Below are 72,089 nucleotides of genomic sequence, written 5' to 3'. Positions count from 1 at the left end.
CGATCAAGGAATGGGGGCAAATAAAGATAAAAAATCCTGGGCAAGTACACACCCAACATTCAAGGAATAATAGTGCAAGCTAACTAAACGAGTGAAGTTGTTATCTACCACTATAGTACCTTCTATTTAGCATCTTGTTTGAACATGTTTTTGTTCCTTTCTCCGCCTTGTGTGCAATAATAAACTGTGTTGCTTTTATGGTTATGAAAATAATTAAATTTTAATCTTGAAATTCTTGAGTATCAAGTAGATTAAATATTCTTTTAATTTTTCAAGAATTATAGATCTTTGGCAAGTGGTAAAATTATATCTTCCATATCCCATCCAATGCCAATTACCCGATCCTTACCAAACCAATACTGACACTACAATTATCTGAGATTCTGAAGAAATATCTCTACCTCTTTTTGAGACACCAACTCCAGATGTTTACCTTCTCGGTAGAGTTGATTGATGATATTACCTTCCACCATATACATGACTTCCAAAGTCACTTTTCATTCCAAATACAAAACCATCAAACCAAAAGACCTCAAGAGAACTAAACTTTCAAATTATTTGTGAATCTTCCTGCAAGAAGACGATATGAGGCATCAGGATCAATGTATCGAATATAATTCGAGTGATTGGGGCATACTCAAAGAAGAAAAAAAAAGGATTGATTAAAATAAATATATATAATGCATTAATTACATTGTTTTCATATAAATAAAGATTAATCTTGAATATTCATCCCCCCTGGGGATACATTTTTTTTACAAAGGCTTCTGTGTATGAGATGACGAAAGGCATTGTTTCATTTATCCTTTTAAATATATGTATATATATATCCCTTGTTGTCCCCTTTTGAGCCTATAATATTTTTTCTAATTCAACCCTAACCAAGGATCACCCTCCACATTGGGGAGGCAAAGTGAAGATCGTTAATCCAGCTTTATTACGAAGGCAAATCTTCATGAAATGAAGAGAGTTTTGAACTACAAGTTAGATCAAATGAAAAGTGCTTGAAGATCAATCCATTCAAGAATAACGAAAGAATTTTTGAAATACAAGAGGAAAATGAGGTTCTCAAGGCAATTGAGTCATATACTCATTCACAAAAAAAAAAAGGAAAGGAAAAAGGAAAAAAAATTGAATCAAGATGGGTGAATAATTGAGCCTAAAGCTACAAGGTTAATCAAGTGCAATAAGTTCAAAGATTCATATTTCAACAAGAATCACAAGAAATATTGGAGATGAATAAATCTTATGGAAAACCCCCCAGCAAAGCAGATCCAAGTCAAGCAAGGCAAGATTAAAGGCATCAGAATTGATCCTTGGTTTAATTACCCTTAAACACTTGTTTGGGCCTTTTTATCCCTTTCTTTCATAACCATAAGCCCTGGCCTACGTTACGTACCTGAAAAGTCCATTCTAATTATACATAGATTTCTATGTGAAATGGACTATCTTCAGATTTCATTCCGCCTCTCAGGATTGATTGTTATTTAAAAAATTGTTTTTTAAAATCTTTAATGCATGATATAAAAAATGATAAAAAGAGGTTCAAGATGTAAATTTTTAAATAACATCTTAGAACCAAAGGAGGATTTGAGTTGAAAACCTGAAAAGGAGGATTGAATATTGAATGGTGCAACAACGATATAAGAGACGATCTTAAGCTCTTGATAAAGCACCGCACATCCCAAAGACGTTCCTGAAAGTCTGGAAACAAGAAGTATTTCTACAAAGATGGGCATAACAACCATTTCTTCAAGTTAGTGGAAGCCCAAAGCAACATACTAAACTAACTTAAAAGAACCTACTTTACCAAAATCAACCTACACCTCAAATCAGTAAATAATTTTGAAACTTTCCATATGACTATGATTTTTGAATGATTTAAAAGTGTAGTTGATTTATTTGATATTCATTAAACTCATTGTTTATGATTTAATTCTATTGTGAACCTGAGAATGGCATTACTTTGCAAAATTCTTTCATTCTTCAATAAAGAAAGGAGAAAAAACATTTTCAAACAGGACAGTCTCAAATGAGGAAGGTCATTGAAGCAAGTTGATGCCTATTCCAATTGTAGAAAAAGAATAATGAGGCCAGAATGAGAAGCATTTCACTTTTTGAAAGCAATGGTCCAAGAAGCAGAAAGTCTGGAGAATTGAACTTGTGGCGCTCTCCGTGACATCATTAGCAATCCATCAGGAAAGATTATCGCTTATTTCATGCTGAGGGCGATAAGCATCACCAGACAAATTATTTTCCCCAGCCATCAATCCATGTTTCTGGCAGATTACATCACAGAGATATAAGTCCCAGTAAGATGTATTATGGGAATGAACAAGTCACTACCTGCACTGTGGTTATACTGTGATGCTGGCTCAAGTCTTGATACATCATTGCTGCCTTTTCCATGCTGATCAATTTCCGTGACAAGATTATATACATTATGTCTTTCAAAAGATTGCTGAACTTGAAATTGAGAACATACGGCACAGAATAAGACATTGGAACAAATTCTACATTTGTATGCCTTTCATATTGGGTAACATTGGTTACCTGATTCCAAAAGATGAGATAACCAGTTTTACTATCAACCAAACCTTTCCATGGTTCAGGAAGAGTGAGATATTACAGTGCATATTTTGAAGCAACAAAAAAGACAATCATTGTAGCAGTCATTGCAAGAAAAAGCACCAACAAAAATCTTCTAGTTCATCTCAATGAGGTTTATTTCTTCCAGTAAGGTTGTTACACTGAATGCCATCGACGACAAGGTTGAATTCACCAAATCTACTCATCAATTGCTCCAACTGATCACTATGTTCTTGCACATCTATTTTCAAATGTATGCCAAGACAGTAGAAGACAACCTCTGCATCACTGATCATAGAGAAAAGAGACAGGACATTGATACTACCAGGGAACATGTCTCTAGCAGATTCTACTCCTCGTGTATGGTTTTTAGGGAAACCTAGAAGCATTTCTACCTCATCAGATTTAAGCGGAACAACTTTATGCCTTCCAATTCATACCAGATTCCATTTTTGGCACTCATATAGAACATACTTTTGGACACTCAAAGATGACTCATCGTCATAAGCTTCAAGAGCCTTAAGGATCCTTTCTGTCAATTTGGCACTTCCTGTACATGTTTGTAAACAGTTAAACTTTGTTCTTGAAGCCCAGGAAGGCCACCATGTTTAGTCAATGGAAAAGCATCATGTATGGCGCATGGAGGAAACAGAATAAGAAGAAATCTGTTCTCAATTGGTAGATTATGAATATAGCCTTTTTCCGTGCAACAGCATGAAAATACTTTGAATCTGCAAATTCTGGCTCTACATCAGTACTGTGACATTTTAGTCCAAGCACCAATTGGAGCAAGTGTCATGTTCTCGTAGTAGAAATAAGGAGGCCCAATAGCATCTAGTGGAAATGTTCTTTGAGTTATCTGATCTGTTTCGGAAGAAGTGCATCAGCAGCCTTTGATATTTGAGTAGCACATATAAAATCTATCAACTCTGCAATTGATGAATTCAGACCACATATCTCCATGGTTATTGAAGCCTTAGCCTCTGAGTATCCCATTTTTGTCAAGTATAACAGTTTATTCTCCTCATCAGAATCAGAATTCATGATTTCCTCGATATCAGAAGAACTATCAATATCTGTGAAATCATCATGAAAGATCGCTTCATAATCAGATGAGTTGTTATCAGAATCAACATGTTGCATGGGTGCGGATTTTTGATAAGCCTGTACCATTGTATATGTAGTCTTGCCATTACATCAGATTACTGTTCGCGTAAATTGGTTTCTCTCCCACAGAAAAGTATATTTCAGAGATAGCCTTCACTGAAAGATGATAAGCCACTGTGTAAGCCTGGAATGGATTACCAAGCAATTTATACCGCTCTGTCTGACTAAATCCCTCCAGATCCAGAAAACAGTCACCTCATTCAGAAGACACAAATCTTAGACGTTTCTATCAGAATGATTGAGTACTTCTTAAGTTTGTGACAACATGAAGAGAATTCCTCCAGTTACTTGACAACACTATTGTTCAGTGACACTAGAATGAGAGCATTCAAGATAAACAGATTTGGGGCACGAATAAAGCCACAAGTACCCATAACAGTGCATTATCAAAATTGGACCTCATGAGGATCATGATATTCCAGTCAAACATACATTGAGAGTGAATCAGAAGCAGAATATTGAGGCATCTCGAAAGCCCAATTCAGACAGATCTAGAGGGACATCTTGAGGGCCCATTTCAACCAGAAATAAAATATTAGGGCATTTTGAAGGCTCACAGTTAGTATAAATATTTGGGCATTTTTGAAGGCTCATCTCAACAAGAAGTAATGTTGAGCACACTTTTAACATCTGTATCAGCAAATGTTGGGGCATTTTAAAGGTTCCTTCAGACAGATCCATGTGGGGCATTTTGAAGGCTCAGATTAACAAGAAGCAAATGTTGGGGCATGCTGAAAACCCTTTTCAATCAGAATCAGGAATGTTGATGTATCCTGAATGTTTATATCAGTAAAATGCTGGGGCATACTGAAAACCCTTTTCAATCAAATCAGGAATGTTGATGTATCTTGAATGTTTATATCAGCAAAATGCTGGGGCATGCTGAAAACCCTTTTCAATCAGAATCAAGAATATTGATGTATCCTGAATGTTTATATCAGCAAAATGCTGGGGCATGCTGAAAACCCCTTTCAATCAGAATATGGAATATTGATGTATCCTGAGTGTTTATATCAGCAAAATGCTAGGGCATGCTGAAAGCCCTTTTAATCAGAATGAAAAATGTTGATGTATTTTGAACGTTCGTATCAGCAATTGTTGGGGCATGCTGAAAGCCTATTTCAATCAGAATCATGAATGTTGATGTATTTTGAACGTTCGTATCAACAATTGTTGGGGCATGCTGAAGGCCCATATCATCCTGTGTCAAGATCATTGACTTGAAAAAAATATTTCCAATGAGACATAAAGATATGAAGAATGAAAATGGTGAAACAGTAATAGTCGAGCTGACTATACATAATTGCTTCGTTCATCAGGCAGTTGCATTAGGGTCCTGTTGTTGAACAAATATCTACTAAGCAAGTATGGTTTCAAATACCCAATCTTCTTAACCATGTGTCACATGGCAGTGTGTTCTTTATTAAGCTACACCATGGTTGCATGAATAAAGATGATCCCCAGGTATACCATTCGATCCGGGGTTCAGTTCTTCAAAATCTCAGCTTTGAATTTTGCATTCTCTGTGTCGGTGACAATTGAAAATATTTATTTGAGATTCCTGGCAGTTAGTTTCAACCATACTGTTGGGGTTACGAAGCTGTTTTTCACAACAGTTTTTGATGACATTGAATAAAGAGGCTCGGCTTACGTATATTGCTCTTTCCCGTTGTTACTGGGGTTATCATTGTCATTTAGGCTGAACTGAGTTTTCATCCATTTGGTTTTATCATGTGCGTTTCATCCCCAGCGGCAAGAATTCCATGGATATCATTTTGTACATGGATCATATAGTTGATATGGTTTTACTTCATACAACGCTCATCATAGAAGAAATCGTGATCGATATCACATTTTTCCCTTGTCTGAGATAATATCAAGATCATTCAGTGTCTCTTATTCAATTCGACACTGACACATCTTGTGAATTTGACCAACTTTTTGGTCATGAAACACGCCAGCATCTCATTTGTATTCCCACTAAATTTTGTTCTCAAGTGGTCTGGTGACATCATACAAAAGCTTTGGACACTGTGCAAAGAGTTTCCCTGAACATCAATCCAAGCAGAAACCACATGAGATGATGAATGTGTTGGAAAATGTTTTACAAACCAGTAATTATGGTGTTGAACCAATGTTGTGATCATATGGTTTCCTTTTATTGATCCAAGATGAAGTTTGTCTTTTTCAACCCCAAGGTTTGAAATGAGATATGATGAAGACTTCTTTTCACATAAGGGAAGCAGAAATTTTAACAACAAGAAACTAGTGGATCCAACGACAGGAATTTCAAAGATTTTTAGAAAAGATTCGAATCCATCATTCAATAGATCAACATTTCCGGAAGAGTTCATAATGAGAAGAACTCATCTGAAGAAGAAAGAAGAAGTTCATAATGAGAAGAACTTGTTCAACTTTTTGCTTAAATTCATCACCCGGTGGATCAGCAGTGCCAGTTATAGTTCATAATGAGAAGAACTCATCTGAAGAAGAAAGAAGAAATTCATAATGACAAGAATTTGTTCAACCTTTTGCTTAAATTCATCACTTGATGGATCAACTTTTCCATAGAAAGTTCATAATGAGAAGAACTTATCTGAAGAGGAAAAGAAAGTTCATAATGAGAAGAACTTGTTCAACCTTGCATTGATTCATCTCCTATGGAATTGAATGAAAGAATAACCTCATTTGAGGATCAATATTTCCAGAAGTGTTCATAATGAGAAAAACTCATCTGAAGAAGGAAGAAGAAGTTCATAATGAGAAGAACTTGTTCAACCTTTTGCTCAAATTCATCACCCGATGGATCAGCGTTGCCAGAGAAAGTTCATAATGAGAAGAATTTATCTGAAGAAGAAGAAGAAGTTCATAATGAGAAGAGCTTGTTCAACCTTTTGCATAACTCTATCACAGAAGGAGATAGATCAACACCAAATTTTCCAGAGAAAGTTCATAATGAGAAGAACTTATCTGAAGAGGAAAAGAAAATTCATAATGAGAAGAACTTGTTCAACCTTGCATTGATTCATCTCCTATGAAATTGAATGAAAGAAGAACCTCATTTGAGGATCAATATTTTCAGAGGAACTTCATAATGAGAAGAAATCATCTGAAGAATGAAGAAGAAGTTCATAATGAGAAGAACTTGTTCAACCTTTTGCTCAAATTCATCACCCGATGGATCAGCGTTGCCAGAGAAAGTTCATAATGAGAAGAACTCATATGAAAAAGAAGAAGAAGTTCGTAATGAGAAGAATTTGTTCAACTTTTTGCTCAATAACATCATAGAAGAAGATAAATTGTCATCCCCAGTGGAAGAATGAATGAGTTCATAATGAGAAGAACTAATCCAAACAAAGAAGAACTTGTTCAACATTTCCATCTTAATTAAGAGAAGTCAAATGAACAAAAATTTATTGTCTTTTCGTCTTTGCCATATTCTTGTTAACACAAGAATGAGCAAAGAGGGGCAGCTGTAGACACTAAATTTTTACCCGAGCAGCCCCCTCCATCCAGCAGCCCCTTCACGCATCATTTCCAACAGCTTCCAGCAAGCAACCCCTCCACGCATCAGTTGCAGCAGCTTCCAGCACTGCCAGGTGATCCAACGCCCTACTGCCACGCTGAAGCCTCCAGAAGCCAGCTACCTTGTCCACGTTGCTACCTTATGGTGAGTCACCACCATAGTTCGGTAACTCACAGAGGGCCATTCCTTTAACCGGTCTGAAGAAGACACTGACGAGGCCTATAAATGGCCATCTCCTGCAGAGAAGAAAAGGAGCAGAGAGACAAACACAGAAGAGGACGGAGGAACAAAGGAGAACCATACCCAACACAGAAAAAAAGGGGAAACAAACAGCAACCACCCAACAGCCAAATATCGAAAGAAAAGAGAAGAGAGAAACTTACCGAGGAAACTGCAGACGGAGGAACAAAGGAGAACCATACCCAACACAGCATAAAAGGGGAAACAAACAGCAACCACCCAACAGCCAAATATCGAAAGAAAAGAGAAGAGAGAAACTTACCGAGGAAACTGCAGTCATTGGAGCCTCCTCGCGCCGTCGGAAAGCCGAAAGTTAAAGGTAAAAAAACCTTAGATCTAGGTCGATCTAAGGGGATTTAGGATAAAAAGAGGTCGAATTTGGCCTTTAGGAGTTGAAATCCTTAATTTGGTGTAGTTTGGTAATCGCCACCGGAGACGGTGGCCGACGGCGTGATCGGCGCCGGAATGTGGCAGCCGGCTTTCCTCCGATTGGAGAATTTAGAGAGAAGGCAGAGCTTCTCTCTCTAAAAGAGAGAAGCCAAGCCAGAAAATGAAACAAATGGCCCTCTTAGGCCGATTAAAGGGTATTAATACCCTCATCAAAACGACACCGTTTTGATGAGGGATGATGTGCAATTTCACACATGATAAAACCCTTTCCGCTACCCTTGTAACTTTGTATACATTTTAGTCACTTTAATCAAGTCTCACCTTTAATTTAGACTCTTAATTTTAATTAAATTATAATTTGGTCATATCATGAAATATAAATATTTTAGGAAAAATAACAGATTTAGACCTTTAATTTTAATAATTATATATTAATCCCGGTTATTTTAATTTGTATTCGAATTTAATATAATTTTAATTTAATCACTATATATTAATAAGGTAAAATACCATATTTAGTCCTTTTAATTATTATATATTTTATTTTGATCTTGAATTATTAATTATTATTAAATTACATTAAATAACATATATTAATAATAATTTAAAATTACATTAGGATAAAGACGTTTACTGGTCTATTATGACCATAATTTCCTTCTACCTAATGTAAATAATATAATAAATTGTTTTTAGTTTTTCTCCTTAATCAATGGCATCAATCATTGTGAAGAATCTCTATGTAAAATTTAATATTAAAAATCAAAATTTCTTGTAACCGTTGTAATAAAAAGAAATATGAACATTTGTTACTATATAAGTATGAAAATATTTTTTTGACAAATTATATTTTAATGTGAATTATTATCTATAGTTAATTTACACTAATAATATCTAGATTTTTATTTTAATTTAATCATATAGTTTTAATTTTTATCTGTTATTTATTTAATTTTATCATTAACTTTTTAATTTCATATGTTTAAATTAGTACTTTAATTATTATTATTTTATTATTATTTTATTTAGTCAATATATATTTGATTAAATAATAATATTGTTATTTTCAATATTAAGAAATTGACAGTCTTAAGGTAATAGATGTCCTTTTTGAAATTTTATAAAATATATTTAATTCACTCTTAGTTAATCATATGTTTAGAAAAAATTATTATTCTTTTAATATTTATTTATTAATATTAAAGAAAGGAGCAGTCTTAAAGTAACTAGATCTTTTGATATTTCTAAATAAATAAATATTTATTTATAAAACCCTAAAAATATACATTTTTACTTTATAAAAATTTTTTCTTAAAATTATAAATTTGAAATAATAAGATTATAAATTAACCATATTTTTGAATTTTTAAATATCTAATAATAGAGATAATTTATAATTAACAAGTACCAATTTTGGACGTTGTGGGGGTGCTAATCCTTCCCCAAACGTAATCGACCACAAATCCTGTTTTACTAAAAGTTTTGGTTATACGCAGACCGATTTTATCTTTTAAGTTATGTTTTATTCAAAACTATTTTAAAAGATATTTTTAGGTATTTGACTTACCTAACCCCAAAAGGTCAATGGTGACTCCCAAAAACATTTTTTTTAAAATCAAAATTATTTTTATCCCCGCCAAGTAAAAATTCGTGCCCGGACAAAAACCGGTTACGACACAAAGTATGCACTTAGTGAAACATTATAAATAAACTAAGGTGATATCAAATATAAAACAACTTAATAATATTATATCAATTTAAAACATTAAACTTGAATTCAAATAAAATCATTAAATATTCAAGCCGACTTATTCAAGTAGCTTTTCCCCATTAGAAACCTGAAAATTGTCATCTCATGATTCTGTCAAAACCATAATAATCAATATCAAACATAATAATTATGTCATATTCTTTTTCACGTTTTATTTCATATTTAGAAGTGATTTCCAAACTCATAATTTATTTTCAGATTCTCATCTCATGATTCTGTCAAAACCATAATAATCAATATCAAACATAATAATTATGTCATATTCTTTTTCACGTTTTATTTCATATTTAGAAGTGATTTCCAAACTCATAATTTATTTTCAGATTCATAACTTTACTTTAGATTCATAGCCCAATGTATATTTATGAGAATGCAAGGTACGTGAGTCATACATAATGTACGCACTAGGCACTTCACTATGCCAATCATCATCATCATAAGATGCACTCTAAGTGAAAATCATATCATATGCACCAATGGTGTCATACGTAATGTACACGAATGTACCATAACTTAACTTAACTTGAACTTTACTCAACTTCCTCGCATGTCAAGTGTAACTACGACTCTCAATGCAACATACAATGGGCTTTCATATCATATTATATTCATATAATAATCAACATTTTCATGTCAGAATAAATTTGAATTTATTAACATAAATATCATAACTTGGGTAGTTCATACCCTAAATCATCCATAAAATCTTCACATAAGCATTTAGGAAATATTCTATCATTAAAAACAATGTTCTAAAGAATCATTTTGTAAAATCATTCAGATATTGTTTCAGAAAATATCATATAAATCATATTAGGTAATTCACACCCAAAAATCATTCATAAACTTTTATATAAGCATTAGGGAAATATTCCATAATTAGAATTAAGTCATACTTTAAAAAAATCATAGGAGGTTGACTTATTACAAGTCTTTCTCGAACCGAATAATTAAATAAATAAATTGCACTCACTTTGACACTTTGTTTATAACTCAAAATATAAGACTCTCTAAGCTTTAAGTTTAATCATTGGCTTTCAATTTACTTTGATCCCGAAATTTATCACAATTTCATACTCTAGCAGTTTACACTACCTTCAAATAAATATTATTATGTATTAATATACACACTTAAAAATTATTTCACTTATACCAATGAAAACTAGACTCGAATATGAATCTAACCATATAAGGAACTTCTTCTAGTTAAATTTGTACAATTTATAGTGAATTTCCAAAACTGATTTAGAAAAGTTGTTTTCTAGCAGAATCTGCGCCCTGTTTTCTGACCATTAAAAAATTATATATTTTTATACTCCTCGAAATCAGTAACCATTTTTTCAAAGAAACTAGAATGATATGAAAATCCAATAGTATAAAAATCATCTTCTAATCATCTCTGTAGAATTTATGGTGATTTTCTAAACTTACTGTTCAACTCACAAATCTAGGTAGATTTCACTAATTTGCATCCCTAGCTTATTTATTAATTATATTAGCTTAACAAATGAACATATATGAATGAATAACAAAATTATTTGTATGATTCTTATGAATACAATGAGAATGTCAACGGGGCATGTGGCCAGTATCTTGAAGGAATTGCCATGAGAATGTCAGTTATTCATGACTGTTATAACTACAATGAGAGACTCACTCTCACTTGAAACTATTTGTATGATGCCCATGGATGTCGAGACTCGACTTGCTGGGTTTGATGCTCAGGCGGATAAACACCTTATGAGCTCTAATCTTGTTCAAAAGAAATAAGTGGATCGTATGAGCGATTTAATCATAAGCCATCTCATCATTCTTCAACATCGTGTGACAAATCTGGTGGAAGTGGTAAAAAATGATTCACATATAATGTCAATTGTGTGATAAAATGTCTATTTAGTTAACCAATGTTAGCATCAGTTTGATCAAGACTTTTTAGGTGTAACATCCTGAAATCCGGGTCAGTGACTAAAATAAGAATTTTTGAAATTTGAGGATTAAATTAGGAAACATTTAAAAGTTCAAGGACTTAAATATGAATATTTCAGTATTAGATTAAATTGTAATTATTGAAATATTGAAAGGGTATTATGGTCTTTTTCTTTTAAAAGATATTTTCCCCCTTATATAAGAGTTAAAAACGTGGGGTGGGAGAGTTATCTGGAAGCTCTCTTCTTCTTCTTCTTGCTTTCTTCTTTACGTTCGTTCCAGCTTTAAAAGATATAGATCGGAAGCAAAGTTCGGATAGGTCGTCAGAGTAAGATTGGTAAGAAAGAACAAGAGCTTTGTATATGTGGTCTATGTGAATGTATGTATGTGTGATAAATGATGTGACTCTATTAGAATGTTACATGATATGCTATGTATGTTAAATGAGTTATGTGAATATATATCAGTGTAATAAGCTATGTTAAATGATATAATCAAATTATGTGACTGTATAAGAAATGATATGAATTATATGAGAACATGTATATGTGAATATATGTTTATGAGATAAGACCCATGACCACGAGCCATGTGAAAAAGAATACAAGTAAATGTGAGAAGCTATCTGATACGTGAATGTGACTTATATACAAATGTGCTACGTGAAAGTAAACTATGTGCCTATGTGAATATGTGAAATGATATAACAAATAATGCCCATGTTATGTGTTATGAGAGCTATAGGTATAGTTGGCATGCCAAGAGTAGAGGGTTCTACGTGGTCCTTCGGACATAAGTGATATGTGTTATGTGGTCCTTCGGGACATAGTGGTCCTTCGGGACAAATTCTACACGCCCCTAGTGGGAATTATACGAGCTGTGGTGACAGCATATGTGCACAACCTCTATGTACTCACATACATTAAGTTCTCAAAAGTATACATGGGCTTTAAAGATAATAAATAATTTTTTATGATATTAAGTGTGTTCCTTTATGAAATGGTATATGTATTAGAAAGGAATTAGTGATAAAAAAATAAGTAATAATAAGCATGTAATGATGGTTTAAGTATGTATACAAGTATGATGTTGTATTACATGATATGTACATGCATTTGTTAATTTATATATGTATTTACATTTCTCACTAAGTCTATGACTTAGCGTGTAAGTTTCTTACACGTAGGTATTGATAAGCAAGAGGATCAAGCTTAGGACCAACAGAACAACATTTCTCTACTCGAAGATCAGATCAGAAATATTTTGTAAAGTATGTCTTGTTATGTAATTTAGAATGTTGGCATGTAAACAAATTCATTAAGTATGTATGCTCTGATGGAGTTTGGTAATGTTTTGAACATATTTATGTAAAAAAATAACCTTATAATAATGAAAGTTTAAATTTTCTATGGTTTTGTTTTATAAAAGTACATGTTTTGAATAGTTAATGTGATACCTCGGATTCGTATCCAGGTTGGATACGGGTTGGGGGTGTTACATTAGGTGTGACTACCAATACACAAGTGTATTTTAAGGGTGATGCTACAAATATGCAATATTATGCCTATGATATAGGCAGTTTAGGCTGTGAATGTTATTCAAACAACAAAGGGTGATCTAGTGCTCAGTTAAGTGGATAGGCCAATGTTGCTACTACTGTTTCTGAGCGTTGGGTAGTAGATTGAGGATCTACTTATCATATAATTCTTAATAATACAAATATTAGTTATCATATAGATTTACTGGCCCTATTAAATTGGTTGCTTGTAATGTTGATCCTTTAGATATCAATAGGATTGGCATATTTGTTATCGTTTCTTCTTCACGTGCATTATTACTAAGTGATTTATTGCATGCTCCTTGCATAACGAAGAATCTACTTTCGGTTTCAAAGATTGCTAGGGATAAAAATGTTTTCTTCGAGTTTCATGCCAAAAGATGTTATGTTTGTGATGAACCCATAAGGAAGATGTTGATGTGTAGTGAGGAAAGTGATGGTCTTTACTCTTTTGTGTTGAATAACAAGTCAGATGAAGATAACTTGGTATATGTCAACCTTGTTGTTACTTATCTACCACTGTCATTAGAGGAGCTTTGACATCATAGGCTAGGACACTTTGATTATGAGACATTAGCAAAGATAGGCAAAATAATTGATGTAATGGTTACTACCAATGTTAATAAAACTTGAGTGGCTTTTCATATGGTTAAAAGTAAAAAATTACCCTTTTCTAATTCAACTATTGTATTTGATGCTCCATTCCAGCTTGCATATACTGATTTGTAGGGAACTCTACATATTTTTTCAAATAATTTTCACTATTATGTTTCTTTTACTAATGCCTTTACTCGTCATATGTGGCTTTCTCTATTAAAAGACAAGTCCCAAGCAACTTTTATTTTTCAAACGTTCCAACAAATGGTAGCAACATAGTTTGACTTGAGCATAATAGTTGTTTGGAGTGATTGAGGTCGTGAATTTAGAAGTTTGTCCTCAGTGTTAACTAAATATGGTATTATTCAAAAAAATCAAATGTCTACATACATCATAACAAAATGGTGTGGTGGAATGAAAACAACATTCATGTAGTGGAGTTGGCACTTGTACTGTTAGTTCAAGCATCCATGCCAATCAAGTTTTGGTCATATGTTGTTGTGACAAAAACTCACCTCATTAATAGGTTACCAAGCAAGGTTTTGAATGATGTTTATTCCTTTAAAAAATTATTTGGGAAGAAGTCTGAGTAGAACACCATGAAAGTATTCGGTTGTAGATGTTTTCCATACTTGAGACCTTTCCAGAGTCACAAGCTTGCCTTCAGGTCTTAACCATGTGTTTACCTGGGAATTAGTCCACAACATAATGGTTTATAATGTCTTACTCAGTATGGTTGTGTTTAGACATCTCGACATGTGGTCTTTGATGAGATATTATTTCTTTTTGCAGGCATAAAAACTTGTTATGTATCACCCAACGTTACAAAGTTTCAGTCTCAAATAATAGAAATTATTATAGATCTTAAAAAGTTACTAGGTTGTACTTCCCAAAATGATATTGAAACATGCATGCAAGTTCAAGGAAATAGTGGCAGTGATACTTAACCTCGGTTGTAGCATCAAATAAACAATAGTGTTACTTTAAGTCTAACTACTACGCCTCTTGATCCAATAAGTAATGCTAGTGTAGTGTCTACACCTGATCCCTTACACTTTATTTATGAGATTACTCATGGCTTAAATTATGATCATGTGACTATGAGCAGTAGTACTCCAATAACGAGTGATTTGAATCAAAATCATGATCCTGTGTTAACGAGGAGTAAGCACAGTGTTTTTAATCCAAAAGTCATATTCCAATTATTTTGATAATGAGCGTCATGGTACTATTGAAGAGACGTTTGAATCTCTAAATTGGACAGCAGCTATGCATGCTAAGTTTGAGGTTGTATAAAATAATAGCACGTCGTCTTTAGTAAAGTTACTTGCTGGGAGGGTTGTTATTGGCTGCAAATTGTTATTTAGGATAAAACATAATTCTAATGGTTTGGTACATATGTACAAGGGTCAGTTAGTTACCAAAGGGTTTTCTCAGGTGTCTGGACAAGGTTTAAAAGACACATTTAGTCTCGTGGTCCATTTCACTACTCTAAATATGTTTGTAGCCCTTGTTGTTTCAAAGCAATGAGTACTAAGGCATGTTGACATAAACAATGCCTTCTTAAAATGATGTTTTAAGTGAGTATGTCTGCATGCAGCAGCCATTAGGGTTTGAATGGTTTGTTGAGGATGATGTTCATCTAGTCTTTAAGTTACAAAAAGTATTGTATGGGCTTAGACATGCACCACAAAATTGGCATAACAAGCTTAGGGATAGCTTGATGAAAATAGCTTTTAAGGTTTCTCCTCCTGATTCTTCATTGGTTATCTACAATAAAGGGAAATCTATACATATGTCCTGATGTATGTTGATGAATGATCTCGTGTGTGATGTATGTGCTATGGCACACAATTATGCTCATGTATACACAATCAATGCAAGTAATATAGTAGTTATTGAATATCATTTTCACAGGTATTGGAGGGAATTTTTTAAGTAGGCTATAGCAAAAAGGTGTCACTAACTAAATCTAAGTATTTATGTATAATGGTATAAACAAGTAAATAAAATATTGTGGCAGATGGTATGTATAAGATGTATGTAAATGCTGTAGAAAATGATGGAGTGAAGTGATGTGAAATTGTTATGGCAAAAGTTTGACAAAATTATAAAAGTATGCTAAAACAAAAGTTTAAGTAAATTGAAAAATGATGTAAAGCAAAAGTAAATTGAACTATGGAAAATGATATAAGACTGACCACCTCACACAATCAAGCTTCTCTAGGGGTAATTACCTGTATTTTCTAGGGTAACTAATCCTCTATGTATATAATGGTCTGCTCCTATGAGTATGTTGCCCAACAAGATTTTCTGAAAAAGCTCCTAAACTATCTTTAGCAAGGAACCTGACAAACTAATGCTACAACAATACATCTCAGCATGAATTGCAACACTAGCCTATCGAGTAATTCCTATCCCCTTTAGTTGTTTAAAAGCATCTCCTTATCTCTAAGGAAGGTTAAAACCTCATCATCCCGGTTTAGCTCCCTTGCTCACGTAGATCTAACCCAACTCTCTCAATAATAAGCATCTATGCTATAGAAAATGACAATATCTCAAAAGCTCTAATAATGCTAAGCGTATAATATGAAAATATGATGAAAAAACATTTAAACATAAAGACATCTAACCATTCATTAACATAAAATATAAACAACCAAAACAATTCCAACAACAAATAAATTAGTCCATGGAGTGGCTAAGTACATCCAAGATCATTCAAGCTTAGTATGAGCGTAAGATAAGATAAAAAATGAAAGCACAAATATGAATACTCCCGATGAACTTCTGTCATGACACTTAGCTTCACTGCCATGCATTGCCTTAGCAAGCTAGCCTCTCTCAATGTCCTACCTGCTACCCCTTTGAAGCTCGGTTATGGAGGACACTATGAAAAAAGGATGAAAAGGAATGAAAAATTGAGGGTATTTATAGTAGGGAATTTTCCCAAAAATTCCCTTTGTACCCTATGTAACATTCCCTTCATGTGAAAAATGAGGTAGGTTGACATGTGGTCCCAAAAATGTCATCATGGTTGTGCAATCACGTAAGGCTTGGATATGTTGAAAGCTTTATATTTTTGCTATTTTGTTCTTTTCTGCACCCATAATTATTGTCTAGAAATACTGTAGCAATAATTTATCTCGATCAACAACATCAGTCCTTCAGATCTCCTAATCTAGAATGGTACTATGAATCTTTTATCCTCGTATGCTTTCTTTACCCGCACAACACCACAAACACAAGACCTTTCTCTTTAGAAACATCAATTTTAGCAATAAAAATACACTACAACAAAACTTTTCCACCACATGTAATTATATGACCTAAATGAAACTAAATGCTATGACAATGGCTTTTAGACACTTAATAGCTTAAATAAAAAGACACAAAATATAGTCTTTTTATGGAGTTATCACACCCCCAAACTTAAGCTATTGCTTGTCCTCAAGAAATGTATAGTGTTCAATAGAAAAAATGCTATGGCAGAGTTTGGATCAAGGCGGTAATATGGGATAGAATTCCACCCCTCAGAAACAAGTTGCTTCAACATTCTGGACTAGTTAAGACATCAAGAACTTTTCCCTAGAACAAGATCATTTGCATGTGTGTGTGTGTGATTGTATCCAGTCTATACTTAACAAAGTTAGAAAATTTCTAGACAAGTCCTCTATTCTGATATAGCATTTTTTTAACCTTTAAGAACACATTTACTCTCATTTCTTTAAAGAACTTTAATTTAATTTTTTTAGCACTGCTACAAGGGGAGTCAGAGTATCACAACTACTTTCCTAGACTTGAAAATGAAGTGGAGCAAACACCCTATTCCCTAGCCTATTGAGTAGAGTCATCCCGTAAATGCTTTCATTCACTCATATGTTACAGCTGCCATTTATTCAAGGGGGTTTCCAAGCAATGCTATAGCAAAGAGGAGTGTCCCTCTATAGTTTTGTCAAAGCATTTATTCACATTCAACACAATTCATAAGAAAAAGAGAGTTTAATTAAATTTTCAAACATCATTTATCAATTAAGTTCATCAATCATCAAGTTATGCTGCAGCATGCAAGAATTCTTTCATAAAAAATTTCTAAAATCCTTAAGCATAGAAAACGTACAATCGTGTATCAACGAATCACAAACAATCAGGTCCTAAAGTTGGTTCTATTATCCTTAACAGTCATGTACATTCAGTCACAACCAAAAAAAATTCATCAATATTGGGCATCCTTAATTTATTCCAAAAAACTAACTTAACCTAACTATTATCGCAGCAAAAATTCTACTAACAACCACCAAATGTAAATGCTTAACTATGAACACTACCTCCCTCAAACTTGAGGAAAACATTGTCCTCAATGCATTAAAACTAAAACTAAATTAAATGTAATACAATGCAAGGTACCTTGACTAACATCAACTTTGACGGTGGTGGGGTTATTTTGATCGTCATATGTTGGACTCGCTGCATCTTTGGTTTAGTAATGATTTGTTCAGTTTCTATGGTAGTGGGTGGTGGTGTGTCTTCCTCATATTCCTCAGGTAAAGAAGTCTAAACGTGATTGGTTGTCCTCTTCAAGTGATGCTTAGTCAAAGGTGTTGCAATTTTCTGTGGTATTTTTGCAAGAGGGGAACATCATAACCAATCTCATCATTTGTGCTAATAATAAATGAATCTTTTTCCTAAGTAGGTTCATCATCTACGAGGGCTTTGTCCTTAGCAAACATAATTGGGAATTTGTTCTACTTAAAATACTAATATTAAAATTAAATAATAAAGAAATAAAGTAAATAAAAACAAACAAACATAGAAAACAAAACAAAACAAAAATTACTATAGCATAAATTAAAAAGGGTTGTGATAGCTCTAAAGCACCCTAAACTAATATGGCCATTTTGTCGCGTTCGATTGGAGCACCAGTTTAGACCAAAATGCACCACACATATAATAGTTCCACCTTCAGTATGTTTTGCTTGGGCATTTTGTGTTTTCCATATATTTTCACCATCATTTGGCATCTATCACAAGATTTATAGAAATCTTGGGTATCCTTGAAGAGTGTAGGCCAATAGAACTCAGATTGTAGGACCCTTGCAGCATTCTTCTCCTACAAAGTACTCTCCACATGAAGTTGAATGGCAGTAGAATAAGATCTCTTCTTATTTCTTTTTTTTGCTGAAACATCTTTTAGTTAATTCGTTAGCAAATAATTTGAAGAGGAAGGGGTAATCCCAATGACAGTAGGAGCATCATGCATGAAATTTTTCTTTCCCTGGTTAATTAAATCATGAAGAATAATACCACCAACGAGAGAATTAACAATGTCAGTATACCATAAGATTATCGCAACAAATAATAATTTCTTATCCAATAATTCTTCCTTAATCTCTATTTTATTCCTTAGTTCTTTCATAATTTCTAGCCTAAAAAGATGGACAACTACTTTGTTTGTAATCAAAAGTAAATTATTACTGGAACCCAAATGAATATGCTTAAGGTGTAAAGGTAAGGGTTTTAGATCTAGAGGGGTGAGTGCTCAAGTGAGGGTTTAGGAGGAATAAATTCAGCAACATCTAAAGGTTCGAATTCCATACCTGGTCTAACTATGAGTAAGCTAGACTGTTGTACCTCTATTGGAATTTCCTCGATCTCTTCTTTGTATTTTTTTATCAAGCTTCAAGTAATCATCAGTGTGTAAAAATTGATGCAACAAAATTCTGCATCTTCCTCTTCCACAATAGATTCCACATCTTGAAGCGATTGGGACTCTCAAGAATCAAAAACATATTTGAGAGTGTTAAAGAAATTGATTGTTACACTTTGGTCATCTACGCATACTGGTAAGGGTTATCTGTTGCTGTGGCAATATTTTTCATGTCATCATTAGGTTCATTCATAAAACCCTCGGCATTGTCTTCCATCGAATGTGAGTCTTCTTGTAGCTTTTGATCTTCAAGCATAATCTCATGGTTGGGTTCTCCGAGTGTCTCCCCCCAAACTTAGCTTCTTTATAGATATGGGTCCCACTCCTTAAGATAGGTGTACTACACTACTACTTACCGTGAGCCTTAGTGACTTTAATATCTCTAGGTTGACTGCTTGGTGGGTGTTCATGTAATGCTCTAGCAATTTGAATTGCTTAAGTTTCCAAGGGTCTTAAAGAGGACTTATGACTCTGTAGTAATGCTTCTTGGCTCTTAATAGATGTGATGTTGCCTTGCAATAGATCCTTCATAGTCACTATAAAGTCTTAGAGAGTAGCTTTCAAAGAGTTGGTGCTCGATGAAGATGTTGAACCCATGTTGCTAATTTGCCACAATAATTTTTTCTGAAAAACTGGGGGTTTAGTTATGTTATATTGTCAATTCGAGCTGCTAGCATTGTTGGCTCCTTGATTTCCTAATGAAAAATTAGGATGCTGATGCTATACTGAGTTGTAATTATTCGAGTAGGGTTGTTGTTGCTCCTATTGATGTTCTCCATATAGTTGGTAGAATCGTGGTCTTCAGGGCACGCGCTCACATGATGATTGACATAGAAAAGTACACAAGAAGAGATTACAACCTTGACTTCCTTCACTTCGCTAGGGCATTGGAGATTCTTCAACATGTTCGTGATTGATCGCTTGTAAATGTATATGTTGAGGAAAACAAATTTGTGCAAGTATACACAATCGTAATATTAAGTTGAGTATATTCTACACTGAGATTGGTGGAATTTTTTATGTTTTGCTACATCTAAAACTAGGTGTCACAAGCTAGTCCTACGGTTCTCGTAAAGAAGGAAAGAAAATGAGATCAAATGGTATAAACAGATGTAAAAGTATAGTCGAGGCAAGAAATATTGTATAGTGTGGTGTGCAGAAAAGTTTTGTAGAGGCAAGAAAATTATGTAAAAGTAACAAATAAAAATTATCAAAGCAAATAAAAATGTTGAGTTCAATATATTTAGAAAAACCTTACACAATCAGACTTCTTACGGAGCACTTATGTTTGTTTTGCTATGGTAAAAAGTTATTCTATGTCTGGAATGTCTTAGTATGCTATGGTTAGGTTCCTCGACAAGATTACTAGAGTATTTAAGGACGATTTCTACAACAATACTACTCGCTGTAAACTACAACCCTTGGTTTATTAAATTTTTGTTGTGGTAATACCCCTCAGTGTAAACTGTAGTCTTTGCTTATCTTACTCAAGCATTTACCCCTTTTAGTCGAATAAAACCCTCTCTTATCTCTAAGGCAGATTAGAACCTCACCATCCTAGATTAGTTTTGTTTTCACGTAGATATACCTTAACTCTCTCGATATTAGGAATCTATTTCAAGAAAAATGGGAATATCTCAAAAGCCCTTACAAAGTCTAGGAATGTTTGGCCGAGGCACCAGACAATCTCTCAAAAGCTCTTACAGTGTCAAGGAAAAATATTTAAACAATGAACAAAACAACACTTAGCATAAACAAATTGCATAATTCATTAACATGCAAATAACGTTTCAATAAAGCAATAACCAACACCAAGTAAAACAATTAATAGCACGGTGAATATCATCCAAAAATTATTCTTTAAATACAACCCTTAACATGATATGAAAATAAAAAAAAGAAGAAAAACTCCCAAAATAAGAGCTCTGCCCTGACATTCTGAACACCACCATGACTACTCCAGTAGCCAACCTCTCTCGAGAGCCTGGCCGCTACTCTGATGAAGCCTGATTATGGAGGGCACCATGGATGGTTCAGTGGGGAACGCTGGAAAAGTAGGGTGCTGCATCCGCTTACTCCAAGCCTAGGGTATATTATTCCTTGATTGTGCATCCCTTTTGAAAAAACTATAATGGGGTATTTATAGTGGGAATTGCTAAGGTTTAGTGCCCTTAAAAATTCCCTATATACCCTCGTTGACATACCCATTTTATAAATGATGTAGAAGCTAGAAGTGGCCAATTTCCTTGATGAGGGCATGGTTGCATGTGAGGATAAAGCTGGGAAAGTAACGTCAGCAGTTCTGTTGAGCCACGTCAGACTTACAAGATAAATCTTACCTTGGCAAGAAAATCTGTTCCTCACTGTCGTCTTCTTATGTTCTTTAGCCCTGGAGAATTACTTTGTCTCGGTAAATAAATTCCTCATTCATCAATTCCTGCATCAACACAACCAACTAACAACCTTCATCATCAGCAGCATCGGTTAGACTAAATAAAGTTTACCTCGACAAAACTTATCCACCACATGTAAATGTATACTACATGCAACTATTTGAAACTAAAATGCTATGACAAATGGCTTTTAGGCAAACAATAACCTAAGTAAAAAGATCCATAACATTGTATTTTATGAAGTTGTCAACCCTCAAACATAAGTTATTGCTTGTCCTCAAACAATGGATAACAAGCGGTGGAAAGATTAAATGTCACCACAAAGTAAAAATTAGGATAATCATATGGTTTAAAAATTTCAGCCCTCAACAAAAAGTTTAGCCTTAACATGCTAGATGCTTGAGAAGTCAAGTACCTTTCCCTAGGTCAAGACTCTTTGTCAGTGTGTGTGCGTGATTGTATCTAGTCTATGCCTTAATGTATTTAGAAAACTCCTAAGTAAGCTCATCTATTTTGCCAAATCATCAAATTATTCATCAATGATAGTTTTACTCCTATTTATTCAACATGCAACTTCAATCTTTGTTTTTTTAGCAAACTACTTCAAGGGGAGTCAGCTCATCATACCTACCATCCCAAACTCTAGGTGAAAGAGAGCATACCTTCCACCCCCGAGCTAGTTAAGTAGAGTCATCATGTGACTGCTTTCATTCACTCATATGCCAAGGCAGCCATTTGTTTAGGGAATTTTTTTAGGTCATGTCTTCTCAAAAAAGCGTGTCCCTCTACAGTTATGCAAGGCATTTATTTGTAATTCAACACAACTCAAACATTAAGAAGTTTAACTTAGCCTTTCAAACATTTAATGACACGACACGCAAAAAGTTCTTTCCTAAAAATTTTCTAAGCACCTTAAACAAAGAAAACATATAATCGTGTTTACAAGATCACAAATAATCGATTCCTAAGGTCGATTCTAGCCTTCAACAATCATGTGAAATAATTTTGTCCTAGGCAATAAAATTTTCTTTCATCATCGGGCATCCTCAACTTATTCCAACAAATATCCTAAACAAACTCATGCCATAACAAAAAATATTTCAACCAATTATTATCAAATGCAATTAACCTAAGTATGGAGTACAACACCTCCCTCTAACCTGAGGGGTACATTGTCCTCAATGATGAATATGAATGCAAGGAAAATTACTCGACCATGTGGATGCAAATACAAATGCAAGAATGGTACCTCATTTGAGAGGAGGGGCCTTTAGGATCTAGTGTCATTAGATGGAATCGACGATGGATATGGCATAACAAGGTGCCCCCCTTTGCGCTTGAGGCAACGACTTGTCCTCGGGGTACTTACTAGTGATGGCATCTCCTCACTGTGCGAGGTTCAGCGGGGACTTCTTGTGGTTGGCTTGCTTGAGGACCAATAATTGGTTCAACATTGAGATCCAGTTGTTGTTCATATGTTTTTGCAGGAGTAGGTTGGACAGGGACTAAGACAGAAAAATCTGTGGCAGGGCCAAATATTCATCATCAAAAAATTTTGGTAGGATTTCTCGAGTGTACTCGGAAGAATAAGAAGAGGAGGAACTGAGATAGTCATCGGTTTGGTTGTAGCCTTCTTCGTGGATGGGGGGAGACGTGTGTGGCAAGATGAGTGACATCCATTAGGGACTCGGTGTAACATTTTGTGCTGGGGTAAAAAATGTACCACCACCTGTAGGGACCGATTGCTACAGGATTTAATCTGGAAAAGATGGTAGGTCTTCATTGGTAACTGGAAGTAGTTCCTTGAAGAAAGCATTCATCTAGGCATCTTGCGCCTTGACATACTTGAAGAAGGTCTGCATGTGACTCTCCAAACGTTCTAGCCTTTCCCGTGTCTCTCAAGTGGATGTGACCAAAACCGCCATTCTTATTGCGGCAACCGATTTTGCTCCTCGCTCCAGGCCCTCTTGTGGAGTGTTATCATCAAAACTCATAAGCTCGGGCACCTTCTTTTTGGTGATGCCTTCCCTCGACTTGATAAACTCCTCTAAAGACTCCTCAAGGACCTTTTTCTTCTTATATAAATAGGTTATTAAATTATGAAAAAGTAGATTACCTCGAGTTCGCTTTTCATATTCATGAATCTGCTTGAAAATTATCTCACCCACATCAATCGCGCTCGTAGATAATTGAGTAGAGTAGCATTAAGCGTCTCACCAATACTATCGTGTTGTGCGAGGTAGGAATCATCTTACCTTTTAAAAATTGGTTCCATAGTTTGTTGACCGGCTTAAGGGTGTGACGATCTACACATTGCCGACAGGGAACATGCCTTCAAACTTTGCCCAGCCAAAACACAATTCCTTCTTCACACTATCCTAGGTTTCAGTGTCTGCCTCAACAAGAAATTTTTTATGTTGATTTTCCACCTTCCTGAGCTTAAAGTAATGATTTATGACCAAGGGAGAGAACAAGATGGATTTCCCTCTAACGTACACAATGTACTGGGATGGGGTGCCTAGGTGAGCATAAAACTCTCGGACCATGGCTGATGCCACTACCTTTGGGTATTGGAAGAATTTTTCCCATTTATTTTTCCGGACAATGTACATTACTTCTGGCCCAAATGGTTCTTCGCCAACCTCATAGAAGATAAAACCGTCCTCCAGGTAGACTTATCATTTTTATAGGGCCTTGAACTTTGCCTCGGCCTCAGTGTTTTGGAAGCGCAGAAAGCGTGTAGCCGTATTGAAGGATGTAGAGGCACCAGGGTTCTTCTTTGAGTGAGCCATGATCAACATATTTTTATGGAGAAAGAAAGTGACTTTTACGGCAACTATGGAGGGTTTTTAACACCCATTTCTTAGATATGTTTCCGTACACAAGTCACGGGTGTCACATAACTTTTTAAAAACATTTCCTTATTTGTAAACCCATAAAAATTTGTTTTGAAAATAAAACAAAACATTTTAATAAAATAATAATAAAACGTTCGTTGTAACATATTACAAAATTTTAACTTTTATACATTCCAGAGCATTTTCATAAGTCCAAATACATGCCAGCTAATTATCAAAACAGACGTAAATGTCCTAAAGTTACTGATGAGGCAACCTTTGACTGATGATGCCCACTGCACTCCTTACTCCGCCAGTCTTTGCTATTTCTACATGTGAAATCAACACATGCTAAGTATTTACTTAGTGAGGCATATTAATACAAAATGAATTATACTTAAATATAAGCATATCGTAAAATATCAAAATATGAATGAAAATCGTATAAATAATATTAATACATCAAATTGGCTTGACGAACCAATCATCATTCAAATAGCCCGATAAACTATATTTAGTATGCCCAACATACCTATCAATCAGTATTTTCCATTTTATCCTTTATTTGCCCAATGTATGCCAAATGAGAATGCAAGGTACATGCATTGCGCTGAAGTACCGAAATGGAAATTCAGAAACTTATTACGAATTCCATGGATGCACACATAGTGCCAAAAGTACAAAGTACTGATACAAAAATGCACTGTTATGCATTAACAAAATCGATCGATAACTTTTATACATAATTGTATAACGAAATGGTGATTAACAAACTCATTATGATTACCATGATAACACTTCTAGTGCCAAAAGTACACACAATACTTATACGAAAATGCATCGTTATGCATTAAACAAAATCGATCGATAACTTTTATATACAATTTATGTCAAAATGAACCTTTTCCTTCAATGCTCATACAATGGGATATTCAATCAACTTAGTAGATTTCACAACATAAACATTCATCTATTCATTTTAGAGCAGTTCATACTCTATAATTATTCTTGTATCAATTCCCATAACATTATGAAAACATATCGAAATACTGTAAAACATATTTTAATCAAACATTCAAAGTTGACTCATCGCAAGTCATCTTCATCTCATACAACTATAATAATTGCACTCACCTGATATACCTCATTATTATGCCTTACTGATGTCCAACTATTCGGTAACTTTATCCTTGTCGTTTTTCTTGCTGGATTCAGGAGCTTGGTTACGATTTACACAAGCATCCATATTCACACAGTACAATACAAATGTTAGTATATTTTCTAACATTTATAAAAAATAATAATACTCAAAGTACTATTATTCTTGAATTCTATTAAAGTTCATCATAACTTAAAATTCATGGTAAATAGTATCGGTACCCCTCCTATGGTATCAATACTTCTATAATATGGTACCGATACTTCCTTCAATATCGATACAATTTTCGCATTCTGGAATCCATTTTTCAATAATGGTATCGATACCTTTCTCTTGGTATCGATACCCCACTTCAGTATCGATATTACTTGCATAAGTATCGATATTGTTCATCGTGTTCATCCTCTTTCCTCAAATTTAACCTTATAGTATATGTACTGTTCTTTCACTACCAATACCCTAACCCATATTTAACATATTTCACTTTGAGTTTTACCACATTTTTGCCTAAATCTCTTATTTTTATCAATAATCATAACCTTAAACTCATCATTTTTCAAACCAACCGTCTTACATCCATAAATCTCCCTATAACATCCAATAACTCCAAAGAACCTTTTAAAACTAAAATCACACCCAAATTTCAAACATGTTTTTAATCACTTATAAGGCTCCAAATCTCTTATTTACCTCTTAGGTAAGTCAAATATACCTTTAAACTTCAATATCAGACCAAATTTCATAAAATCATTTAAAACCCCATTTTCTTAAATATCAAATAAATCCTTCATCTTTTAGTTTTAATCCCCTTGAACTTTCCTTAAGCCTCTATAACACTTAAGGTTTCAAAACCAACCCAAAAATGAAAGGAAAAACTAACTATATGAAGCCTTACCTTTGCTATAGGGGGCTCGGGACGTGAGGAAGAAGAAGATGAGAGAACCAATAGAACTTATCCTCTTATTCTCCTATTCACTTTACTTAAATAACCCAATTAAATGAATATTAAATTCATTCCATCTAAATGACTAAATTCCCCCTTCATTCTTTCATTCTTACTAATAAGTCTCAAACACAATTTCCTAAATCATTCCTCATACTTTTCAATTTACTCAATTTAACCCACCAAATTTTGAATTCTTTCCCTATGATCACATGCCCGATACTTGGGGTATTACAGTTTTAGGAGGTTGAAAACTCAAAGAAAATAAAAGAAAAGATGAAGAAAGTGAAAAGAAACGGTGAAAGGTAAAAGATAGAGGTAGTCAGTTTTGGAAGAAAAATGTGGGTACTGGGCAGTTTCTTGAGGGTAAATCGGTAAAAAGTGTAAGGGAAAGGAGATATGGTATTAAATGGAAAGATATGCGAGTTGAAAAAAATATTAAAATAATAGGAAAGATATTTTTCCCTGTCAAAAGTGCGCTAAAACCAATACTTTAGGGTTTGGCTTCCTTCTATATGTGAGCGAAAGCACTATGCTGCCACGTGTACCCTTGCTACTAAAAGAAACAAAATTATAGAATAAAATAGAAATAAGCAACTCGTGCAAAATAAAATAAAAATAGATTATTTATGTACAGAGTGAAAATTATTGCTGTCTACGCAACAAAATTTGCTCAGGAAAGAAGGACAAACTCTTGGCCATCATGGAGTAACGATGCCGATTTATCACACAGAATGGGTGCTCTATTATACATCTTGATTCATTGACCATTCACCTTGAAGGTAGACTCATCATCCATTTCTTGATTTCTACTGCACTGTGGCTATGTACTTGATGTACTTTGAACGGTCCTGACCATCTAGACTTTAACTTGTCTGGGAACAGCTTGAGTCTTGAATTACAGAGCGGTACTTGTTGTCCAAGAAAAAATTGCCTATGCAAAATTTTTCTTTCATGCCATCTTTTTGTCTTTTCTTTGTAAAGGCAGGCATTTTCATACGCCTGAGCTCTAAATTCGTCCATGTCATTTAGCTCCAACAATTTTCTCTCTCCAATAAGTTGTGCATCCATATTTAGTTTCTTGATGGCCCAAAATGTTTTATGTTCCAATTCCATTGACAAATGACATGCCTTTCCATAGACTAACTTGAATGAGGACATTTCAAGTGGCATTTTGAATATTATGCGGTAGGCCCATAGTGCCTCATCAAGCTTTAGCGACCAATCTTTGTGCTTTGGGTTGACCACTTTCTCAAGAATCTGCTTGATCTCACTATTGGAGACCTCAGCTTACCCATTAGTCTGGGGATGGTATGTTGTGGCAATTCTATGGCTCTCCTCGTATCTCTTCATTGCCTTGGCAATTAATTTGTTTTCGAAGTGAGTGTCTTGCTCACGATGCTCCAAAATGCATGAATATGTTTTTGTGCAAGAATTTCAGCACAATCTTGGAGTCGTTGCGAGGTGTGGACACGGCTTTAACTCATTTGGAAACATATTCTACCACCAAGAGTATGTACATATCACCAAAGAACAATGAGAAGGGTCCCATAAAGTCGATCTCCCATACATCGAAGAGTTTAACTTCCAAAATATTTTGCCATGGCATCTCATTTCTCTTCAATATATTCCCAGTTCATTAAAAATGATCACATGACTTGTAGAAATCGTGTGCATCTTTGAATAAGATGGGCCAGTGGAAACCGAATTGGAGGACCTTTGTAGAATTCCTCATCCCACCAAAGTACCCTCCACACGGGGATATATGGCAATGAAATAGGATCTCCTTGTGTTCTTCTTCACGGACACGCCTACAGATGATTTGGTCTCCACACTGCTTGAATAGGAATGGTTCATCCTAGTAATAGTAACATACATCATGTCTAAATTTTTTCCTACCCTAGCTAGATAAATCTGGAGGCATAATACCACTAATAAGAAGTTAACTATGTCAACGTACCACAACACTGTTGCGGCAAATAAAATTTTCTCATCAGGAAAATCCTCTTGAATATCCTTCATGTCATGACAAATGTTTTTGTTCTCTAGCCTAGAAAAGTGACTCGTTACTTGGTTTCAGTACCCTTCCTATCCTTCACCTCCAAATCGAATTCTTGCAACAATAATATCCATCTAATAATCCCAGGCTTTGTATATTTTTTATCAGCTAAGTACTTAATGGCAGAGTGATCAATATGTACTATCACCCTAGATCCTATAAGATATGGCCTAAACTTATCAAATGGGAATACCACAACAAGCAATTCTTTTTCATTAGTGGTATAATTAAGTTGAGCATTATTAAGGGTGTGACTAGCATAATATGACATGGAAGATTTTACCTTTTATTTTCCCTAACACTGCCACTACAACACAGTCACTTGCATTGACATCAGCTTGAAAGGGGCATCTTAGTCAGGTGGAACAACAATTGGTACTGAGGCAAGCTTTTTCTTCAAATTAGTGAACACACTAAGGCAGTCGTCATTAAAACCACCTGTAGAATCCTGCATGCCCTAGGAAACTTCTTTTGCATTTCACAATGGTGGGTGGAGGCATATTCTCAATCACTTCCACCTTAGATTTATCAACCTCGATGTCTTGGCGAGAAATTTTATGTCCCAACACAATTCCTTCTGTCACCATAAAGTGTCATTTCTCCCAGTTTAGCACAAGGTTAGACTCCTCACGTCGCTTCAACACTTTAGATAAATTAATGAGGCATCTGTCAAAGTCATCGCCCAAGACAGAAAAGTCATTCATAAATATTTATAAAAAAATCCTCCACCATGTCAGAGAAAATGGCCATCATACATCTTTGAAAAGTTACCAGAGTATTACATAGTCCGAACGACATTCTTTTAAAGGCATAGGTGCCATATGGGTAGGTGAATGTGGTCTTCTCCTGATCTTTAGGTGCTATGACGATCTTATTATATATGGAATATCCATCAAGGAAACAGTAAAACGCCTTGCCTGCTAACCGATCAAGCATTTGATCGATGAAATAAGGGGAAGTGGTATTTCTTTGTTGCCTTGTTAAGCTTTCTGTAATCCATGTAAATCTGCCAGCTCGTGACGGTTCTTGTAGTCAAAAGCTCATCATTCTTATTCTTAACCACAGTCACACTACCCTTATACGGTACACATTGAACCAGACAGACCCATGAAGTATCGGATATGGGATAGATCACCCTAGCATTAAGACATTTTATGATTTCCTTCATCACCACTTTTTTTCCATTATCGGATTAAGTCTCCTTTATAGTTCCACTAAGTTGTTATAGAAATCATCCAGTTGGATCTTATGCATGCATATTGTAGGGTTGATTTCTTTTAAGTCTAGCATAGAGCTTTTCTATGTTTGGGGTTAGACTAACATCAATATAACTGGTAAAGTATTATCACTACCTAGATATGCATATTTCAAATATGATGGCAACAGTTTAAGTTCTAAGGTAACTGCATGCTGCAGTGAAAGGTTTTGGAGGAACAAATTAATTCAAATCAAGGGGTTCAAATCTCATACCTAGTATAACTTAAAGTAAACTAGATTGTTCCTCCTCCAATGAATTATCCTCAGACTCCGCATTCTCTTTATATTCAACATGTCTTCATCTGCTTCAATCAAAAAAAAATTGTCGAGGAAAATATCTTTGTATGCCTTGTTCAGAAAATTTTTCTAGTTAAAAATTATTGAGTCCCTATGATTGTAAAACATCGTCGTTGAAATTTTTTTACAGTCTTCCTTCTGAAAAAATTTGTCTTGGCATAGATTGTCATACTCATCGAGATGTAAAAATTTACCTCGCATAATTTTCTATTCTAGCTTCCTCCATTGAATCAACGTCTTCAATGTAATGGCATTCTTCAGAATCATCAACATATTTAAAAGTGTTGAAGACATTGATCATGATGTTTTGATTAGCCACCTCATCGTGAACTCTCTATTCTCACAATCTATTAGAATACACTCGGTAGCTAAGAAGGGGCCTAAGAATAATAGGTGTATTCTTATCGGCCTCACAGTCTAAAATGAGGATATATGCTTGAAAGAAAATTTGTCCACTTTAACAATCACATCTTCAATTCTGTCGTTGGGATGAACGTGTGATTGGTCGGCTAATTATAGAATCACAGTGGTTGGTCGAGCATTACCCATTCCAAGCTTAAAAAATATGGACTTGTGCATCATATTTACACTTTACCACAAGTCATAGAGAGATTTTCTGCATATTTTTCACTGATGGAATATGGTATAACAAAGTTGTCAGGATCTTTTTGTTTTGGCGGAAGTTTACTCATTGCCAACAATATTTTGTCGCCATGGAAACAATTTCTATTCTTTCCACCTTTCTCTCTTTTCTGACAATGTCCTTCAAGAATTTGGCATAGGAAGACATTTTCTCAATGGCTTCAAGTAATGGAATATTGATATACAACTGGTCGAGGACATCAACAAACTTTTTGAACTGGATCTCATCATTATGCTTATTCAACCGTTGAGGGAAATGCGGTGGAGGTCTTATTTCATCTGCTGTAGATGGGGTAAATATTTTTCCTTTGCAATAAATTTTCCTCCATCTTTTGGTTAGCTTGTGGAGCCCTCGTCCTTTTCCTTCTCCTTAAACAATTCTTCTTGTACAACCTATTTAGTTTGGCCTTCTGTTTCATCTGTATTGTGCCTTGGCGAGAAATTTCTTGCTTCTTTCCCCCAAACTTATCATCAACAATAATTTTGGCACTGCTCTTAAGTGTAAGCGCACTGCACTGTTCCTTCCCATGAGGCTTAGTGACCTGAGTATCACTAGGGAGGGTTTCTTACGACCGATAATGTACTGTTGTGGCTATTTGGCCCACTTGATTCTCTAACGATCTCAATGATGAACTATGGCTTTGTAATAGAGCTGCTTGTCTTTGTAATAAATCACCTTGATTCTTGATTATCGATGAGTGCTCATGTATCAAGGTCTTTATTGAATCCATGAAATCTGTTAGGATTTGCAGAAGCTCGAATTGACAACAGAAAAAGTTTTGAGAGGGTGAATTACAATAATTTGTTTAGGGAATAAGGAGAGTAAAAGATAAAGAAATTTGGCACAAGGGTTTATAGTGGTTCGACTTATCAACCAAGTCTACTTCCACTGCCTAAGCTCCTCACTTAGGATTTTCTAACAAATTCACTAATTTATTCTTTCTTTTTCAAGGATCAAGAGATAACTTTTACACTCCCTATCTTTTCAGTTAGCTAAGATAGAACCAATACCCTTTTACAAAAGGTAAAAAAAGTAAACAATAAAACCTCTCAAGGGTAGTGTGTTTACAAATTTAGCTCACTAAAACACTTAATATTTATAAGAGAGATAAAATAAGATTCGAAAACTCTTCTCTTGTGTTTACAAAAGAAGTTGTGGTCGTTTCTATCCGTTGGGGATGATTTCTAGCCGTTTGGGATAAAATCTCTAAAATAAAATTGCCCAGTACAGAGGATATCGGTACTCCTAAAGAGAGTATCAGTACTACCTTTGTTATTTTTAAATCAACTAGTCGTTACTTGTGTACCAAAACTAGCTGTTGGGGCTTGATGGTATCGATATTATGCCTATGGTATCGATACTACTATACAAAGTAGTATCGATACCCCTTTGGGTATCAATACCATTTTTGTATTCTGGAATTTGAGCAATGCTGGTAGTATCGATACTACCTAGTGAGTATCGATACTTCCCTTACCTTGGTATCAGTACCATATGAAAAATATCGGTATTGTTCATGAGGTATCAATATGTAAGAACAATATCGGTACTACTTGTCCATAAAAACATTTTGTGCTCAATTCCAAGTTAAATAGACTTTGGATTATTTTTGAAAACTTTGAAAAACTTTGAATAAATTCAATTCAAGTCCAAAAATATTTTGCCTTAATTGTTATATCAAAATATAGTTTAACAATCTTCCCCTTTTTGATATAACAAAATATTTGAAAAATTGTTTTTGGCAAAACTTCCCCTTAATAAAATATTTAATGAAAAAGATACCAATTGTTGGAAAATATATGAAAATGTTAAGCTCCCATTTTTTTCATTAAGAAATTGAATTTTTCAAACCCATACTTCTCCCCCTTTTTGTTATATAAAAAATAATTCAACTTTAAAGTTCTAAAATAACTTTGGAGAGTAAGTGTTAAATTTTATCATAAAATTATTTGAAAAAACAAAAGCTCCCCCTTAAAAAGTGTTTTTCAAACAAAATTTGTCTTTAAAAGCTTGACACTAAAACAAAATTAAATTTCAACAAAGAGTAACAAACATGTTAGTAACACATGAAATTTAATATATCCAAGTCTAAAATACTTTATGCAATACCAATTATTGAAATTAAGTACATGTGCATAAAGCTTTCAAAAATGTTATGCATTTGAAAATTTTGATATCAATTGTTAGAGAGAGATATTTTGCAAAAAAATGCTTAAACATTTAAATTTAAAATTTATAAAATCAAAGCATTTGAAAAGTTGAAATCAATTGTTAGAGAGATATCATTTGCATTGAAAATCAATTTTGACCAATATTCATTATGATGAACTAAAAATTATGAAAAATCATTAAAACTTTAAAATGTTCATCATAAAGAATTTTTCAACATATATGAGATTAAAAACAATGAATAATCATTTAAAATCAAAACTCATGCATGCATAAACTAAATGAGCAACCAAATAACCAAATAACCAAAATAAAAGCATGAAGCTTAGAGGTTACCCATTCCTTTTTCAAGTGTGGATAGAGCATTTGAATATCATCATTTTCATTAACATTACTCCCACACACCTACAAGAGACATTTATTTGGATTTTGGTATCCAAATTGCTTTGGATCCTTGGACGCTAGTTTCAATGCCCCTTGTTCCCATAGGAACCCATACTTGTCTACTTTTAAAACATTTTCCTTTTTTTCAAAGGACAAGTATGTTCCAAATGACCATAAAAATGGCAATGTGAGTATTTTGTCATTTTTAGACATAATGAGTTGTTTTTAGAAATTAATTCTTTCTCTTTTGTTAAGCTCTCAATCTTAACTTTCAAATCAAAATTTTCTTTTTCTAAATCATTGATTTTGACTTTTGAAAGCTCTAAATCATTTTTCAAAATTTCATTTTGATTTTCAAAATCAACTTTTGCTTTTAAAACCAAATCATTTTCAACTTTAAGTTTTGAAATTAATTTATTATATTTGAAATTCATGGTCTCAAATTCCAAATACAACTCATTATAAGTATCTTGTAACTCATCAAAAGAATGTGAATTTAATTCATTTGAGTTAGAAGATACCATTGAATCTTCTTGGATGGCCATGAGGCATAGGTTGGCTACTTTATCTTCATTATTGGAGTCGTCTTCATCACTCCAAGCTACCATAAATGTATTTTTCTTGGATGATCCATTCTTCTTTAAGAGGGGACATTCATACTTGACATGCCCCGTTCTTTTACAACTGAAGCACACTGGGAGACTCTTCTTCTTGGTCGATTCATGCTTCACTTCTTTGGAAGACATGAATCTCTTGAACTTTTTGAAGAGCTTGGCCATCTCTTCTTCTTTATCATCGTCTACATCCACCTCTTCATTTGAATCTTGATAGCTCTCATTGGTGGACTTGAAGATAATGCCTACCTCCTTCATTTTCTTGTTTTGCTTCTCTTCATTTTATTCCTCTTCCTTCACCATCAACTCATAAGTTAGAAGATAACCAATCAACTCATTGAGAGTGAGAGACTTTAGATTCTTAGCCTCAATGATCGTCGTCTTCTTCGATTGCCAAGACTTTGGAAGAGAGTAGATCATCTTCCTCATAAGCTTCTCATTAGGGATTACTTCTCCAAATCCCTTGAGACCGTTGATAATCACGAAAAAACTATTTGTCATAGCTTTGATGTCTTCATCAAGTTTCATATTGAAATTCTTGTAGCTATGGTTGAGAAGACTTATCTTGGTTTCCCTCACTTCATCGGTTCCTTAATGAGTGACTTGAAGCTTATCCCATATCTCCTTATCATTGAAATAAGAGGGGACTCTTTCATATTCATCTGGGTCTAATGCACAAAAGAGGATGTACATAGCCTTAGCATTGAGTTGGAACTTCTTCTTTTCTCATTCACTCCAATCATCCATCCCACCTGGTGGAGTGCAGTAACCCTTCATGATTGAGTTCCAAGCTCCTAGATCATTGGCTTGAATGAAGAGCATCATCCGATTCTTCCAATAGGCATAATATTCTCAATTGAAGTAGGGTGACTTGTTGACCGGTTGAGAATCTTCCACGTAATAAGCACCAGAGGTTGAAGCCATCTCTTTGTCAGTTACGTCGGGAATCGGTAGAGCTTCTTCGAGGATCGTCTCAAGGATATGAAGCATTCTAACGAGTTAAGCTCTGATACAAATTGTTAGGATTTGTAGAAACTCGAATTGACAACAGATAAGGTTGCAAGAGAGTGAATTGACAAGAATTTGTTTAAGGAATAAGGAGAGTAAAATATAGAGAAATTTGGCATAGGGATTTATAGTGGTTCGATTTATCAACCAAGTCTACTTCCACTACCTAAGCTCCTCACTTAGGATTTTCTAACAAATTCACTAATTTGTTCTTTCTTTTTCAAGGATCAAGAGATAACTTTTACACTCCATATATTTTCAGTTGGCTAAGATAGAACCAATCCCCTTTTACAAAAGGTAAAAAGAATTAAACAATAAAACCTCTCAAGGGTAGGTTGCTTACAAATTTAGCTCACTAAAACACTTAATACAAGAGAGATAAAATAAGATTAAAAACTCTTTTCTTGTGTTTGAATTCTTGGATATGTGTTCTAACCTTTCTTCAAGTGTCTTGAACTTATATTTATATATTGGAATGAAGTTGTGGCCATTTCTAGCCATTAGGGATGGTTTCTAGCCGTTTGGAGATAAAATCTTTGCAAAATAAAATTTCCTAGTGCATAGGGTATCAATACTCCTAAAGAGAGTATTGGTTCTACCTTTTTTATTTTTAAATCAACTAGCCGTTGGGACCTGATGGTATCGATACTATGCCTATGGTACCGATACTACTATATAAAGTAGTATCGGTACCCTTTAGGTATGGGTACCATTTTTGCTTTCTGAAATTTGAGCAATGTCGGTAGTATCGATACTACTTAGTGAGTGTTGATACTTCTCATACCTTGTATTGGTATCATATGAACAATATTGGTACTGTTCATGAGGTATCGATATTGTAAGAACATTATCGGTACTACTTGTCCAGAAAAACATTTTGTGCTCAATTCCAAATTAAATGAACTTTGAATTATTTTTGAAAACTTTGAAAAAAATTGAATAAATTCAATTCAAGTCCAAAAATATTTTTCCTTAATTGTTAGATCAAAGTATAGTTCAACAAAATCTTTTTTCGATGCCATAAATTCCTGCATTGAAGCTTCAAGGGAGTTAGAATTTGACAAAGATGCATTACTTTTATTGTTACCTTGCCAGGGCATCTGTTGATGTTGCAAACTTGAGTGTTCATAAATGTTTTGTTGTGGCCTATTAAAATTACCTGCATAATTTTTATTGTTGTTCCCTTGATTACCCCATGAAAAAATTGGATGTTTTCGCCATCCAGGATTGTATGTATTAGAGTAGGGGTTGTTATTGCTTCTGTTGAAATTTCCCATAAAATTGATGGACTCCTGATTTTCTGGGCATTCACTCTCATGATGTTTCTCGCAGTAGAAAATGCATGGTGAGTTAGTTGCCTTTCCTTCTTTCACCTCATTGGAATGATGCAAATTTTTTAGCATGTTAGTTATGACAGAAAGTTGAGTAGAAATTGAATCCATACCATCAAATTCATATACCCAAGATATTTTCTTGCCGGTTCCAAGCCTTGCATATGAAAATTGATAGTCATTATTGCTATTCGATTAAGGATATCAAAGGCTTCTGCGGTTGATTTGTCAAGCAAGGTACCATTCACTGACGCATCCAACATCATGCGAGTAGGTGAATTAACACCATTATAAAACATGAGGACTTGAGTTTAGTCGTGGAATCCATGGTTAGTGTTGCAAAGAAAACTTTTGTATCCGTCCCAGCACTCATACATAGATTCATCATCGCTTTGACAAAAACTTGCAATGTCATTGCGGAGCTGGGTGTGCATATTGGGTGAGTTGTATCTAAGCATGAAATTTTTGCGTAACTCAACCCAAGATTCCATTGAGTCAGATGTGACTCCACTCAACCATGTTCTTGCACGGTCGCGTAAAGAGGATGAGAATAATTTTAGTTTCAGCATGTCCTGGTGCACACCTTGTTGTCTAAACAGTTGCACACCTCAAGAAAAGCACACACATGGTGTCTAGCATATTCATTAATCAAGCCACCAAACTGACTGATAGAATTAAGCATGTTGAACGTCACTGACTTGAGTTTGAAGTGAGCTGCTTGTATTTTCAGTGCCACGATTATAGGGTTAAGATCATCGAGAATAGGATTTAAGCTATCTCGTATAGCTCGTGGTCTTGCAGTATTTTGGGGAATATTATTTGCTACAACATCGGGATCTGCCTGTTCCTCTATAGTGCTATCAGCTTGATACTACATTCGATTCATATAGTCTTGGCACGCTGAGCACGTCGCCTTTGTATGAATAATGCTCGATCTCAGGGTTGAATGATATTAATGGTTCGTCAGTAGATCTCCTAGTCATATAACGAGAAAAACCTACAAAAGAAAATTAAGAAAACAAACAAGTAAAAATAAATAAAGAAAAAGTGACAAGAAAATAAAAACTTTTATGGCAAAAATTATCAAAATTCCTCAAGTTGCCAATCCCCGAAAACTACGCCAAAAACTTGATCGCTTGTAAATGTATATGCTAAGGCAAAAAAATATGTGCAAGTGTACACAATCGATACAAGTAATATAATAGTAAGTTGATTATCATCTCTACAGGGATTGATGGAAATTTTTGATGTTTTGCTACAGCTAGAACTAGGTGTCACAAGCTAGTCCTATGGTTCTTGTCAAAAAAGAAAGCAAATGGATCAAATGGTATAAAAAGATGGAAAAGTATTATCGAAGAAAGAAATATTGTATAGTGTGGTGTGTAGAAAAAGTTTTGTCGAGGCAAGAAAATTATGCACAAGTAAACAAATAAAAATTGCCAAAGCAAATAAAAATGTTGAGTTCAATATATTTAGAAAAACCTCACACAACCAACTTCTTACGAAGCACTTAGGTTGGTTTTGCTATGGCAAAAAATTATTCTATGTCTGGAATGTCTTAGTATGATATGCTTAGGTTGCCCAATAAGATTACTAGAGTATTCAAGGACGGTTGCTACAACAATACTACTTGGCGTGAACTATAACCCTTGGTTTGTCATACTGTTGTTGTAGCAATACCCCTCAGCTTAAAATGTAGTCTTTTCCTATCTTACTCAAGCATTTACCCCTTTTAGTTGAATAAAACCCTCTCTTATCTCTAAGGCATATTATAACCTCACCATCCCAGATTAGTTTCATTGTTCACGTAGGTCTACCCTAACTCTCTCGATATTAGGCATATATTCCTAGAAAAATGGCAATATCTCGAAATCTCTTACAAAGTCTAGGAATGTTTTACCGAGGCATCAGGCAATCTCTCAAAACCTCTTACAGTGTCAAGGCAAAAATATTTAAACAATGAACAAAACAACACTTGGCATAAACAAACTACATCATTCATTAACAAGCAAATAATGTTTCAACAAAGCAATAACCAACACCAAGTAAAATAGTTCATGGCGCGATGAATATCATCCAAAAATTATTCTTTAAGTACATCCCTTAACATGATATGAAAATGAATAACAAAGGAAGAAAAACTCCCAAAATTACAACTCTTCCATGATATTATGATCACCACTATGACTACTCTAGCGGCCAACCTCTCTCGAGGGCATGACTGCTGCTCCGATGAAGCCTGACTATGGAGGGCACCAAGGACGTCGAGTGGGGAACAATAGAAAGGTAGGGTGCTGCAGCTGTTTACTCCAAGCCTAGGTTATATTTTCTCCTTGATTGTGCAGCCCTTTTGAAAAGCTAAAATGGGGTATTTATAATGGGAATTTCTAGGGTTTAGTGCCCTTATAAATTCCCTAAATACCCTTATTGATATACCTATTTTATAAATGATATAGTAGTTGGAAGTGGTCAATTTCCTTGATGAGGGCATGATTGCACGTGAGGATGAAGTTGAGCAAGTGACGTCAGTAGTTCGGTTGAGCCACGTCAGATTTACAAGATAAATCTTACCTTGGCAAGAAATTTTTTTCCTCACTGTTGCTTCTTGTGTTCCTCTAACCCTGGATAATTGCTTTATCTTGGCAAATAAATTCCTCATTCGTCATTTCCTATATCAAGACAACCAGCAAACAACCTTCCTCTTCAGCAGTATCAGTTAAACCAAATAAAGTTTGCCTCTACAAAACATATCCACCACATGCAAATGTATACTACATGCAACTATATGCAACTAAAATGCTCTGACAAATGGCTTTTAGGCAAACAATAACCTAAGTAAAAAGACCATAACACTATCTTTTATGGAGTTATCAGTGATGATTGAGAGTTGGGTTGAAATTGAGTCCTTAGCATCCAACCTAAACATTTCTTGAGCTCTTCTCCCATTTCATAGCCTTAAAGAACAAATTGATGGTCTTTATTTGCAATTCTATCTAGGATACCAAATGTTTTTTTAGGTGATTTATCCAGTAAATTATCATTTGCTAAAGCATCTATTATCATTCTCACAAGAACATTCACACCATGGTAGAACATAACAACTTGTGTCCAATCGTGGAATCCATGGTTTGTGTACTTGCATAGGAGTCCCTTGTATCTATCCCAACACTCATACATTGACTCGCCATCATCTTGACGAAAGGAAGCAATGTCACTCCTAAGTTGGGCATTCATGTTGGGTAAATTATATCGCAACAAAAAGTTTTTGCACAAGTCTGACAATGATTTTATCGAACCTAATGAAACTCCACTAAGTCATGCCCTAGTTCGATCTCTCAAAGAATATGAGAATAACTTCAATTTCAGCACATCTTAATGCACACCTTGTTGTTTTAATGAATCATAAACCTCTAAGAAAGCACGGATATGTTGTCTTGCATCCTTATGAGGCGCACCAACAAACTTTCCAATCAAGTCCAACATGTCAAACATCACCAGTTTGAGCTCAAAGTGGTCTACATGAATCTTTGCAGCTATAATTCCAGTGTTGAGATTGTCCAAATTGGGAGCTAAATGGTCTCTAATAGTATGTGAATGAGCTACAACTCCATCATTGATATTTGCTACAACATTTAAATTTGTAGGATCCTCCACTTGATTTTGAACTTCGTAAATGGGTCTTTCAAAAACTTTGAACACATATTCTTTGACAAAAAAGTTGTTCTATTTTATGTACCAAAGAAAATAATGGTTCCTCAGATCCTCTACGGGTCACGCGGTAGTACAATGCCTGAAAAATGAACAAAAATAACAAATAAATTTATACAAAAAAGAAGAAATAACATTAAACTTAAAATCACCAAATGCCAATCCCGGTAACGGTGCCAAAAACTTGATCGCAGGTGTGATGTATGTGCTATGACACATATATCTATGCAAGTATACATAATCGATGCAAGTAATACAATAGTGAGTGAGTATCTTATCCATAGGGATTGGAGAGAATGTTTTAAGCAAGCTATAGAAAAAATGTGTCATTAACTAAATCTAAGTATTTATGTATAATGATATAAACAAGTGAATAAAATGATGTGGCAGATGATATGTATAAGATGTATAGAAATGTTGTGGCAAATGATGGAGTAAAGTGATGTGAAATTCTTGTGGCAAAAGTTTGACAAAATTGTAAAAGTATGCTGAAATAAAAGTTTAAGTAAATTACAAAAGGATGCCGAAGCAAAAGTAAATTAAACTTCATAAAATGAGATAAGACTGACAACCTCACATAATCAATCTTCTCTAGGGGTAATTGGTTGCATTTGCTATGACAACTAATATTCTATGTCTAGAAAGGTCTCTACTCCTATGAGTATGTTTTCCAACAGGATTTGCTGAAAATGCTCCTAAACTATCTCTAGCAATGAACCTGACAAACTAATACTACGATAATACCTCTCAGTGTAAACTGTGACACTAGCCTATCGAGTAAGTCTTATCCCTTTTAGTCATTTAAAATCATCTCCTTATCTCTAAGGCGGTTTAGAACCTCACCATCTCGGTTTAGCTCCCTTGCTCACGTTGATTTAACTTAGCTCTCTCGATACTAGGTATCTACGCTATAGCAAACAACAATCTCTCAAAAGCTCTTACAATGCTAAGAGTATAAAAATGAAAACAATGAGAAAAACAACATTTATTAATAAAAGACATTTAACGATTCATTAACATAAAATATAAACAACCAAAACAATTCCAACACCAAATAAATTAGTCCATGGCGTGGCTATGTTCATACAAAATCATTCAAGTTTAGTACAAGCCCAATATAAGATAAAGAATGAAAGCACAAGGAGAAGAACACTCCCGATGAGTTGATGCCTTGACACTTAGCTCCATTACCATGCACTTCCTTAGTAAGCTAGCCTCTCTCAAGGACCTAGCTGCTACCCCTTTGAAGCTCGGCTATTAAGGACACCACAAAAAAGGATGAAAATGAAGGAAAAATGGAGATTGGTTGCATCCACCTTTATCTCTTAGGTCATCTTCCAAAAGATCCTCTAAAATGTAGTGTATCCTTTAGTATTTATGGTAGGGAATTTTCTAGGGTTTTGGGCCCAAAAATTCCCTTTTTACCATAAGTAACATTCCCTTCATGTGAAGAATGAGGTAGGTTGACATGTGGTCCCAAAAATGTCATCATGGCAGTGTAATCACATGAGGCTTAACAACTTGCCAACTTGATATTTTTGTTATCTTGTCTTTTTTCTGTGCCTAGAATTGCTGTCCAAAAATGATGTAGCAATATTTTCTCTCAATCAACATCATTAGTCTTTCAGATCTCCTAATCCAGAATGTTGCAGTGAATCTTTTCTCCTCGTCTACTTTTTCACCTACACAACACCACAAACACAAGACTTTTCCTTCAGCAACATTGGTTTTAGCAATAAAAATATGTTGTAGCAAAATGTTTTCACCACATGCAATTATGTGACCTAAATGCAACTAAATTCTATGACAATTTCTTTTAGACACTTAATAACTTAAGTAAAAAGACACAAAATATAGCCTTTTTACGGAGTTATCAATGACATTGTCATCATTGGATAGTCAATTGAAGCAATTAAGGAGGTGGTGCACATGATAAGTGAAAGATTTTCTCTTAAAGACTAAGGTGAGCTAAGTTATTTCTTGGTATAGAAGTTAAATGTTGTGATAAGTTCATTAATCTAAGTCAGAGAAAGTTTGTTTTGGAGCTACTGGAGAAGACATGTATATTACCTATTCCTATGATTGTGGCATTGAAATTGTCTCAAAACTAGGGTGAGTTGCTGCAGGATACCAATGAGTATTGTAGTATCATAGGATCACTATTGTAAGTTTGTTATATAAGACCCGAAATAGCCTTCAATGTAGGAAAGAGCAACACAATTTATACATGCTCCCATGAGTCTCATTTTGTTGTAGTGAAATGAATCCTTCAATACCTAGATGGTGCAATTAACTATGGGCTTGCTTTCTCACTAGGTGTAACTAATTCGACTATTAAAGACTTCGTCGATGCTGATTAGGGTGCGAGTTTAGATGATTGTAGGTCAATTTCAAGATACAATGTGTTTATTGGAAGATATCTGGTGGTTTGGTGCTTCGAGAAGTAAAAATTGGTATCAAGATCAACCATGGAGGTAGAATACATGAGCATCGTCGATGCAATCACTGAGGTTACATGGATAAATACTTTATTGACTGATCTTGGTCTACACTAACATGAGGAGCCAACTGTTTGGCGTGATAACTCGAGTGTGTGACAACAACTACTAACCCTATCTATCACATTCATTTCAAGCATATAGATTTAGACATTCACTTTGTTTGTGAAAAAGGTAATGGCTATAAAATTTCGTGTGAACTACATACCAGCTGCCCATCAAATTTCAGATGGGTTAACTAAGCCCTTACACAAAGTTACAATTGAAATTTTTCATGAGAAAACGTGCTAAAGGAATAAAATAAGAAGAAGCTGAGGGAATGTTAATATTAAATGTTATACGTGGCGTAAGCTAAGTAATAAGTGGTTAGGTTGTTTAGTTGTTAGGAATATGTTAGATGTAATGTTAGGGTGCATGCTATAAAATCATGAATTGGTTACTTTGTAAAGTAGTGAAAATATGAATAATATTATTTGGTTATTGTGTCTTCATCTGTGTAAAGTTAATAAATTTAATAAAAGTCCATGTAGAGGAAAGAGCTTTGCGGTTCTTGTGAGAATTAGGAAAAAGAGATGAGGATTTGCGTTTCTTGGTTGGCTTTTGGTGGTCTTTAGCAACATTGAAAACGAAGCAACTAGGGTGGAGAAGAATGATGAAGAAAGAAAGGAACTTATTGAAGAATGACTCAATACTGATTTTCGCCACTGATAGACACACTAAGAAAACTTTAATATTAAATTTTGAGCCGAGGGAGATAGCCTTCTGGATGTAGTTTTCAGGCCATCGTTTAGTAAATTACGTTGTTAAGAGAGAGGGCTGTGTTAGAAAAAAGGAAGGAACTTTTAATCGGAAAGATAAAATGATGTAGTGGTTGAGGTACGCATAGGCTTGATGTCATACGCGAGTTCGATCCTCTACTCCCCCTTTAAAATATATTAATTATTTTCACCCAATCATGTGATGACACGCGTCGTCATCTAATTAGAGATTAAATTTAATTAAAACTATGACTAAATTGATAAAAAAAAATTTAAATCTTGAGGACTAAACATATATACTTATACTAAATTTTTTAACATCCATGTCAACTTATCTATTAAATGTTAATGACGAATGATTTGATTAACAACACTTAAACAGTTAAATGGTTTGATTGACAAAATTAAAAGATTGATGGTTAAAATTCAAAAAGGCAATAATTAAGTGGTCATAGTTATATTTTACCCAAATAAAAAATCCGAGCTTGAGAGTTGAGCCCTTAACTTCTCTCTATTATATCTAATCATATACTAAAGCTATTCTTAATCTTAATTAAATCCAAGTCTCCGCCACTCTTATTAATTGTCTACTTTACAAGACATAGCCCAACAAATCTTCAACTAAAACAGGACCCACCCAATTTACCTTCTTCAATTTCATTTCATCAGTTCTTTTTTTGGCAGCTCTCTCCCTCATTTTCTTACGCAAGTTCAGAGCTCGAGTGCTTAAAGGTTTAGATTCGATTTTTTCCATTGAAGTTTTTGTTGGTTTAGCCATTACTCAAATGTTCATCAAGATCCGTGCTTTCTTTGTTTTACCTGCGTAACCCAACTTCAAAAAAGAGGTATTTTTTCATTTCAATGTTAAGAAGAGAAGCTTAAATGTGGATTTGTCACTAAGCTTTGCATTTTCTTGAATCATACATTTTGATGGGGTTTTTTCATTATGGAAACTGATTTTGTTGTTTTGAATTGGATTTAATCACTGGGAAATAGTCCTGCTTTCATGTGAATTTTTCTTTCTTGTGTTTTTGTTAGTTCATAAGTGTAGACTGTGGGGGTAGTATTGAATTGTATTTCTACTTGAATTTAAGGGGAGTTTACATAACACCCTTGTCTTGATCTCATTGTAGCTCTTTGAAACATAGTTTTTGATGTTGTTGGACTCACAAATTCTCATCAAGCTTTCTTCAGCTACTAAATGAAGGGTGAAAAGTTATTCATCATTTGAAGTTTAAAGAATTCATTATCTGTGTTCTATTAAGCATTAAGAAACAATGGAGGTAAGTGTACTACACTTCGCTTTTATCAACCTTTTCTTATTCAAAACCAGATAAACTATGAAAATGTTTTCATAACAAACTTTAGTAGCTACTATTATTGAAGTTAAAAGCCATTTTCAATTATCAAGCTACTATTATTTTCTGAAGTTGTGTAGATCTGATCTTTTGTTTTATGTCACATGATATTGTTTTTCTGTTGGAAAGTTGGTCAAATGTTTCCTAAGGCTGTATTGGGAAAAAGTCAACATGAAAAATGCCATGAGTGTTTAAATAATATGTGTATATATTCTAGAAAATTTATATGTGTTCTTTCCATAGGCAATAGTCAAACTCAAAATCATATTCTTTATGCTAACTTTTTAAAAAATATTTTATATTATTTAAATTGGAAAAAAGGGCCAAGATCCATGGCATTGACAAACTAATAATTTTTAGTGCAGTGCATGTGTTTGATCTTTATCTTTTGATTGAGTTGACTGGGCATTCTTAGATTATGGGAAAAAGACAACAAAACGAAAGATGCAAACTCTAGCTTTTTCAAGGGCACACTTGCACTTATGTGCAGATTTTACCTGATCAGTTTTCTAATATTTCCAATTATAATATGTATATATATATATTCTGATATGCTCCTTTAATACAGGTCAGATGAACACAACCACTGTGAGATGTCTTGTGAACAGTATATCTCGGTTCATTCATCTGGTATCATGCCAGACAATAAAAATTGTTCCTGTTGAAAAGGACTATAGGAATATGCTAGTTGTGTTGAAACTTCTGAAACCGCTTCTTGATGATGTAATTGATGGAGAGATACCTTCAGATGAAATCCTATATAAAGAATGCGAAGAGCTAGATATGCTCGTTAACAAGGCTCGAGAGTTCATGGAGAACTGGTGTCCTAAGACGAGCAAGATTCACAGAGTAAGTTCAAGTTTGATCGTTACTGAATACATTTTCCTTTGGTGTAATGATCCCTAAGGAAGAAAAAAGAAGTGCTGGAAAATAAGGATTTCCTTTCTAGTTGATTTCTCTTTGTTTATTGTAGATTGCTAGAAAATCTGTATCTTGCAAATGTAACATAGTCAAATTTATAAATTTTTTAAACCATGCAGGTTCTGCAGAGTGAACATTTCTTGACAAAAATGCAAAGTTCTTCACTTCAGATATGTCACATATTATATAGATTGTTGCAGTCATCACCATCCACTTCAAGTATAGCCAGTGTTCAGGTATGAAAAAATAAAAATATCTTCTTTCATTTTATGTGTGGATGACAAAAATGGTATTCATATTCTTTCCCCCCTAGAAATGTGTGCATATTATATAGATTTTTACTATGAACGGCGGCTGGATGGCAAGTTCTGACTGCTGAGTTAGCTTTGAGTAGTGAGACTAATTGAAGTTCAACTGTTTCAGCACTGTATGCGGGAAATCAAATGTCTGAAGCAGGAGAGACCATCAAAAAGTATAGAAGAGGCTTTGGTAAGTAAAAAGGATGATTCTGTTCCCTGCACCGATCATCTGATAAATATTATGAGATCATTGAACTTGATGTCAAACCGGGAATTGCTAAAAGAAACCATGGCTGTGGCAAAAGAAAGAATGATGCGCAAGTCCACAATGCGAAAGGGAAAATAGACCAAATCAATCAGATTATGGATCTCATCTCCCGTATACGTGATTATATGCTTAAGATAGGTCACTTTGAACCCACAAGTGGCATTTTGATACCTCAACACTTCCTTTGCCCCCTGTCATTGGAACTTATGCCGGATCCTGTGTTTGTGGCTTCTGGGCAAACTTATGAAAGGGCTTCCATCCAAAAGTGGCTTGATAGTGGACTAACCATTTGCCCGAAGACCCGTCAACCACTTGCACATAAAAATCTCATTCCAAATTACACAGTTAAAAAGATGGTAGCAAGTTGGTGTGAGGAAAACAACTTGCAACTTTCCAACCATACTGTGCATGCTAAACTTGTTTCGGTCTCTTCTTCAAATCATATATCTTCTCAAGATTTAACCCAAACTGATACTTCACATTGCTTTGCAAACAGAAATAGTTCCACATCAAGGTCTTCTCTTGAAGTTGGAAATGGTTTAGATAAGAAGAAGAGTGACATCTCTTCTAGATTTAATGGAGAATGCAATGGATGTCAGAGGCGGGAGATTGACAAGTGTGATCACCGATCTCCTGATTGGTCATATATTCACAATAGAACTGGATCAGCCTCGAGTGAAATTTACAGAGCTGAGTCCAGTCCTGCTTCTAATGACTTGTCAACGAGGTCAAAGAAACTTGAAGCAAATGAGTTAGCTGCAATTTCATCTGAGGGCCTTGGCACTTTTTCTTCAACTAAAGAATCTGAAATTTCTCCCTGGATAATGGGAAAGCAGTTGCAGGTCTCCGAAACAAAAATAGAAGAGGCAGCCAATGGAAACCATAATTATAACAGATCATACTCAATTGCATTTTCTGGGTCAGGGTGTGATGATTTGACCACTGGTTCCCATGTGAAGAAACTAATAGACAACCTTCAAAGCCTGTCAAATGAAGTCCAAACTACAGCTGCTGCAGAATTACGCCTTCTTGCAAAGCACAATATGGAAAATCGTATAATCATAGGCCGCTGTGGTGCAATTGCACCATTAGTTTCTCTATTACACTCGGAGGTAAAGGTAACTCAAGAGCATGCTGTTACAGCCCTTTTAAATCTTTCGATTAACGAAGATAATAAGGCCATGATTGCAAAATCCGGAGCAATAGAGCCACTTGTTCATGTTCTAAAGTCTGGAAATGATGGAGCCAAAGAAAATTCTGCTGCTGCATTGTTCAGTCTTTCTGCCTTGGAAGAGTACAAGGCAAGGATCGGACGTTCTGGTGCTGTCAAAGCCTTGGTAAATCTTCTGCGTGCAGGAACGTTGAGAGGAAAAAAAGATTCCCTTACTGCTTTGTTTAACTTATCAATCTTTCATGAAAATAAGGTTCGTATTGTTCAAGCAGGTGCGGTAAAATACCTGGTCGAGTTAATGAATCCTGAGAGTGGGATAGTTGACAAGGCAGTTGCTCTTCTCTCGAACCTGTCAACAATTAGTGAAGGGCGTTCAGCAATTGTACGAGAAGGTGGTATCCCGGTAATAGTTGAAGTTGTTGAATCAGGATCACGTCGGGGTAAGGAAAACGCTGCCTCTGTATTACTGCAACTATGCCTTAATAGTTCCAAGTTCTGTACGCTGGTTTTGCAAGAAGGTGCTGTGCCACCCCTTGTTGCATTGTCTCAGACTGGCACCCCTAGAGCTAAGGAAAAGGTATGCAGCTTAGTTTTTTCCCTCCCTTACTGCTATGATGCATGCATTCTCTGCTCCGGGTCTCATTCAACCTTGGCAATTGTTTATCAAATTACATTTCTGATTACTGTATAATCTAACGGAAATTTTCTGGATGCGCATGTGAAAGAACATTATATGTTTCTTTTTTATACTTTTGCAGGCACAACAGCTTCTCAGTCACTTTCGCAATCAAAGAGAAGGTGCCACGGGGAAGGGCAAGACATGAAAACTGTCATATTTTTCTTTTCTTATTTTTTGGTATCTTTGACATATACGTTTTACCTCAATTGGTCCTCTTGCATCTCTCTTCATACATTCTTTAGCTTTCCAGCTATATGCATTAGCATTGTGAACTCTGTTCTTTGTTTCTTTTTAACCCCTTTCTTAAAGGTGGTTAGAGGGTTGGGAAATAGGGGCAAGCTTTCCCAGGAGGTGTTGGTTTGTCTATAATTTGCTGCGTAATTTTCCTCAGAACGTAGCTTGCATTGTACCGGGTGTAGGTTTACACTATTTTTATTGTTTCATTAAGTTTTTGTCTATGTAATAAGAAAATCTGTTCCTTGGCTTTTTAGATATATTGTATATATGGCATAAACACATGTTATCTGCTATAGTATATTGTTAAAATGTTATTTTGTTATCAAATATCAGCAAGTGGAGGCATAACTAAACAATGTATACAACGGTTCATTATTCTGACTGTTGTTTGCTTAGGCCTGTAAACGAACCGAACGTACACGAACGGAGGTATGTTCATGTTCGTTCATTTAATAAATAAACGAACATAAACGAGCACGAACATAAACGAACAAAAAAAAATTGTTCATGTTCGTTTATTAAGGAATATAACTTGTTCATGTTCGTTCATTTAATAAATAAACGAACATAAATGAACACGAACATAAACGGCATAAATTTTGGAGACCCTACCTAGGGGTGTAAACGAGCTGAGTCGAGCTTGCGTATTGTTGAGCTCGACTCGAACTCGAAATCGAAAACTTTCAAAGTCAACTCGACTCGAAAACTCGCGAGCTTAAAATTATCAAGCTCTACTTGAACTCAAAATATAATATTGAAACTCGACTTGAACTCGAAAAGGCTCGAACTCAAAAAAAAATTAAGAGCTCGATTCAATATCGATTCTGAGCTCGATTCAAGCTCGACATTGCCCCAAACACAAAGATGCTAAACCTATTCTCCCCCATCTTCTTTTATATAAGTTACCAACCCCGAGCTACTTGTTTGCTATTGATGTGGGATTGCATAAAGTTCCTCCACTTTCTTTCTTCCTCTCTCCTTCAACAACAGTCGAGATGAACACATATTGTGTTTCATGTGATTGCCGACCTTAATCCTTGGGATCAAACAAACATGTCCTTAGCTTCATGCTATGTAGAAGTTGAAAATTGGGAGATGAGAGAAGTAGGTTATTGTTCACACCAACTCATACATCAAAAACCATTCTTTCTCGGCTGGCTAAACTTCCATATCCAGATGGAACACAAAATTTGTTTGATGAAACGCGTTAAAGAACTTCTCAACCTATGGAATAAGGCCTCACCATTATTGGATTCTTGAGTTCAAAGTAAGCTGACTTGAGTTGCTTGTTGATCACTATTTATTTGTAAATTCGAATACTCCATTATAAATGAAAGAAAAGAAGATTATTTGAGTAGAAGAAACGGTGTTTAATACTTAACATCCCTTCCGGAATCCATCACCTTTGGACTTGGTTTCAAAAGCAATCGGTTTCTGGGACTCTTCTTTGCTCATCGGATAACCAGCTGGTGGCGCAGTCACATTGGGTTTCAGCGTAGTGGATGTTGACGGTGTTGGGTATCCAGCTTATGGATCATTCAAAAAGAACTAAATCATGTTAATATTATTGGGTTTTCCAAATAAAATTGGGTTAATTATGGAGTTGGTCATCAGAATATCAGATTAATTAATATTTTTAAGATACTTACAAACTGGTCACCAAAATTGATTGAAGAAGATTGGTTAAACATAAATGAATGAACATAAACGAACATAACCGAACGAACATAAACGAACATAATCGAACGAACATAACCAAACGTTCACGAACGTAAATGAACGAACGAGACATATGTTCATGTTCGTTCATTTAATTAAACGAACACAAAATCTTGTTCATGTTCGTTCATTTAATAAATAAACACACATAAACGAACTTCCCTCCGCATGGTTCATGAACGGTTCGCTGAACGTTCAGTTCATTTACAGGCTATGTTTGCTTGTTGGACCAAGAAAACTTAAGACCAAAGAAAGGGTGGTCAAGAGCCCAGCTCATTCATACAATTCTGGAATTCCCTCATGTTAGAACTAACAGCATCCTCAAGCAAATCAAAATTAGAGCTCTAACTGGACCAAGGATAACGTTGAAGTCACCTCCCACAAGCCAAGGGAGAGCGCCAACCATACTCTCCAAAGAATTCAACTGATCCCACAAATGCATTTTATTAGGCCTATCATTACTGGCACAGACAACAGTGATGATCAAAGATTATCCAACAAATGAATGCCTAATAGAAACAACCTGATCAGCTAATTGACAAACATTAAAATTCAAACCCTTTCTCTAAATGATCCAAATCCTTCAATTCACAGCATGAGAATAGTTGAAACTGTACTTCCAGTCATATAATTTAGTGCCCACAATAGTAGCAGAACTAATCTTCTTCACTCTTATCTCCAACAAACACATCACGTCCACATGATTCTTAGAAGCCCTCTGTAATACACGCACTTGCTTTAGAGGGTTATTAAACCCTCTAAATGTTCCAAAAGCAGACAATCAATTGTGAAAGAGGCAAACCACCTACAGAAATAGCACGGCAATCATCAATCTTCTTTCCCTTATTTAATAGGTTCTTCTTCATTTTTCATCTCATGTAATAGATTGGCCAACCCAAGTGAGGCATTCCTAGGCTTTCTAAAAGGACCCTATCCAACCACTGCTTCATCATTGTCAATAGCGCTTGACGCCTCAAAATTTTTCCAAACCCATAATAGCATGCTTAATTTTCTCCTTAACAGGCCTTTCCCACCTCTTTTAAGATTATTTTAAAAAAAATACACCTAAAATATCAAATAATTGCACCTTCAATTTAGAAAGAGCTTATCAATTGTTGTGCAAAAAAAAAAAAAACACTACCAAGACAATTATGAAAGATCTTGGTAAGGATAATTATGAAATTCTAATAGATGAGTCTAGTGATGTGTCTCAAAAAGGACAACTGACTTTATGTGTACATTATGTTGATGAAAAAGGAATGATAAAGGAACAATTTCTTGGAATTGTACATGTTGGAGATACCACAACTTTATCTCTTAAAGAAGCTATATTTTCTTTACTTAATGAGTATTTTTGAGTTTTTCAAGAATTCATAGGCAAGGGTATGATGCAGCTAACAATATGAAGGGTGAACTTAATGGTCCCAAAACTCTAATCATGAGAGAAACACAATTTGCATATTATATACATTGTTTTGCTTTCTGACTTCAATTAACTTTGTTGTTGTTTCTAAAAATAAAAATTAAAGATTATTATTGGTTTTTTGGTATAGTTTAAGACTTGTTGAATGTTGTTGGATCATCTTGCGAGTATTTTTTTTAAAAAAGAAAACAAACTAAAAAAATTGCAAAAGCCTTTGAAGATGGTGAAATTGTGATCGAAAAAGGTTTAAACCAAGAACTTAGTTTAGGTAGGCCAGTGATACACGTTAGGGATCTCATTATAAGTTGATTTTGAATGTGACTAATTTGAATTCTACAATACATGAGGTTTTGATTTGATTGGTAATGATGCTCGAAAAGTCAATAATGTGAGTTTTGCAATAGAGTCATTTGATTTTATTTTCATTATTCACTTGATGAAAATGGATTAAACCTAGGTTTACAAAGAAAAAAATCAATATTTTGTCAATGCTATGTCTCTTGTCACTTTAACTAAAAAAAGATTGCAAAACATGAGGGAAAACTAGCGTGATTCTTTTTTCTTTTTTTTTTTTGATACAACCACTTCATTTTGTAACAAGAATGAAATTGATATTTTTTATATTTATACTATGTATACTCCTCCAGGAATAAAGAAACCTTGTCGTTGGATACTATTAATATTCATCATTTTCGAATTTGAAGTGTTTTTTAGAGTTATTAATCTTCAACTTCAAGAGTAAAACAATCGATTTGATGAGGTTAGTATATAGTTATTGTTGTATGGTTCTTTGAGCCCACTTGATAAATTTTCTTCTTTTGACAAACAAAAGATACTTAGAATTGCTTAATTATATCCTGATGAATTTGCAAGTGTTGATAGACTAGGCCTTGATGATCGACTTGATGATTATATTGTTGATATGTGGAGGGATGATAGATTTTCGTTACTGAAAGATGGTGGTGAACTTTCTATAAAGTTAGTCGAGATAAAGAAGCATTAAGTATACCAAAAAGTCTATTTACTTATAAAATTGGTGTTGATTCTCCCCCATAGCAACCGTAAGTGTGGAAAGAGCATTTCTAAAATGAACATCATGAAGAATAGGTTGCGAAATAATATAAGTGATCAATTTCTAAATGGTTATTTAGTCACTTATATAGAAATAGATCTTTTTCTCTAAATTGATAATGAGGAAATTATGAAACTATTTTAAGGAATGAAAGTTAGTCGAGAATATTTGTAATTATTTTATTATTAGTAATTTTTTTAGGGTTTTAGAATGAATTGTTATTTTGGATTTTAGATTATGTAATTTTTTAATTAATAAATATTATAATATTTATTTTATACACTTATTTTTAAAATTTTAGATCCTTCACTTTGCACCGAGAGAGAACGTAATGTGCACCATAAATTATAATTAAAACTTGGATAAATTATAGAGTTGACCACTTTTGTTTTAATTTTATAAACGTATGGACACTCGATTCAAAAATATAAGTTTTGGTCACTTACGTTATCGTTTTATTAATATTTGGTTAATTACGTTATTGTTTTATTAAATTTAATACGTCAACTTCCGAGAATTTGATGACGTGGCATATTAGTGAAAAATTAATTTTTATTTTAACCCTTAAAATTTAGATAAATTACTAATAATGGGTGTTTGTAAATCCAAAATAATTTAGGATAATCAATTTACCCCTTCTTTCACTTGTTTTTTTCCCCGACCCTATCTTCTCTGTCGCTTTCGCTGCTTCGTCTGGGTTTTGTTTTTCTGTTTGGGTTATGAGAATATTGAAACATTTTGGATTGAGTGCTAAGAAAAGGGATACCATTGCTAAAGAATACCCTTATGTATTCGGGAGAAATAAGATGACTGATTTACCTAATGTGATGAGAGCTTTGAATCTACATGAGTGGTTTTTTTATTGGATTAATGACGAAATCACCGGTTGCTTCCTGATTGTATCCTCGGCGATCTCGACGAAGACCTTAGTAAGGATTTCCGAGATCCTTTCGAGAGAGTCCAGTTTTCAAGAACCCGTCCATACAATGATTGATTTCTTGCATAGAATTGGGTTTGGAGAGAATTCTTACTAGCACCGAGTTGCAAGAAAGGGGATTACATTCTCGAAACTATGTACGATAGTGCAAACGACATCGAAAGTTCTAAACTAGAGTCCCAAAACTATAGAGCGGAAGGTGAATTTCCTTCGCTATGAAATGGGTGTTTCTTTGGACTACCTAGACATATTCCCTACATTTCTATGTTTCCACTTAGAGAAGAGGATTAGGCCTAGGTACAGATGCCACAAATGGCTTATGGATAATGGTTTGTGCACTCGAAGCTACTCCATTGTAAGCATAGTTGCAACTGGTGAAAAGAGTTCCGTTGCTCGTCTTTCTCGTATTCATCCCAATGCTCCAAAATACTGGTTAGAGAGTTTCTCCTACCAGGAAAGTTGTCTAGATTTGGTTTTCTCAAATATGATTTTTGGATTGATATCCATTCTTCAAGTGAGACAGATGTCTTTCTTCTCGGTTAGTATCTTGCAACTGTTAATATGATATGTAGCTACATTATTTCGACTCTTCATTTTTCTATCGATATCGGTCGCTCGAGTAATAACAATTCACAAACAGAAAAACAAAACCCAGATGAAACAGGGGAAGCGGCGTAGAAGATAAGGTTAGGGAAGAAAACATGAGGAAAAAAAGTGTAAGTTGATATTTTATCATTAAATTATTTTGGATTTATAAAAAGATCCATGATTAGTAATTTATCCAAAGTTTAAGGGTTAAATTAAAATTAAACCTTTTTACTAACATGTCATATCATCAAAATAACGATCAGTGACCAAATCGTTCAAATCTTAATAAAACGATAATATAAGTGACCAAAATTTATATTTTTTAAATCGAATATACGTTTATAAACTGAAGCAAAAGTGACCAACTATGAAGTTTAACCTTGCTGAATAGTACTTCAATAATTTCCATATATACATATATAATATATCAAATTTTCGTTTGAAAATTACCGACTTTCTTTGTCTCTCTTCCCAAATCTCCCGCCGCCTGTCCAAGCGTCGCACCACCAATCTGTCGAAGCCCTCCCCTCTTCTTATTCTCCCTCCAACCCTTTTCTTTCCTTGAAGTCTCCGACAACCCAGGAAATTAGATAAGGTAATTTTTGAAACCCTAAACTTAAATTGAAGATTTCTACTTGTATAGTATCTCTGCCCCCGCGTCCGCTCTTTGCTAGTTCTTCAAATAAAGGATAGTACTTCCATTGATGCATTTTTATTCTAAACTCCCCCTTAAATTCCTTTTTTGTTTTAATTATGCGTATGTATTTTGTTTATTGATTTCTTTACTTAAAAATCCAGTATTGATATCTCTTGTTTGATAGCTGCCTGTTTACCTACTTTGCTAATCTCGAGATCTCTCAATTTCCCAGTTGGTCGGAATCCCAACAAAGGGAAAATATTGTATTCTCTAAGAATCTGGTGTTGTTTTGACCCGGGATTTTGTGCAGGGTCGGGAGAAAGAATCTCGGTGCTTAAACGGCACCTGACAGCTGACACCCTGGTGATATAATACCTTCCTGTTGTTGGGGTTACTGATGATTTTTTTTTTAAAAAGATATCGTTCCTCTTAGTTGCTTTTCAAGTGATTTATTTGTGTGTGATTCTTGTTTTTAGTCTCTGTGTTGTTTGTTTGTCTCTCTCTCATTGGAGGATAAAATTATGTAAACGGGTTTTTGTTTCCTTATATTGTAGGTATTTTGGTACTGGCTCACTTTACGTTCAGAGAGCATACACGCGCTCTCTTTTAAATCTAGCATTTCCCGCTATTTCTTAAAACACTTAAAACCAAAGCCATCCTTAGGAGCTTTTAGTCTATTCCTTATTCATAATATCTCTTCATTGTCGGCAGTTATGTTTTCTATTTTTCTTCCTGTTTCTGTTCTTATCTCATCTACAAGCGATGCCTATTTTAATTTTAAATCTTCTCTTTTTGGTTGAATTTTATTCTTGTCTAAGAAGAAATTTTTTAAGCATCTCTATATCTTTTGAAGAAAGCTTTAAAAAACCATCTTTACATTTTAGCTAGTAATATGTTTCTCCCTTTCTTGTCTCCTAATACCCTTTGTTAACTAATACTCCAAGGATTATTGTCTGTCGTATTGTTATTTCTTCCTCTAAAAGAAACTGTATGGTATTGATCCTATCCTCAAGTTGTTTTCAAATAAAGTACGGTATACATAACTCTCTAGTTGTGCCTTTTCGATAATCTAAATATAAATGATTGGAAAATTCCTTAAATAACAACTCTGTTTATATGAATTAGGCTTTCAGGAAGCCCATGGATCTCCTCCAAACGTATGCAGATAATATTGATGGTGAAGACCAAAGTCACCTGCCATCTACTTCATCTCCAGACTCTTCACCCCTACGACTCATCCCCTCCAAATCTGCTGCACCTAAGGTTGATGACACAATGCTGGCCCTAACTGCTGCAAAAGCACACCAAGCCCATTCGCAGCCCATTGATCCAACCCAACATGTTGTTGCCTTCAATCCAACCTATGAACAACTTTGGGCTGCTATTTATGGTCCAGCTCATCCATATGCCAAAGATGGCATTGCCCAGGGCATGCGCAACCACAAGCTGGTGATGAGAAATATAACACCTTCCACAAATATGGTTATGCTGCCAACCCTTCAGGAAACAACTATATTGGTGATTTGGATGCTTTGCAAAAGAATGATGCCATTTCAGTCTATAACATCCCACAACATGAGCTAAAGAAGCGAAGGATTGAGAAAAAGATCTTTGAGATGGAGATTATGGGTGGTGAGAATGAGGTTGATCCAACAGAGATTGATAATCCAGCTAGTGATGTGTGGTTGGTGAAGAACAAAAAGAGCCCTTGGGCAGGTAAAAAAGAGGGGCTGCAAACAGAGTTGACCGAGGAGCAAAAGAAGTATGCTGAGGATTATGCAAAGAAGAGAAAATAGAAAGGCCATCCAGTTGAGAAAGGTGAGCACGTGGTGGATGAGACTACTTTTCATGGAAAAGAGGAGAGAGACTACCAAGGAAGGTCTTGGACTGCTCCTCCCAAAAATGCAAAAGTAACAAATGATCATTGTTATATACCAAAGAGATTGGTACATACTTGGAGTGGCCGCACTAAGGGTGTCCCAGCTATTAGGTTCTTCCCCAACTATGGGCATTTAATTCTCTGCTGGGATGGATACTAAAGTGAAGATCTGGGATGTGTTTAATTCAGGCAAGTGTATGAGGACATATATGGGTCATTCAAAGGTAGTGAGAGATATTTCATTTTGTAACGATGGCACTAAATTCTTGACTGCTGGATATGATAAGAACATCAAGTATTGGGATGCTGAACCCGGACAGGTTATTTCAACTTTCTCAACTGGGAAGATTCCTTATGTAGTTAAGCTTAACCCTGATGAAGATAAGCAGAATATTCTGTTAGCTGGAATGAATGATAAAAAGATTGATCAGTGGGATATTGATACTGGACAAATTACACAAGAGTATGATCAGCATTTAGGGGATGTGAATACCATTACATTTGTCAATAACAATAGGAGATTTGTTACTTCAAGCGATGACAAGTCACTTCGAGTGTGGGAATTTGGAATTCCTGTTGTTATAAAGTATGTTAGTGAGCCTCACATGCACTCCATGCCATCTATTTTACTTCACCCCAACACTAATTGGCTTGCCGCACAAAGTTTGGATAATCAAATTCTTATTTACAACACCCGGGAAAGATTTCAGCTTAACAAAAAGAAAAGGTTTGCTGGGCACATTGTGGCTGGCTATGCTTGCCAAGTCAACTTTTCACCAGATTGGCGGTTTGTTATGAAGGAGAGTTTTCCGTGCCTTTTTGCTTTGTCATTGAATAAAGATGGTAAAATCGAAGCCTTTAGAAAACAATCCCCCTTGGGATGGTGGTGGGATGTTCCAATGAGGAGGAATTTAGTGGATTGGAGTTGGAACAGTGGATGGACATGATGGCGCTGTTGCGCGAATTGCCCATTGAAGCTTCCAAGGATGATGCTTGTGTGTGGTCAGGAAATGGGGAGGGATCGCTTTTGTATGAAGCTTATGTATGCAGCAAATGAAAATGATTTTCTACGGTTCAAAAAAGTATGGCTTGGTGTTGCCCCTCCTCGCGTTGAAGCTTTTGTTTGGCAAGCAGCTCATCAAAAGTTGCTGTTAATGTGGAACTCTTAAAGCGCTGGGTCGTGCTTGATGATTCTCTGTGTCTGTTGTGCGGATTGGCTCCCAAGTCGGTGGATCATTTATTTGTTTCATGTGGAGTGGCGTGGGATCTTTGGATGAAGTTTCTAAGGTTATGGAATGTGATGTTCGTGTTGTCAGAAGGTCCGGTTAATCTTATTGATGTGTGGGGGAATTTAGTTTCGAAATCAAGTATTTGGGCCTTTATTCCAAGTGCGGTTTTGTGGTCGATATGGAGTATTTAGGTATGAGATTGTCTTTGAGAAAAAGAAGTTGGATTGTGCTCAACTGTTCGTTTTAGCTAGATATAGAGTAGCTTCATGGTTTACTACAAAACATCCTAAGCTTATGATCCCAGTTGACTGTCTTGTGGGGATCCGTCTCTGGCAGATCATTGTCCAAGTGTCCCAAGAGGTCATTCTGTTGCTTCATCATGGTGCCCTCCTCCCTCTGGTTTTTTTTTTAAGGTTAATGTAGACGGGGCAATGGATAATCAATGGAGAAAAGGGGGTATTGGTGGAATGCTTAGAGATTCAGCTCGAAAGGTTTTAGGGTCATTTTCGGAGAGCATTGGTTTTGGGCCTCCTATCTTGGCAGAGCTTATGGCGGTGAAGGTTGGTCTAAGTTTATGTGATGAGTGCAAGGAAGGAATTCGAAAAAGAAGGAAGATTGCAGAAGAGAAGCAGAAAAGATTAAAGAATTCAGAAATTCATTCATTAATTCAAGCATACTCCTCCCTTTCAGGTACATTATTTTTATACAATAGTACTATGGAATCTAATAAGCCAGCTGGCACTAATTCTAACTGATTTCTGTTACTGCATCTTAACATTGGGCTGCTCAAATAGGCTACACCGTTGCTGGGTCTTCAAAGGCTGATGGGTTAATGAACCTGTGCTCCTCACGTGCAATCTACTACTTCAGGTAATAATCCCCAATCCTTCAGCAATCCCTAACCCTTGTTTTGCATTTCCCCCAATTCCTTCTTCACCTCCTCGATCGCTTTCTCTTCCTTCCCCTCGTCCTTCTCCCCCGACCAAGACAATACCCGGCGTTGGAGCAGATCCTTGTCCCCAAGGATCAAAGTTGGGAAACTGTCCCCGAAGAACGGTATAGTCCTCCCAAGTATCACAGGATTCGTCCGGGTTCGTCCATCGCACCAACAGTTGAGTCACAGGTTTTTGGTTCCTGTTGACTATCCTTCTTCCCCTGATCTGAGAATGCTCAATTCTAATCTGACCTTCCTCATTCATTTCAGGAGGTTTTGTAGAAAAAGTTGTTGATTCGCCAATATGCTTCTTCAAAAGGCTCACGTGGAAAACCGGATGTAATTTGGATGTCTCTGGTAATTCCAAACGGTAAGCAACCTCACCAATCTTTTCTGTAATTTTATAAGGGCCATAGAATCGTGTTGCTAACTTTAGGTTTTTGCGCAGGGCCAATGATGTTTGGCGATAGGGCTGTAATTTCAGGTACACTGCTTCTCCCACTGTAAAAGTTCTCTCAGATCTCTTCTTATCAGCTTTTTGTTTCATTCTATTAGCTGCATTTTCTAATTGTAACTTGACTAGCCTTCGAATATCCTCTCTAGTCTGCATTAGGTCACTAACAGATTGCACTGATGAATCTGTTTGCCACATCATTGTAGGGGGTGGGTAGCCATATAAGACTTGAAATGGTGTTAATTTTAGGGCTGTATGATAGGTGGTATTATACCACCACTTGCTGTGATAACCATTTAGCCCACTGCTTTGGTTGAAAAAAACACAGACCCCTTAAATATTGTTCAAGACACTGATTCATCCTTTCAGTTTGTCCATCAGTCTCTGGGTGATAAGCAGTACTGAATAGGGTCTTAGTACCCAGCTGCTTCATTAGTTCTCTCCAAAAGAGACTAGTGAAAGGTTTATCCCTGTCTGAAATGGCCACTTTAGGCTGGTCATGAAGCTTATAAATATTGTCTAAATACATCTTAGCAACCTCAGTAGCCGTATAAGGATGTGATAGAGCCAAAAAATGATTGTACTTGGTGAACTTGTCAACCACCACCAAGATACAATTTTTCTTCAAAGAAGTATGTAAGCCCTCTATAAAATCCATAGTGATTACCTCCCAAGCCTGTTGAGGAATAGGTAATGGTTGAAGTAGACCAGGTTTAGCAACATGCTCCACTTTAGTTTGCTGGCATACTGTACAAGCTCTAACATAATTAGCCACCATATCCTGAAGCTTAGGCCAGTAAAAATAACTTCTAATTCTTTGATAAGTGGCCTGAACTCCTGAATGACCTCCATGAGGTGAGTCATGTAGAGTTTGAAGAATCTGTAATCTAAGAGAACCATTAGTACCAATATAAACCCTGTCTTGAAATCTGAGAATTCCTTTGGAAAACTTCCACTTAGGATCAGCAATAGGATTCACAGTTAGAATGGAAATCCACTCAGTAGCCAATAAATCCTCTTTGTAACTGTCCTCCACATCTTGAACCCAAGTAGGAATGATTAGGGTAGTTCTCATAGCAAGACACTGACCCTGATCTTCCCATTGTCTGGATAAGGCATCAGCCACAACATTTGATTTACCTTTTCTGTATTGGATAGAATAATCCAATCCTAATAACTTTGTCAGCCCTTTTTTCTGAATAACAATAGTTAGTTTCTGCTCCAATAAGTATTTTAGAGGTTCATGATCAGTTTTGATGATAAAAGGCTTGCTTTCCAAATAGTGTCTCCATTTGGAAACTGCTAATAAAATAGCAAGGTATTCCCTCTCATAAATAGATAGAGCAGCATGTCTTGGACTGAGAGCTTTACTTAAAAATGCTATAGGTCTGCCATCTTGAGATAAAAAAGCCCCTATGCCTCCAGAGCTGGCATCAGTTTCCAAATAAAAACTTTTAGTAAAGTCTGGTAGGGTTAGAACAGGTGCAAGACACATAGTTTTCTTAAGCTCTTCAAAAGCAGTCAAAGTTGCACTGTTCCACTTAAAACAGTCCTTCTTTAGCAACTGAGTCAAAGGTTTACTAATAGCAGCATAATCTCTGATAAATCTTCTATAATAGCCTGTCAATCCCAAAAATCCTCTCAATGATTTTAAGGATTTAGGCAAGGGCCAATTTCTCATTGCTTCGACCTTACTAGGATCAGTAGCAACCCCAGCAGCTGAAATAATATGTCCCAAGTATTCTACTTGGGTCTGGCCAAAGAAACACTTAGACATCTTTGCAAATAACTGATTACTTTGCAAAATATCCAAAACCAATTTTAAATGCAGAACATGATCTGTTATAGAGCTGCTGTGAACTAATATATCATCAAAAAACACCAAAACAAACTTCCTAAGGAATGAACTAAATAATTCATTCATCAAAGCTTGAAATGTTGCAGGAGCATTAGTTAAACCAAAGGGCATTACCTTAAATTCATAATGGCCCTGATGAGTTCTGAATGTTGTTTTATAAATGTCCCCCTCCTTGATTCTGATCTGCCAGTAACCAGACCTTAGATCAATCTTTGAAAAATAGACAGCCCCATGTAGCTCATCCAATAAATCTTCAACAACAGGAATAGGAAATTTATCCTTAATTGTCATACTGTTCAATTGTCTATAATCAACACAGAACCTCCATGTACCATCCTTCTTTATAATTAGAAGACATGGAGAAGCAAAAGGACTTTTGCTAGGTTGTATAATAGAAGAAGACAACATAGTAGCAGTCTGTTTTTCCACTTTAGCTTTTTGGTTATGAGGGAATCTGTAAGGCCTTAAATTAACAGGCATAGAATCAGGCTTTAAGGTGATAGCATGATCATGGGTTCTTGTAGGTGGAAGACCCTTAGGCTCAGCAAAAATAGAACTGTACTTCTCCAATAATGGTTGAATAGCTGTAGGAATAGGCCTTGAACTTTCTGCCATAGTCAGTAAAACAATATATCCCAATAGAGCAGAATTTGAAACTGTCATCTTCAATAGTGTAGCTCCTGAAATCTGTTGCAAAAAACTTGAGGGTTGTTGTCCATGTATGACAATCTGTTCATCTTGATGTACAAAACTGAGTGTCAGTTTGTTAAAGTCCATCAAGATAGGGCTGAATAACTTCATCCAATCAACACCTAGGACCATATCACTTCCCCCCAATTGAAGAAGTCTAAAATCATGAATAAAAGAATGTCCCTGCATTTGCCATTCCACCCTGTTACACCTGGCTGCACTGTAAAGCTGCTGTCCATTAGCCACTGTAATAGCTAAAGGATATGGTGTAGTCACCTGAATCCCTGCATCAGCCCACTGAGGTGTTAAGAAACTGTGGGTGCTACCACTGTCAATTAATATGTTCAGTGGTCTGCCTAAAATAGTGCCTTGAATTCTGAGTGTATTATGACCAATACACCCAGTGATAGCATTCATAGAAATTTCTAGGCTCTCCTCTTGTTGTAGGACTTCCTGATCTGACTGATTTGGTAAAGTTTTTGTGGATAGAACAGGTTCTTCTTCAATCATCATATTCAATTGTTTTGTCTTGCATTGATGCCCTGGAGAGAACTTCTCTCCACACTTAAAACATAGATTATTCTGTCTCCTGTAATCCAATAGGTTCTGTTTTGGAGGCATACTAGCTGAACTTTTCTGCTGTGGAAGTGGTAAATTAGGTTTAGCAATAGGTAATGGGTTTGGGTAGGGTGGGTTTCTAAAAATTGCTCTCCCTCTTTTATTCTCATATTCCACAGAAAGCTCATACAATTTGGCTTGTCTGCAAGCTTCAAAAATGTCTTTGGTTCCAAAGCCTTAACTCTTTGCTTAATATCTTCTCTTAGCCCACTAATAAAAAGAGAGACAAAAAACTCCTCACCCAGAGTAGGATTCTGTAACAGTATATGAGGCTGTAATTCCTCAAACTTGTCCTGGTACTCCTCCACTGATCCCTTCTGCACTAACTTTGATAATTCCTCAACTATGTCAGCAAAGGACCTATCACAGAATCTATGACAAAGATCTGCCTCAAATTCATGCCATGTCACATGATGCTTCTGCATAATATACCCATCGAACCATATTTATGCCTTCCCCATTAAAAACATTGTAGCCACCTCCACCTTTTGTTCCTCTGCAATATTACATAAAAAAAATTCGAGGCATTTTTGTATCCATCCTCTAGGATTATTTCCTTCAAAAAAAGGCAGCTCGATCTTGGGTCTATGCCACATTAACCCTGTAGTATTAGAAGAACCTCCATTGCCTCTTCTATCCATTTCCAAAGTAACTATATTATTTCTGACTGCACTGTTTTCTCATGCGTTTATATCATTCTTAAAACTAGGTAAATCCCCTGGTTTGGATCTTAGAATTCCAGGTTCATCCGGTTTATAAGTAAACCTAGTCTTATCATTAAGCACTGTGACTTTTACAGTTTGTTTTCCCTCTGTTTTAGAAGCATTAGGGGACTGTACCTGCTCATTATCAGACTGGTTCTGCTCTCCATTTCTACCAGTTAAAATCTTTAATAATTCTTCCACATACCCTTGATTAGTGGCCATCCTGGATTCCAATGCAGAAAGTCGATTTTCTTGATTCTCCCACCATTTAGGAATTTTCGTGTCACCTGAGATTGCTTGACCAAATTTGATAACTCCTCCAGTTGTTTCTGTAATGCTGAAATTTCTGGTGTTTCAGTCATACTTTGATTTTTCTTTGGCATTCCAGTAACGATTTGCCGGAAAATTTTGGCTCTGAGATACCAATTTGTGATGAATGCAAGGAATTCGAAAAAGAAGGAAGATTGCAGAAGAGAAGCAGAAAAGATTGAAGAATTCAGAAATTCATTCATTAATTCAAGCATACTCCTCCCTTTCAGGTACATTATTTTTATACAATAGTACTATGGAATCTAATAAGCCAGCTGACACTAATTCTAACTGATTTCTGTTACTGCATCTTAACATTGGGCTGCTCAAATGGGCTGCACCGTTGCTGGGTCTTCAAAGGCTGATGGGTTAATGAACCTGTGCTCCTCATGTGCAATCTACTACTTAAGGTAATAATCCCCAATCCTTCAGCAATCCGTAACCCTTGTTTTGCATTTCCCCCAATTCCTTCTTCACCTCCTCGATCGCTTTCTCTTCCTTCCCCTCGTCCTTCTCCCCCGACCATGACAGTTTATTTCTGGATTCTGCTTGGAGCAACAATAGGCGACTCATCATAGAAACCGACTGCAACAAAGCTGTGGAGTGGATCAAGGAGCCTGGTTCTTGTTCTCCTCTGTTTGCCTCATTGGTGAAGGAGATTGCTGCAATAGTACTGGAGAGGAACGTGATTTTGAAAGTTATACCGAGATGTGGGAATTGGGAGGTTGACAGTTTAGCTAAGTCAGGTATTGGTTAAGGATGGTGGTTGTTGCTCGTGTCCTGGGTTTAATTCTGTATCGAGTAGATTTTTAGATGGTCTTTGTTGAGGTTGGATTTGTGTTTTCCGGGTGATTGGTACTGTGTTTAGTCATTAGGAGTGTTTCTGGAATTGTACGAGGTTCTCTGTTGCTGTTTTTGTATTGACTTTTGGTTGTTGCTTTTCTGTTTTTGATTGGTAATAAATTTTGGGCACTCTTTTCTTCCTTTCAATGTTCGTCTAGATACATTTCCGTATCTTGACAGTTATGAAAGGGTTTTTAACTAGGCCTCCCACTCTTATTAGAAAAAATTAAAAAAAAAAGTTGTAAAGTTTTCTCAAGATAGCTGCGATGGAATTTGTAGTTTTGAACTAATGTTGCATGCACATTTTGTCCTTGCCTGTTGGGGATTATAGACAAGATGCTGAGCAATTTCTATTTTTTCTTCTCTCGACTGTTGTTACTGTCTGATTTTCCTGGAGGTTCTAATCCTCCTCTCTAGGATAGGTGACATTAGTTCAGATATATTTATCATCTTTTGGATTTTTTTATGCTGAATTAATGGAAAAAGTTATGCATTATGTTACATTTCCTTCTGCTCTTTAATTATGTATACTAAAAATGATATTTTCGATGTAGAGGAATGATACAGATGCGTATCAAATGCGTCAAAACTTATCACGTTCATTTTCTGGGAAACGATTAAACCGTTAGAATCCATCCAATTCTGCTTTTTAGTTTTATTTTAAAGGTCGATTCATGAATTGGAATTCAAATTGTTTTTAATTGATGAACCTAAAGTGGACATTATTCGAACCCAAAGAAAATAAGAAAAATTAACCCAATCAGAAATTGATATAAAATACTTCCATTAGAGGCTCCATGAACACTGAAGTACCAGTGAAAGTGTTTCATTTTGTTCACGGCGGATAGGGCTGTAAAAAGTTGACCCGACCTGCAAAATGACTGAAACCGACTCGACTCAAAATTATTTTTAACCTGCGTTGTAGCTATCTGAAAACCGACTCGAGTCGAATTGGTGTTTACTGAATCCGAGTTGGACTGGAAATTGTGGATCCGAACCCGACATGAGAACGACCTGAACCCGAATTGAACCGAAAAAATGATACCTGAAACCGACCCGCATTCGACTGATATGAACCCGAAACCGAGATTGACCTGGTAAATAACTGGTATTATCTGCCATATTTTCAACCTGGCCTGTTTTTAACCTGACCTGTAAATGATCCGACTTGTTAATGACCTGATCAGGTATTTACCTGACTTGTATATTACCATTGACGAAATTATAAGATTTTAATAAAATTATGAGTTTTTTTAGCATGTAATTAAAAAATTAATATTATTACTTTTTAAATGTTATAATAAAATATTTATTATGATAATTAAATTAATAAATAGACCTATCATATAAAATTATTTAATAAAATTAAAAAATTATTTAAATGTAAATTAGATAAAACATGATTAATAATGCAAAGGAAAATTAATATAGTTTAATTTATATAAATTATATAGTTTAATTTATATAAAGAAAAAATAATATTAATAATGAAAGTATTTATTATGTAATATATATTAACGTTTTACATTATTAATATAAATAATTTTGGCAATGAAATGATAATTAATTTGATAATAAATGAATATTAGTATTGAACGTGATTAATTCTCTAAAATATAAATATAAACTATAACGTTTAATTTTTGTACAAAAAGTTATCTAACAATTATAACATAAATAAAAAATAATATAAAATAAATTTAATTGATAATGATAATTTAAATAACATTTAATATAAAATTTGAATATCATTCGAGTCAATTCAAGTTGAATACAATAAAATGAAAAAAAGACTTTTTAAGCTCTCAGATCTTATAACAAAAATGTTATAAGGCTAAAAGCCTAACTTTGCTACCAGAAATTTCTTCATCGAGCTTTTATATCGAAATAGCTGCCAACATTGTTAAATTACGGGCAACTTTTAAAGCTACCTACATAATTTAACATGAGTAACTATTTAAAAAAAATGACAGTTTCAACAATCTATTTAAGTCATACAAATAAAATGAATTACAAGGCAACAACAGGCAGCAACATGTAGCTGCAGGTAGCAAAGGCAGCAACATGCAACAACAGACAGTTGCAGGTAGAAATTTTGTATTAAACAAACATTTAATCAGCGGTAAAGCCAAAGGGAATACGATGGCCAACAGTGCAAACATTTTCGACTTTACCAAACCCTTACATAATCAAACATTCAACATTGTTTATGAAAATAAAATTAATATCAAGCAAAATCAGATGTGTTATTTTGGACAGAAGCATCCTACAAAAAAAAAACAAAAGCATCAATAAAAATTTGTTTCAGTTAATGTTAAACATAATAAATACAATAAGTAATTAATAAGTAAAAGTTACCTGTAAACGAAAGAAACAAGATTGAATCGTAAATTTCAATGGTTTCACTTAACGTTAACACCCTAAAAAATTAAAATTAAAATTAAAATAATTAATAAACAGTTTGAAATATTGAGATTAAAATAAAAAATAAAACAATTATATCATACCTTTACATAACAGAGTCATTAACCACATTAAGGTAGTCTTCATCCTTATCCTCCGGCTCAAAACTATGCAATCAATTACGGGTTGTAACAAAAATCTCAACATTTTTTTGGTAAGAGTGAAACTCTTAATTTGTTCAAAATTCTACCCCCATACTAAAGGACAATTTAGATGCAACTGAAGTAATTGGAATAACCAATATCTCTCTCGCCATGTGAGAAAGTACAAGATATGAAACACGTTGATTTTTCCAATACTCCAAAATATCAAAGTCCGATTCTCCAATACGAGGGACAAGGGACAAACTGATGTACAGTCAACATCGGATCGTCCACTCCTTGAAGCAGCTAAATTGGCATCAAAATTCTGAAAAACAAAAGACAAGAAATTAGTAAATAAAAACAGGAAATAAATAAGTTAAAATTCAAGTAGAAATTATATTAACTAACCTTAAATAAATCTGATTTTCTAAATGTTCGAGGTCGATTGGAACTTGAGCCACTTCTGTCCAAGGATGTACTACTTTGGATAGAAGAAGAATAAGAAGAATAAGAAACACAGGGTGCATTTTTTGAATAAAATACATATAACTCAAGAAACTCATCATAAATGAGACTTACCCTTCGTTGAACCTCATCCTCAACATAAAGAACATTGTACAACTCCTTAAGAAGTTATAATTCGAGGATCAAGTAAAACAGCAAAAGACAGAATCATAGAGTGACCAGACCAATATTTCTCATAAAGTTCAAGCATGGGTCATGCCATTGCAGAAATACCTTCACAAGGATCATTATGAGCATCACACAACAATTTCTCAATTGCAACAACGTTATCCAAATACAAGTTAGAAGTGGGATACTTAGAACCAGAGAATAGAGTAGTAATTTCATACAAAGGCTCAAGAAAATCATAGATTGTTTGAACTGTTTCCCATTCATGATCAGTAATGATATTCAACTCATTTTCCCTATTAACAAACAAGTTAATTCCTAATCTAGACTCAGGTGCCCTATGAATAATCAAGTAAGTCGAATTCCAATGAGTAGGAACATATAATATTAACTTACCAGAGAAAGAAGAATCACAGTCTTTAACATCTAATTCAAAGGCTCAAAGTCGAGAGTCAGAAGAATCAATAAACTTAACAATATGACGTAATTTATTAACAGAAGAATCAATTACCTTCAAACCTTTTTGAACTATCAAGTTCAAAATGTGGCCAACACACCTTATATGGAAGTACTTACCATTGCAGGGAAGAGGATAAATGACATTCAAATAATCTTTCAGTCTCTTAACCATTCTATCATTTGCAGAAACATTATCAAGTGTAATGGTAAATGCTTATTTTTCAAGACCCCATTCGCCTATCATCTTTTTCACAAACTTAAAGATAGACTCATCATCATGAGGAGGAGGAAAACGATGAAAATTAAGTATTTTAGACTGAAGTTTCCAGTTATTATCAACATAATGAGCAATAAGGGAAAAATAAGAACTTGAAGTGCAAGCAGACCAAGCATCACATGTAAAACAAACACGACTAGAGACAAAATGCATTGAATCAAGCCGTATTTTTTTATGCTTTTCATGCTTCAACATGCTATACTTAGTAGCATTATACCTAGATATATCCTTAACAGAAAAATTAAGGTAATGATGTAAATCCCTAAGTTTGTCATGCTCAACAATACTATATGAATAACCATGACACAGAATAGCCTCAGCAAACAATTCACAGTATTTGTTTTGATCAAAAGAAGCTACACTACCTGGATTTTCAGCAAGAAAATTCTTATATGCTTGCCATTTCTCAGTATGCCTTCTAGGTTAGATGTACCAATATAAGAATCAACTTCATACCTTTTCAATTTGCAATACTTACACTCATCATAAAAAAAGCCATCATCATATTTGGTGAATGTGTAGTGGTTCTAAACAGGAGAGGTTTATCTCCAAAATTCGAATGAACCAGTGGACTTCCTCTTAGAGGATTTATTTAAATCAACTGCTTCGGCAGTACATCATTTACTTCCCCTTGTAAAAAACTTAGGGTTAGTATGGTAAAAATTAAACAGTAGTTACAAATTAAACAGTTTATTTAAATCTAAATAAAGGCAGCTAACAACCTTATACAAGCAATCCGAATGAACAACCAACAACACAAACAAGGACTACAGAGGAAACAAATCAATAGTAGCTACAAATTAAACAGTTTATTTAAATCCTAAATAAAGGAAGCTAACAACCTTATACAAGCAATCTGAATGAACAACCAACAACACAAAAAAAGACTACAAAGGAAACAAATCAACAGTAGCTACAAATTAAACAGTTTATTTAAATCCTAAATAAAAGTAGCTAACAACCTTATAGAAGTAATCCGAATGAACAACCAACAATACAAACAAGGACTACAGAGGAAACAAATCAATAGTAGCTACAAATTAAAGTATATTTACCTCTTTCAGAATTCCCTTTATTCTGATTTGGTGGGTTTTCTCCTACAAAAGAAATGAATAATATATTAATAACAATATTAAAATCAAAAAAAATACTAAAATACTAAACATACCTGGATAATTCAACTCGTAAGAAAGGTGTCCATGAAACCCTTGAAAAAAATAAGGATTCGAATATCAACAGAGACAGCAAGTTAAGATGCTCGGTTAGTATTTTTTATGTTCGGGTTTAAATTTGAGTTAGGGTTTTGGGTTCAAGTTTTGTGTTCGAATTTGGTTCAGGTTTGGGTTCAGAGTTGGTTTCGGGTTTAGGTTTGGGTTCAGGTTTAGGTTTGGGTTAGGGTTAGGGTTAGGGTTAAGGTTTAGGTTTGGGTGGGTTTGGGTTCTAGTTTAGGGTTTAAGTTAAGGTTGGGTTACAGAAGATGAATATGTTGGGTTTGATCGAAGAAAATAAAATGATTTTAGGGTTTAGGTGTTTGTAAGGATCAAAGAAAGGTTTGGGGAAGAATAAGGATGAAATGTTATTTGAGTTTGAGGTTTGATCTAAAAAATAGGAAATGGTATGTGTTTTGGTGTTTGTGAAGATCAACAGACGGTTTTTGTGAAGAACAAATATGAACTGGGATGAATACGGATGAACATGGGAGAAAAGTTTGGGTGTTTGATAAAAAAAACAAGAAAATGTATGTGTTTTGGTGTTTATGAAGATCAAATGAGGGTTTGGTATGAACAAGGATGAACAATGATGAAATTTCGTGTGTTTGATAAAAAAACAATTTTTTTTAATTTGGTGTTTTTGAAGATCAAATAAAGGTTTTAACAAAGAAAAATAAAGAACACGGATGAACTTCTAGAGAGAAGACAGAGAATTTGAGAGAAACGAAGAGTTAGAGAGAGAGAGAACAAAATGAGAGAATGAATAGGAAATTAAAAATGAGGAAAAAAATTTGACCTTATATAATCCCCCCATTCGGGTCGGGTTAAGGATCCACGTGTTTTTTTAATTTTGTTTCGCGTTGTACCATTGTCCCCTTATTTTGATTTTATTCAATTTAGTCCAACTTTAATGATTCAATTTAATCATTATATATTTCAATTTCATCCCTATATAATTTTTATTAATTAACTATTTATAATTAATATTAAAATAATTATATATTATAATTAATATTAATATAATTAATATTAATATAATATAGTTTATAATTTGTAATTAATGTTAATATAAAATATAGTATATAGTATATAACATTAATATTAATATAAACTATATGTTATAAATTATATAGTATATTTTATAAACTATAGTTAATATAATTAATATTAATATAGTATAGCTTATAAACTATATAGTATATTAATATAAATTATAGTTAAGATAATTAACATTAATATAAACTATATAGTACATTAATATAAACTATAGTTAATATAATTAATATTAATATAGTATAGTTTATAAACTATATACTATATTAATATAAATTATAGTTAAGATAATTAATATTAATATAAACTATAATACATTAATATAAAATATAGTTTATAAATTATATACTATAGGTTATAAAGTATAAACTATATAGTACACTAATATAAACTATTGATTATAAACTATATGTTACATATATAGTTTATATAACATATAAATAGATTGTATATATACATATACTATAGGTTATATATATATATAGTTTATATATACTATACATAGTTTATACATACATGTACTATAAGTTACATATATAATTTACATGTATACATATACTATATATTAACTATTGTTTATGTATAGTGTTTAGGATTAGGGTTTAGTGTTTAGGGTGTAGGATTTATGATTTTGGATTTATGGTTTATGATTTAGGTTTAATGGTTTAGGGTTTTTATAAACTACATACTTTATTAATTTATATAGTTTATGCATATTGTTTCTATAAACTATAAAAGTAATTTACTTTATATGGTTTTTATATATATATATAGTTTATATATACTATACACAGTTTATACATACATGTACTATAAGTTACATATATAGTTTACATGTACATATACTATAAGTTACATATATTAACTATTGTTTATAGACTACAGGTTAATGTCACATATATAATTTATATAAACTATTGTTTATATAAACTATATATGAATTATCAAATGTGTCTATACATATATAGTTTATAAAGTTTAGGGTTTATGTTTTAGGGTATAGGATTTCGGGTTTTTATAAACTATATAATTTATTACTTTATATAGTTTATGCATAGTGTTTCTTTAATATATATATATATATTCTATAGATTACTTATATTAGTTATACATACATATATATACTATATTAATATAAATTATAATATATAAACTATATATTTTATATACTTTATAAATATATAGTTTATATAATACATATATATATACTATATTAATATAAATTATATTTTATAAACTATATACTTTTTATAGTTTATACATATATAGTTTATATACATAGTTTATATATATAGTTCACATAAACATAATTATATATATAACTTATAATAATTATATAGTTTATAATATAAATATAATTTATATCTATAATTTATATATAAACTTATATATATATATATATTATTTTTTTCAATAAATGAATGCAATTTATTATATTTTTCATTATTTCTTCACATTTTGCATTTATTTCGATTTAATTCTTTTGTGTTTTATATTTATTTCAATTTTAAGTCTTTCACTTTTATATGTATTAAATTTAGTCCTTAAATTTAT

The 72,089-nt window shown here is 34.4% G+C and overlaps 2 pseudogenes; both read left to right on the top strand.

The window, feature by feature from the left end:
* The first annotated feature begins 44,201 nt into the window (after positions 1–44,201).
* Positions 44,202–48,657, top strand: LOC120158990 (annotated as a pseudogene).
* Positions 48,658–54,664: 6,007 nt separating this feature from the next.
* On the top strand, positions 54,665–64,477 carry LOC120159000 (annotated as a pseudogene).
* Positions 64,478–72,089: the final 7,612 nt, after the last annotated feature.

This window comes from Hibiscus syriacus, unplaced genomic scaffold, assembly GCF_006381635.1.
Source record: "Hibiscus syriacus cultivar Baekdansim isolate YM2019G1 unplaced genomic scaffold, ASM638163v2 tig00111338_pilon, whole genome shotgun sequence".
NCBI lineage: Eukaryota > Viridiplantae > Streptophyta > Magnoliopsida > Malvales > Malvaceae > Hibiscus > Hibiscus syriacus.
Note: the sequence above shows the minus strand (reverse complement) of the source record. Positions and strands in the feature narration are given on the sequence as shown.